At 46.1% G+C, this 72089-nt stretch overlaps 2 protein-coding genes across 3 annotated transcripts; one reads left to right on the top strand and one right to left on the bottom strand.

The window, feature by feature from the left end:
- Window positions 1-37470: 37470 nt before the first annotated feature.
- LOC136491166 (protein argonaute 1B) lies at window positions 37471-62127 on the bottom strand. Of its 2 annotated transcripts, none has more exons than XM_066487398.1 (23): window positions 61787-62127; window positions 46093-46814; window positions 45795-46015; window positions 45568-45717; window positions 45349-45482; window positions 45077-45186; window positions 44884-44990; window positions 44663-44801; window positions 44420-44536; window positions 41034-41141; window positions 40856-40927; window positions 39907-40029; window positions 39653-39818; window positions 39453-39574; window positions 39239-39376; window positions 38995-39137; window positions 38847-38909; window positions 38715-38778; window positions 38501-38636; window positions 38342-38415; window positions 38163-38257; window positions 38047-38078; window positions 37471-37940 (listed from the first exon to the last, which is right to left on the bottom strand). In XM_066487398.1, the coding sequence occupies exons 1-23, from the start codon at window positions 61839-61841 to the stop codon at window positions 37735-37737; spliced, it is 3297 nt and encodes a 1098-aa protein (XP_066343495.1). In that variant the 5' UTR covers window positions 61842-62127; the 3' UTR covers window positions 37471-37734. The 2 variants fall into 2 exon arrangements, with proteins under 2 accessions (XP_066343495.1, XP_066343496.1); XM_066487399.1 differs by lacking the exon at window positions 61787-62127 and adding an exon at window positions 48830-49031.
- On the top strand, window positions 42537-43980 carry LOC136491167 (uncharacterized). Its single transcript, XM_066487401.1, has one exon. The coding sequence runs from the start codon at window positions 42795-42797 to the stop codon at window positions 43929-43931; it is 1137 nt and encodes a 378-aa protein (XP_066343498.1). The 5' UTR covers window positions 42537-42794; the 3' UTR covers window positions 43932-43980.
- Window positions 62128-72089: the final 9962 nt, after the last annotated feature.

Raw genomic sequence — 72089 nt, 5'->3', positions numbered from 1 at the left:
GAAGCATGCTTGTATGAGGTCTATGCTCGTTGGGAGAACACGCAAATACCAATCATGGAACCTTCTCATTCCAAGTGGTAGGCGTTGGATGTCCCAGTTTGGTAGGAAGGGCTTGCCTCTTTCATATGTTTTCGGGCAATCCTTTGACCATTTGATGGCATCAACATTTGGATACTGCTTTGCTGTTTGGTGGAGTTTGCTAGTGACGGCATCCTCAGAACCCCATGATGTGACTTTTTTTAACTTGGTTCTCAGGCTTGAACTTGTCATGAGAATACCACTTGCGCACCGACGAGACGTCTTTCATCGAAACATAAACTGGTCTTATGGTGATTGGATGCTTCTTTTCGAATTTCCCATTCAGGCACGTCCTCATCTTCTTGTGCATCACCTTCTTCAGGAGGCACTCATTGTTCATGTATCGGCTGTGCTTGTTGAGAAGACAGTGGCATCTCATCATACACTTGCTCAGTATGAGCTAGAGAAGGCACATGCTCGCTAGGAGACGGGGAAGAATGTGGCACCTCAGGAATGTAGTGGTCGCGAGATGGTGAAAATATCTCCCCGACCTCAACAACTCGCTCCAAATTTAGGAGAGGGGGAGGCGGCGAAGAAGCAGTCAATATAATGTCCCGTTTGTGCTAGAGGATGAACTGCCCCATTACGTCTCTGAATAACACTAGCCCCTCGGGAGTTGCGTAGTCTATCCTCCACTGCATGAACTCAGGCTTCACGGTATGCACCTCGACCCTAGTGTAGTTCGGCGGTATCTTATTATTGTGGTGTAAGCCACCGGGAGGATGTGCCACACCCATTGCCACCTCCATCACAATGTTTTGTTGGCCGTTGAGAAACACCAAGGTGCAACTAGTTGGTTCCCGTATGCGATCGACGGGGGTTGTGGCTGTAGTAGAACCTTGGCTGCTAGGAACTTTTGGAGGGCTGCCAACTAATGTCAGTTCTTCCGGCGGCGTTATTAATGTCCATGGCTCCGTAGACAGTCCTTGCTCCTCCAACGCCTTCGCAACTAGAGCCTTAACTTGGAGCTCAAGACTAGTCTCCCGGTCTCTGCTATGTTTCTTGTACATGTGCCTGTCCTCTTTGAATCCGTGCTTCTAGGTCATCCTTTTCCCTAGCCCCCTAGTGCGGCCTGTGTGCTCCTTATTTCCCAAGCCAAGGCTAATCTTGTCCCTCTCTCTAGAAGGATTGAATGAGCCCTTCTCCTTGTCTTCAGCATATTTCAGTATCCTTGATACTGCCTCTTGGGTCTCTGGCTTATCAAACTTAAGATTACCGTCGGATGATTCTGTACTCCTCGCATATATCCAATTCCTTGAGCATACCTTCAAATTCATCAAATCGATATTCCCAGCAGCTGCGGCCTCTTCGTCCATCTTCCTAAACTGCTCTTCCTTGGCATAGTAGCCACTAGGGCCTAGATGATGGTGGTGTTTGTTCCTCTTCGCCAGCTTGGTGTTACAGGCACTGAGCTCCAATGCCTCTGGTGAAGTCTTCTTAGCCATGAGCTCCTCCCATTGACTAGCAGTTATTTTGCCGAACTCGTTGAAGGGAGTTAACCCCTTTTAGATATACTTCTTGTTGAGCTCCAACCTCCAACATCGGAATGACTCTCCCATCATTCTGAAAGCATTTTTTACCAGTTCGTGCTTACCCTTCGGAAATCTAAAATTGAGCTTCAGCTGCATATCCCATAGTTCATCATTTTTCTTCTCTGGTACCTCTTTCCAGTTAGGAATTGCTGGGTTCAATTTATCTTACTAGGGCCCCGATCACATTACAGAATCGTTCTCTTAATTTCTTCGGCTCAAGGATCTCCCCTATTGGCCCAACCTCCATTATCACATAGCATGCCTTATCTGGATATAGATTTGCTTTTCTATCCCCTCGTATCCTCTTAGGCTTGGTAGTCGTGGTTGTGTCTTGAGGTTGTGGAGCAGAGGCCTCAATGTCCGTCTCTATGGTTGTTGCCTCTGCTCTCCTTTCCTCTACTCCATCTTGTCTAGCGAGATGTCGCGGACGTCGACGTCGTCTTTTTCGAGTTTTAGGAGGGACCTGTATGTACGACAGGTCAAAGTGTTAGTAGAGGTAACACAGCCAAAGCTTTAGCAAAATTTACAAGCTAAGGCTTTATCCCTACCTCCTCGTTCGGGTCAAAATCCTTGTCCAAATCTTCCTCCGTTGACCTCCTTCTGGCTTCACGTGGGAAAAGATCCTCGAGACTTATATATCCCTCTTCTGAGTCATCATCATCATCATCATCCTCTTCTTCTTCGCCTTCAGCAGCCTCTCCTACTCTTCCTTCTGCTCCCCCTTCCTCCTCGTCACACTGCTCCTGAGTAAGCTAGTCCTCTAGTGCTTGTTCCTCATAGGTTGGCTGCTCATCATGCTCGGGGCATCGGGCTGCACTGTCTGGTGTCCGCGACATTATTTCGCGCTTTGTTCTAATAGATGCAAGAAAGTGTGCTTTTGGTACATGAGAAGGTATAAGAAATCAAAAAGGTCTATAAACCAAAGTAGTCCTATAAAACAATAATATATCAAAAAAAGGAGTAGTAGCAGTAGTAGAGGCCTCAGAAACATGTCAATCATCATTTGATCATGAACTTGGAGCATCAAGGCATCATAACAGAGAAGAGAGGAGAAGGTAATGTAGGGGCGGCTGCTAATGATGCCAAGTTCCTCACAAGTTCTTGATCATCAGTTCATATTCCATATAATATATGGACTTAGACAATTTCATCATTGGCAAAACAAAGGAGAGGAGAGGAGAGGGGAGATTTAGCAAAAAAAGCAACAGCTGCTTAACAAACATAGAGAGGAAAAGGTGTAAAAAAGCAGCTGCTGCTTCTCAAACATAGAGGATAGGAAAGATGACAAAAATAGAGGAGAGGGGAAATTTGGCAAAAAAACAGCTACTGCTTCCCAAAAAAAGCAACAACTGCCATACCAAGGGGACCAAGCAAGCAAAGCCCACAGCACGCTCTGCACAGCCATCTACTCAAGTTATTAACTGAACTGAGATTCAACAAAAAAATTTGAAATAGTTCACACTTGTACAAATGAAAGTAGAGTCAACACACACAGCCACATCAAAAATGGAAATGAATGAAACTAAACAAAAAAGACTACTAAAACTAAACCACTAATAACTATAAACTAATGGAAACATTTCAATAAAATCTACAAGACCAACTTAAGAGATAACACAAAGACTACAATAATTAACAATATCGAAGAGATGTGAGAAAATAGCCAAAGCAAGCCATTCTAGGGAAGAATAGGGGTTTTATTCTAAGGGCAACAAATAATCTGCAGCTTGGGAGGCTGTAGATTCTAAGGGAAGTTGAAATGTCATGACATATTTCAGATTCAGACCACTAAGGGAAGTTGAAATGTCATGACATATTTTGTATCAGTATAGTAGGGCTACTCAACTCACAAGCTAGCTCACTATGCCTAATTTGCTTGTTGACGAACTGATGCATAAATGGATGCAATCAGTCTCAAGCAGTAGCAGGCTGTGTGTTGTAGTGATTATTTCAGATTTAGACCATGCCCTTGTGGTTTACACAATGGGTTCCTTAGTATACTTGTGTAGGCTTAATACAAATTGTGTGTGCCCTTTGTAAGCAAAGGAAGAAGATCAAGCGCTGCTACTACGAATTATTAAACATAAAAGATGCACAATTTGATACATCAAAATATGACATTGTATTTACCACCTATCATTGATTTTACTGCCTCTTGATATTGCATAGATACAGTTCTACCTCTTGATATTGCATAGATATAGTTTATGTTACAGCATACTATCTCTGCCTGTCCTATTCTTGATCTTTTGTTTTTTTGTTGTGCTGCAGATACATTCCGCTGCAAATCTACTGGATAGGAACAATCTGATAAAGTATGACAGGAAAATAGTATACTTTCAAGTTACTGACCTGAGAAGGATTGCCAGTTATTACTATATTAGCCATGGAACTATTTCAACATACAATGAGTACCTGAAACCTACAATGGGTGATATCGAGCTATGTCGATTGTTTTCTCTGAGTGAAGAATTTAAGTATGTAGGTGTCAGGCTAGATGAGAAAATGGAACTGGCAAAGCTTTTGGGCCGTGTGCCAATTCCTGTCAAAGAGAGTTTGGAGGAACCCAGCGCAAAGATCAATGTTCTGCTGCAAGCATATATTTCTAGGTTGAAACTGGAAGGCCTTTCTCTTAGTTCGGATATGGTCTACATCCGACAGGTAGGGCTATTTTTTTTCCACACATACTCTATAAATTCTATCTGTTTGACACGTCGCAGTTCAAACAAAATATTAGGAGTTCATACAAATTACTAAATTCAATCAATCAATTCTCATATGAAATTCAAATTTCAAAAAATATAAATAAAGTATCATCCCAAGGCAAATATAGTCCCAACGTAATTATAGTTTCACAAGCAAAGTTCATCACATCAATCAAACTGGACCTATGAATGGACCATGGTACAGTGCTCAGCAACAATGAGGTCATGATTGCCGACTCCTCTTCTACCCAATATTGCTTAATGAGATCATTATTATCATCGGAAAAATACCATCTAGAACATTCAAAATGATAATAAGAAGTTCATTCAAAAATTAAGTTACAGTAGCTACAATTCACAATTCCAGCAACCCCTCCACAGATTGTTACTTATGCTGAAAAATCACAGTAATGACTCGGGATTTTGAGAAATATGAAGTAAGTATCGACTCTGCTTTATGATACATCTGCTGCAGTGCATCTTGAATAAAGCCGACAACCCACATTTTTATAATGCTTTGATGGCCCCAAGGCAATAACTAGAGCTATTTGTACTGGGTCACAAAAATGCCACTACAAACAAAAAAAGAGTGTAGCCCATATAAAGCTTTTGTATACTAGTGTGGTTTCTAGAGGCGATGCTCTCCTCAAATTGTTTTTGTACCAGTGCTGTCAAGTATGAGCTTGTTAAGCTTCTCTGCTATGTTTTGATTTACAGTGTTTACGTTTCAATTAGCATAACTTTTGGCGATCTGTATGTCAGTGAGATGGAGTGGGTGAGGGATAGTCAAGTCCAGGAGAGAAAACCCTAAGCTGAAGAATTTGAGTATTTTAGAAATTGGTTTAACCACTAGCAGAACTTGAAATTGCGTAACTAATTATAGAAAAATCATAAAATAAATCTAATTTCGATAGCATTTTTATGTTGTTATCTATCTTATAAAATCCATAAATCAGCACAACAACTTACTATGTTATTTATTTTATTTAGGCTAAACTATTCACCCAGAAATGCTGGGAAATTCAGCATGGTATAATGTAGGTAAAATCATGTTGCCAAAAAAGATTTAAGGGCAACAAATAATCTGCAGCTAGGAAGGCCGGGGAATGGAGAAGAGGTTGGGAGTACCTGTAGAAGACCTGACAAAGAGGGATGTTGGTGGCTGTGCGCAGGCCGGCGAGTTCGGTGGTCAAGGTTAGAGAGGGAGCGCCTGTGTCGGGGACACCAGCTAGAGCATGCGGCCGAGCCAACGGAGCTCAAACCCTAGCCCCCGCCGAAGTCGATCTGGCAAACCCTAGCCGCCGTGGAGATGGGGCGCGCGGTGTCATGGCGGCCCAGGGATATCGAGCTGTGGCCTAGGGGTGCGAAGAGGGGGCGCCGACGTCAGGAGAGGTCCAGGAGGTGGCGGAGAGGGAGGTGGCGGCGTTGGGGATGTCGAGCTGTGGCCCGAGGGTGCGGAGAGGGGGCACCGGCGTCAGGAGAGGTCCGGGAGGCGGCGGGAGGCGGTGCGGAGAGGGAGGCGGCGGCGTCGGGGATGTCGAGCCGGGGGTGCGCAGAGGCAGCCTGACGGCGTCGGGCGGAAGAAGAGAGCGCCCAACAATTTGTCACCCGAGCGCACCAACTTATATACCAAGGGCGATTTGTAGAGGCGGTTTCTGATCCAACCGTCCCTACAAATACATTTATAGGGGCGGTTCCTGATCCAACCGTCCCAACAAATATTTTCTATTTTATTAAATTATTAATTCTGTATTTTTTATATCACAAAAACATAAAGTAATATAAAAATAATTGTATGTATGCACAAATATAATATTTTGTATTATTCTATATATGTAAAAATATATATATAAAATAATTGTAGTCAAAACAATATAGAAAAAAAACAAAAATTAAAAATTTGAATTTTAAAACTTCGACTACAATTTTATGACATTAAATGAAATGAAATAAAATAAAAATGTTGTAAACATAAAAGTTGTATAACTCATCAACATGTACACCTTTTATGTTGGTCATCTTGTTATGTGACTTTTTTTGAACGATTCAAAATTTGAAATTCAAATAATTTCAACTTGAAACAATATTTTAAAAGAGTAAATGATTTCAGCTGAAAAACTCATAAATACCAAAGTTGTAGAACTCATCAATATGTACAACTTTTATTTTGATCATCTTTTCATTTGGCCAAATTTGAACAGTTGAAATTTTGAATTTCAATAAATGGCAACTTCAAACAAGATTTTGAAAACTTAAATGATTTCAACAATAAAAGTCATGAATATAAAAGTTGTTAGAACTCATCACTATCTACAACTTTTATTTTGGTCACTTCTTAATGTGACAAAGTATTAGTAAACATTGTTCACAAATTCACATATGACTCATAGTTTCATGAACTATACGAGAAACATGTTGATTTATGAACAATGTTTACTATAACTTTGTCAGATGAAGAAATGATCAAAATAAAAGTTGTAGATCTTGATGAGTTATACAACTTTTGTATTCATCACTTTTTCAGCTGAAATCATTTAATGGTTGAAAATCTCGTTAGAACTTGTCATTTTTTTAAATTTGAAAATTTAAATTGCTCAAACTTTGTCAAATGAAAAGAATGACCAAATCAACATAGTAACTTGATAGGGCATGATTTTTGAAAATTTAAGGAAAAAATCATCACATTTGCAGTTAGTATGAGGGAGAAAGACTAGTTATAAATTTTAACCAGAGATTAAAAAGAAAAATCACAACTGTTCATGATAATCAATGATGAACAAGTATGATTTCTCTTTTTAATCTATGGCTCAAACTTGTAACTAGTTTTTCTCCCTCGTACTAGCTCCAAATGTGATGGTTTTTTTCCTAAAATTTTCAAAAATCATGCTCTATCATTTGAGTCTAGTCATCTATCTTTGTCACTAATTTTAAATAATTCAAATTTTGAGTTTCAGAAAATGACAGCTTCAAACCTGATTTTCAACCAATAAATGATTTTCAGCTATAAAGGTGATGAATATACGAGTTGTTGAACACATCACTATCTAAAACTTTTATTTTGGTCATCTTTTTATTTGACAAAATTTGAACAGTTCAAATTTTGAATTTCAAAAAATGACAGCTTGAAACCTGATTTTTAACCACTAAATGATTTCAGCTGTAAAGATGATGAGTATAAAAGTTATATAACTCGTCAAGATCTCCTACTTTTATTTTGGCCATTTCTTCATTTCATAAAGTGTTAAGTGATTTCATAAAGTTTTAGTAGTAATAGAATGGATGTTGAAATAGATTCATGTGGATGTTGCAAAGGGTAATCTCACACACATGCATAAATGTAGTCTCACACACATACAAAAATATATAGTCTTACACACATACATAAATATATAGTCTCACACGTATACATAAATGAAGTCTTACAAACACACACTTACACAAACACTCCAGGTTCAACAACTAGCTAGCCCACTGTAACGACTTTTCCCTTGACACATTTTCGTTCCCATGGCAATATATCTTTGGGTAGGTTCTTTTCCACAACACTAATCTTCTTAGAAAAGTATGTGAATAGCGGCATCTCATCATAGTTATTGTAAGCTTCAACATCGTCCACGCCATCAACTCCGATAATATGTTGTTTCTCGGAGGCAACCACGTGCTTTGTCTTCTTCTTCGGGGGGAGGTTACTTTGTGGGTCCAACATATAGAAAACTTGTGCGACATGTGAAGCGAGCACCTAAGGGTCATCTTGGTAGCCTAGATTCTCGAGGTTCAGGACTCTCAATCCGATCTCATTCAGTTGGTGTTGTTTGATCTAGCGGCATCGAAATAGGGCCACTGTTATATCCCTTCCATAGTCAAGTTCCCATATCTCTTCAATGATGCCAAAGTATTGGATCTTTTGCCCCAATCCATCGAGAGCCTCTATTCGAACGCCATTGTTTTGGTTCACATATTTACTATCCTTTGCGTGGGTATAGTACGTATACCCATTGATGTCATAAGCATTCCAAGATGTCACTTGTCTCGATGGCCCCTCCGCCAACCTATTGATGGTAATAGAGTCTATGGTTTCTCCAGGCGGTATGTTTTGGTCCTTCAACCATGTAGTTAGTCTTTGCTTGTGCTGCTTCATGACCCAATCATCCGAATGACCATTTCTCTCCACCATAATGATAGCCAAGTGTTCATCAATATACGGTTGCATTAGTTGTGTACTCTGCAAGACACTGTAATGCGCCAGACTCACCTCTTTGTAATCATGGTCGATGAACACTTTTCTACCACTGGTGCCCTTCCCAGTCAGCCTACTCTTGTGACGAGAATCAGGTTTATCAATCCCTTTCTGTACTTTTAGGTACTCTTGACAGCACTCGATGACTTCTTTAGTACTATAACCCTCTATCATGGAGCCCTCTGGGTATGCTCGATTATGCACATATCGACTTAGAACCAACATGAACCGCTCGTAGGACCACAATTCATGCAAGTAGCAAGGGCCCAGCGCCTGTATCTGATGAACCATGTGAATCATGAGATGTGGCATTATATAAAAAAGCAGGAGTTAAACACATCTCTAGTTGGTTTTGTGTCTCCACCACAAATTCATGTAGGTCACTCAACTCTTGCTTGTCAATCATCTTCTGTGACATCTTCGAAAAGAAGTAGCACATGCGGGTGATGGCCATTTTCAAGAACTCTGGCTTTATAGCCCTGACTGCAATAGGTAGAAACACTGTCAGCATCACATGGCAATCATGAGCCTTACAGTGTGTTATTGACAAGTCCTTCATCGACACTAGCTTCTTCACATTTGCTGAAAACCCAGTTGGGACTTTGACCCCCTTAGGAAAGTGCATATAACTCTCTTCTCGTCTGGTGTTAGGTTGAAGCATGCCGTGGGCAGAGTGTATTTTCCATTAGCCTCAGGTACCGGGTGAAGCTGTGGCATCGCGTTTAGCTGCACCATGTCTTTCCGTGATTTCAGACCATTATTTGACTTGCCTGTGTCCATCAAGGTAGCAATGAGACTCTCAAAGACATTCTTCTGCATGTGCATATCATCAATGGCATGGGGGACCTCCAAGTCTGGCCAATAAGATAGATACTGAAAGAAGATCGATTATTTCTTGAAAGGTACACCTTCGACAGGAGGTGTACTTCTATCTCTGTTAGTCCCATCTGGATTCTTCTTTCCATAGACGACGCATATGTTTTTCACCATTTTGTACACATGTTCTTCGTTATGACATCTCTCTGGAGGGGGTTCAATCTCTGGGGTGTTGTCATAAAATCTAAAGAACAATTTGCTGCGATACTTATGACTTGTCTTTAAGAAGCGTCAGTTCCTTAGGTAAACTATCTTCTTGGATACATCCAGGTACACCCATGTAGTACCATCCAAGCAAACCAAGCATCCCGTCTTCCCTTTGATCTATCCAGACAAAGCAAACAATGCGGGGTAATCATTGGTAGTAACAAATATTATTGCTCTACATATGAAGTCCTCCTTTCAGAACGCATCGTACGTCGGCTCCCCATGCCTCCATAGCCTCTCCATTTCTTGCATCAAAGGGTCAAGGAACACGTCTATATCAATGCCTAGTTGTTTAGGGTCAGAAATAAGAATAGTGAAGAGAAGGTACTTTCTCTTCTGACACAACCACGTTGGGATGTTGTACATGGTCAAGATCACTGGCCAAGTGTTGTGGTCTCTCATCCTCTCATTGAAGGGATTCATTCCATCGGTGCTCAAGCCAAACCGTACATTCCTTGGGTCATCGCTGAATTCTTTGTGCTTCTCATTGAACCTTTGCCACTGACTACAATCAGCCGGGTGTGCAATTTTATCATCATCCACCTTGCGCTCATCATCCCACCATGTCATGAGTGTGGCTTCTTTAGGGTTTAGGAAGATATGTCTCAAGCGGTCGGTCACTGGCAGGTACCACATTACCAAGGCAGGAATTATTCTCTACTTTGTATCATTGCCTAATGGAGTGTCCTCTAGGGGCTGAGATTCTTGTACCACCTTTTTTTATACCCTTCTTATTTCTCTTTTTTTCTCGTGGAGGCTTCGTCCCCACCATAAAGGTCATTGTTCTTGTACCGGCTGGCCCCACACCGGGGACATTTATCCAGTGACTTGAATGTTTTGCCATGAAAAAGTATACAGTGGTTGGGGCATGCATGGATTTTTTTCAACCCTCATTGTCAATGGACTTATGACCTTCTTCGCTTGGTATGTGTTGGCGGGAACCGAGTTTGGTTGTGGCAGCACCCATGACAGGAGATGCAATAGATCATTGAAACTATAGTCTGACCAGCCGTACTTAGCCTTCAGGATGAGTAGCTCAAGCACAAAATGTAGCAATGTCCAATGTGTCGGACATCCCTTTTCAACACCATACACAGTCTTCTTCGATGCTTTTGTCACCCTTTCCAAATTTTCTAGACCTTTTGGGCTATTTAGTAAAATCTCTAGTCCAAGGGCTCGAATCATGTCCTCCAAATCATCTTCATCCCCGACATGTGCTCCACCATCATTATTGGCACCACCTTCGTCGTTACCATCCCACCCACCAGCATCACCACCTTGTTCATTGCCAAACTCGGAATCCATTCGTACATCAAGCTCTACTGAATATTGGGATAGGGATTCTAGGGTTTCATCGTCGTATTCCTCCTCATCTTCATCATTAACAATGACTGTTTCACCATGATAAATCCACACTGTGTAGTCCTCAACAAATCCTCGCATAATCAAATGTGATCTGATGATAGTCACATCTGTTCATGCCATACGGTTCTTGCAATCTTTACAAGGACAAATAATTGCATCATTATTCTCTGTCAACGTTGTTGCATGCTTCTCTGCGGCTTCAATAAATTTGTCCACCTTTTTACGGAAACCTGTCTTGAACCTTAACAAACCATACATCCAAGAGTTTCTGTACTCCATCTTTTACAATAAAAAAGGACTACTTATTCAGATATATATAAAAATGAATCAAATTAATAATTACTTGAGAATAATTGTATATACTTCAGATATATATGAATATAAATCAAATATAATTACATGAAGCATATAAACACACCATGGTAGAGGAAAATTAATTAATGGCCCATTTATCCATAAATAATTAAAATACATATTTGTTGATTACAATAAAAATTTTCAAAGACAACAATTAGCAACAATTATATTTTACCCAATATCTTTCATACAAACCCTAGTCCAATTTCATCAAACATAAATTTATAAAAATAAAATTAATAAAAAAACAAACCCTAAATCTAGATCTACATGCACATGAAATATCCATACTGGACTCGACCAGATGCTGCGGCTCAGTGTCCGATCGTTTTGAACAGCGCGTCCGATCAGACTTGTCAGAGAGCCGTTGGAGGCAACGACAAGTTTAAATGGGACACGTGGCGATCAGGCAGCTACCAGACGCTTCTGGTATGGCGACCGGACATGTTCGTTATACACGAATGGTGCGTCCGGTGCAAATGACCTACATGTCCGGTCGTCTCAAAATTTGCCCAGTGAAGGGGTAATGGCTAGTTTAGCCCATGGGGCTATAACTAGAAGGTGGTCTCGGCCATGGCCAGAGCTGAGCACCTCAGGGGACTTTGTGTCCATGCTTGTGAGTGCTTGGGAGCCCTCTATCTCACATATGCTTGATCGTGATCATTCGATTGTGTGAGAGAGCGATTCTAGTGCGATTGCATCGTGAGGTTGCATCAAGTGGCACTAGGTGATCAAGTTGCAAGCCGGTGGTGCTTGTTACTCTTGGAGGTTGCCACCTCCTAGATGGCTTAGTGGTGGTCTCCGTCAAAGCCCGCAACAAGCTTGTGCGGTGCTCCGGAGAAGAGCTTTGTGAGGGGGCATTGTGCTCGCCTCACGGGAGCCACGAAGAGCAACTCTAGTAGAGCGTGTCATTGAGCTACCCTCACTTTTGGGGTAGGTTCTTGCGGTGCCCGACGTGCAGGCTTGACGGGTGATGCCAATTAGCCGCCGAACCACCAAGTGAGCGGTCGACACAGCGGGGACTAGCGTGTTGGCAAGCATGTGAACCTCGGGAGAAAAATCACCGTGTCAACTTTGTTCTTCCCTTTGGTTTGCAATCCCCTTACACAAGCTTGTAATTACTTTCATATACATTGTGCTTGTGTAGTTGTTCTTGTAATTAGTTAGCTTGTGTAGCTCACTAGTTATCTTCTTGCTTGTGTAACATAGAAGTAGCTCCCTTACGTGGCTAATTTGGTTTGTGTAACCTTGTTAGTCACATTGCTTAGCTTGTGTAGCTAAGTATTTGCACTCTCTAATTTGGCATTGGTTGCCTTGTTATTGAGCATTGCTAGTGAGCTTAGGTGGCTTTGTGCTTTTGCTTACTAGCAAGTGTAGGAGCTCCCTTGTTGCTTAAAGTACTAGTGGCATAGGTTTGTGTGACCTTGCTTCTAGAATTGGTTAGGTGAGCTCTAGCTAGCTCGGCACCTTAATTGCTTTATTCGGATCTTTGCAAGGTGCTAAAGAACATAGGAAGAGGGGTGTAGTCTTGGCTAGACCGAATTGTTTTAATTCCATACTTATTTCGGTTAGCTAGCGTGATTAAGTTTTAGCAACGACTATTCATCCCCCTCTAGTCGTCATCTCGATCTTATAAGTGGTATCAGAGCTAGGTCTCTCATTTGTGGTCTTCACCGACCCAAGAGGATGGCGGCTTATGGTCTAGATGTTGAGTGTCCATACACTTTTGATGGCACACACTTTGCACGGTGAAAAAATTGGATGACATGCAATTTTAAGTTCATTTCCCCCCAAATGTGGTGGATCGTAGATGTGGGTTTTTCTCATGCGATTGATAGAAAGGATGCAACTCAAGCGTAAAAGAAATGCCTACATCTCGATTGCCAAGCTACTAACATATTCTTTCAATCTATGGATGATAGTATTTTTAGTGAGATCATGGACTTGAAGTCCGCCCATGAGATTTGGGTTTATCTCAATGAAAAGTATGGGGCGGTCTCCAATGATGATGATGATGAGCCCATGGAGGAGGTGCATGAGGATGTTGAGCATGACCACAACTCCGTGATTCTGGAAGATTGCTCCACCTCATGGTCAAGTGATGATGATGATCAATCTACTACAAGTTCCCTAGACATGATAGATGATGCCTCAAGTGATGCACATGATGATGCTACCACATGCACACTTGATGGTGATGTTGGTTCATGCTCAAGCCATGATGATGATGCTACTACAAGCTCACCAACTACACCATGTTATTTCATATCACAAGGTGACACCAAGGTATGAAATGATAATGTGGTTGATCATGTTGATTCATATGATGAGCTTCTTAGTAAACTTGCTAGCATTACCATGTCTTTAGAAAATGAGAAAGCTAAAACATTGAAATTGGAAAATGAAAACTCATTTCTAAAGAACTCTTATGAAGAACATAAGAAATTACTTGATGCTTTTAAATCTTCACACGATGAGCTAAAATTGAATTATGAGACACTACTTGCATCTCATGATGAATTATTAGAATAACATGCTTATCTCATTAAAGTGTTTACAAAGAAACTTAAAAATAATGAGAGCTCATCACATGGATCAAATGATAAATTGCAAAATGTTGCTAACCCTTGTGATGTAGGCAAGAAGCATGTATCCACCTCTTGTGATGAATTATTAGAAATGTCATGTTCTTCACAAATAGATGCTTGTTCTACTTCTATGTCTTGTGAGACTAATCTTTTGAAGGAGAACAATGAGCTCAAAAGTGAAGTAAAGAATTTGAATAACAAATTAGAGAGGTGCTACAAAACCAAAGTCACCTTTGAGCATATGATGAAGAATCAAAGAAGCTATGGTGACAAGAGTGGCATTGGCTTCAAAAAGGGCAAGGGCAAGAACATGAAGATGCAAGAAGAAAAGATATCTCATTTCATGTGCTACCAATGCCATGATATGGGACATCTTGCCAAGCATTGCCCAACCAAGAAGCCTCAAGATGAGCCAAAAGCAAAACCCCAAGTTCAAGTCAAAATCAATCATCAAGATGGTGATTTGGGGATGAAGAAGAAGACAAAAAGAGGTGGTAAAGCAAGAGCAAGGCATCCAACTCCTAATCAAGATGCCAAGATGATGAGCAAGACCCAAGATGAGAAGAAGGTGTATGCTCACATCAAGTGCTTCAAGTGCAAAGATATGGGATACTTTACCTCGAAGTATTCTACCAAGCTTGAGAAGAAGATTCAAGCAAAAAAAGAAGAGGCAAGACAATGAGAAACACCACACGAGCAAGGAAGAGAAGGCTCAATCAAAGAGAAAGTGCTACTCATGCCGGGAAAGGGGACACATGGCACATTCATGCCCCCTAGGTAACAATTCTAAGCCTATTTTAATTTTTAATAATAATATGCTTAGAAAGGATGGTAATGGTACCTCTATGGTTGCTATTGCAAAATATTCCACTACTTATACTAAGGCTTTGCCTAAGTATGTTGCTCCTAACTTGAGAGGACCCAAAATTGTTTGGGTACCATCAAAAAGTGGATGATTGATTATAGGTACCATGGCATTGAAGACTTGATTCAATTGATCTCACATTGTTCATCACATGTTGAATCAAGTTATGAAGCTTAGTGCACGTCCAAACCCAATGCCAAGTGAAAGTTGTGTGAAGTCTAAATGCTATCAACATACAAGTGTCATATTCAAGTTGTTGATGATTCATTGGATATATTAGATGGCTTGCAAATATTTGAGTTGAAGCTTGCTAGTTGGATGATCATGAGCTAACCAAGGTATATCTCTTGTTGACCATTTCATTTGGGTGCATATGAGTTGATTGAATCGGATAAATATACAATGTTGCTTGCTATAAGATGTTTGAATGGATAAATTGATTAGTAGTCAAGTTTGGATTGATTTATGTTGGATAAGTTCATAAGATGACATTTATTAAGTGGATTGAATGGATTTATGTATTGTGAAAGTATTCAAACAAGTTAGTTTTAAGTTTGATTCACATTTGATGAAGTATAGCTCAAGTGATTGAAATCTATCATATATTGCAAAATCTGAGCTAGCTGTGATCTTAGCCATGTTTGAGTGATCAAAACTTATTGGATTAGCACAAAAATTGGTGTACATACTCTAGACTTATGGTATAAGATTCTATACAAATTTCATGAGAATTGGATAAGAGATGCTTCAGTTTTGGAGTGAATCTTGTCAGCTATAGTGCAGCAGTTTTCAGCATGTAGTAGTGGTAGAAGAATTGAAATCTGGTAGCAATCTAGAAGTCAAATGAAGCTCAAATTTTTACAGCTGCTATATAACTTAGTTATGAACATCTCTACCAAATTTCATGGTATTTGGATTTATAGTTTGGGAGATATGCATTTTTCTTTGAAGAGTACAGAATCTGCCAGAAAAGTGATAATTATTGGATTTATTCGGAGTCACTTTAATTGAAAGGTTCTCAAGTTGGAATCATATTTATAAGTGATTGAGGTACCTAAGTTTGGTTTTGAGATAATCTAGAAGCATGACAAGCAAAGAGTACAAGGTCATTTGATTGTGGAGTGTACTTTGCACATATTTGGTACTCAAATTGGAAAATCAAGATCTAACTTAAGATGAAGATGAAATTTAAGTTCTAATGACTATTAGAAATCATTGGGTAGAAAGAAAAGGACTTAAACAAGTAGAAAGAAAAGGACTTAAAGAAGTAATCAAGGTTACTCATCAAGTTAAGTCCATCACTTGGGTCAATCAACAAATTCATTTCAAGTGAGTATCAAGAATAGTTCTTCGAGAGAGGTCACTTCTTCCTAGTGTAGGGGCTTGACGCTTATGAGTAGGTAAACCAAGTGTGGTACTTGGAAGGCTAACATGAAAGTGGTGATCCGAAAAATATTTGAGATGCTTAGTTGAAGCAATCAAAAGGGTTGACCAAGAAAAGCAAGCAACACCCAAAAGAGAGATAATCATGATATTTCAAGTGGTGTTGTCACGTTGATGCTCTAATGTAAGCATTGATCAAAAGATGAAGCAAGTCAACCATAACAAGAAGGTGCACTTGATCATAAGTGGTATTCATTTCATATGGGTGAAGAATGAAATTCAAAATGGTTTCTATTGGTCTTCACCAAGCTTATAATTGGACTTCACATTGCTATTTGAGTAATGAATTGAAATCTATGTGACTATGCTCTACTCCAATATAGCAAAGGTATCATTATAATATGTATGATCATTTTATCCCTTACTAGTATGCGGTTAGTGCATATAGTACATGCTTCATAGGATCATGCATAACAAATGAAATGTTTAAATTCATAGCCAACCACTATTGCTTGAAATGATTAGTTGATCTAGTGGTTAGTATATGAATTTGTTCATGAGCTAGTAAACCCAATTACTTGACTTAATTTGGATTGCTAACAACTGACAAGTACAACATTGGCAAGATAACCCTTGCAAGAGGTGTGAAGAAGCTTATCATTGGTTCAAACCAGACTTGGAAGCATAGACAAATCAATTTAGTTCAAGTCAACATTAGAAGCTCATGATAATGATAAGAGTACAAGCACAAGACAACAATGCAAATGGATATCTAGTTTGGTTGTTTCAAGTGGTATCTAGACTCAAGTATTTCATCAAATTCACAAGTGATGTCTAGATCAACTTACAAGTGATATCCTATAAGTGGTACTCATGAAGATAGCAAATGTTCAAAAAATGGTTTTTATTGATAAATCCAACAAGTGGTTCCATACTAGAAAATTCTTTCAAGTGGTATCACATCTATATGTGGTATTAATCATGCAAGACGATGGTTCCACAAGTGATCCTCAACTTTAAGTGATCATCAAATAAAGAATGCATCCCTCACCTACAAGAGCTCAAGTATATCAAATGGATGACCCATGCTATCACATAGGGGGAGGTGTCACACAAATTGATATCAAGATCAAAGATCCTATGTGTGGTATCTCAAGAAGTCCTACACAAGATACAAGTGGTACAAGTTACAAGTGGTATCTACAAGTGGTGTCATTCCAACAATCAAGTGATGTCCATAAAAAATGCAAGATTCAAGCCTCAACCATCTATCCCAAATGCATACCTTTGCATCAATGAGAAGCACACCTTTTATAGAAATTGATGACAAAGGAGGAGAGATTGTACAAAGATATGAAAGCTTTGAGATTGAGATTGTACAAGGGGGGGAGATAAGATATGAAAGCTTTGGGATAGATTGAGACAAAGAAGTAGAGGTTGGACATGGACATGGACAAAGAGGGAGCAACATTGAAGAAAAGAGATGGATCAAAATTATTGGACAAGAGAAGCACACAAGTAGGGGGAGCAAGCTAATGAACTTCGATTGATTGCATTTGATATGTGCATATTCATGTGCTTGCTTGCATTGCATAAGTTCTTAAATTAAATATGCAAGCTTGTGTGATGTATGCTAGTTGTAGAATTTGATTGATGAAATGAAAACTAGCATGCATAGGATGATAGCTAGACACTTGGTATGCTTTTCAAGTAATGCTAGTACCTTGCTTTTAATGATGATCTCAAGAGGTATCTAGTGCTTTTTATTTTCAAGTGTTATCTAGCTAACCATGGTGCTAAGGATGAACTTAAAGGTGCAACTCCGATTGGTATCATACTTCAAAGGTTTACTCTATACACCTTAGCATCATTCGGTAGTAATTACTCTCCCACAATTACAATCTATGCATATGTGTGAACTTCAAACCAAACACTCTAGCACATATGTAGGGGGAGCTAATACTACCATTTTGAGTTTGTGGTGCTTGTCCAAAATCATTTACACATGGTAAAATTGCTTGGGAAAGCAACATAAATCCAAAAGAGCAAAATTTCCATATCTTTGTAGAGTTGTCATCAATTACCAAAAAGGGAGAGATTGAAAGGTCATTGTGTGGTTTTGGTAATTGAGTGACAACCTAGGTGGACTAATTGTATTTATGTGAGATACACAGGTGATTAGTCCATAGGTACATGTGTATGAGCAACATATGCCGTGAAGGTGGAAATGGCTTGGAGATGTTGCAAACCTCATACATGTGATGATGAAGGAGCTCATTGCACATGAGACATGACATTGAGTCATGTGATCAAGGTGGAGAATATCAAGACAAGACTTGGCTTGATGGATCTGTTGCAAGCATGAAGGGTAAGTCGGAGGCTTTGGAACGATGGGTCGCGTGGCGGTAAAGCTTGAGCAAGACTTGGCGCCGATGGACGAAGGTAATGGTGAAAAGCAAGTGAAGTCAAGATCGATGAACCAATATGATCACATGATGATATGAAGTGGATCATATCATTGTTGATCATGTTGGTGCATGTGTTGCATCAACATTGGAGAAGATGGAATGGAATGCGCAAGGCAAAGGTATAACCTAGGGCATTTCATTTCATCGCTCATAGGTGTGTAGAGAAGTTTATGACTGGGTTTAGGATAGATGGATGTACTATCAAGAGGGACAAACTTGTTTGCATATCGATCATCTAGTGCCACTCGAGTGATCTAACTTTGCATCGTCGCTAGGATCGAGTGGCGTGGCAAGTTGAGTGGCTAATCCTTTGGAAAATGTTTGTGAAAAGCTAACCTACATACACATGGTGTTGTACACTTGGTGGTGTTGGCACATTTGTAAAGGAGAAGAAGTTGGTGAAGAAAAGAAGTTAGTCGCGCTGGTCATAGAGTGACCGGACGCGTTCGGTATGGCGACCGGACACGTCCGATATGTGGCTCGGTATTGAGTAGCAGAGAGTGACCAGACGTGTTCGGTCGCCACACTAGACGCATCTAGTATGAATCAGCGAAGTCGATGTTCAATGTAACAGTTGATCGGACGCTGGCAGCGTCCGGTCCGGAGTGACCGGACACGTTCGGTTGGACCTAGAAGCTTACTGGACTCGATCGGACGCTGAGGCTCAGCGTCCGGTCATTTTCTAACAACACGTCCGATCGGCCCTGGGAGCTTACTGGACTTGACTGGATGCTGCGGCTCAGCGTTCGGTCATTTTGAATAGCGCGTCCAATCGGACTTGTTAGAGAGCCATTGGAGGCAACGGCTAGTTTAAATGGGACACATAGTGGTCAGGCAGCTACCGAACGTGTCTGGTATGGCAACCGAACACGTCCGGTATACATGAACGGTGCGTCGGGTGCTACGTCCGGTGCACACGACCTGCACGTCCAGTCGTCTCGAATTTTGCCTAGTGAAGGGGTAACGGCTAGTTTAGCCCATTGGGCTATAAATAGAAGGTGGTCTCGGCCATAGCCAGAGCTGAGCACCTTAGGGGACTTTGTGTCCATGCTTGTGAGTGCTTAGGAGCCCTCCATCTCACATATGCTTGATAGTGATCATTGGATTGTGTGAGAGAGCGATTCTAGTGCGATTGCATCGTGAGGTTGCATCGAGTGACACTAGGTGATCAAGTTGCAAGCCGGTGTTGCTTGTTACTCTTGGAGGTTGCCACCTCCTAGACGGCTTGGTGGTGGTCTCCGTCGAAGCCCGCAAGAAGCTTGTGCGGTGCTCCGGAGAAGAGCTTTGTGAGGGGCATTGTGCTCGCTCCGCGGGAGCCACAAAGAGCAACTCTAGTAGAGCGTGTCATTGAGCTACCCTAACTTTTGGGGTAGGTTCTTGGGGTGCCCAACATGTGGGCTTAGTGGGTGATGCCAATTAGTCGCCGAACCACCAAGTGAGCGGTCGACACAACGGGGACTAGCGTGTTGGCAAGCACGTGAACCTCGAGAGAAAAATCACCGTGTCAACTTTGTTCTTCCCATTGGTTTGCAATCCCCTTACACAAGCTTGTAATTACTTTCATATACATTGTGCTTGTGTAGTTGCTCTTGTAATTAGTTAGCTTGTGTAGCTCACTAGTTACCTTCTTGCTTCTGTAGCATAGAAGTAGCTCTCTTGAGTGGCGAATTTGGTTTGTGTAACCTTGTTAGTCACATTGCTTAGCTTGTGTAGATAAGTATTTGCGCTCTTTAATTTGGCATTGGTTGTCTTGTTATTGAGCATTGCTAGTGAGCTTAGGTGGCTTTGTGCTTTTGCTTACTAGCATATGTAGGAGCTCCCTTGTTGTTTAAAGTACTAGTGGCATAGGTTTGTGTGATCTTACTTCTAGAATTGGTTAGGTGAGCTCTAACTAGCCCGGCACCTTAATTGCTTAATTAGGATCTTTGCAAGGTGCTAGAGAACATAGGAAGAGGGTTGTAGTCTTGGCTAGACCGAATTGTTTTAATTCCACACTTGTTTCGGTTAGACTACGTGATTAAGTTTTAGTAACGACTATTTACCCCCCCCCCCCCTCTAGTCGCCATCTCGATCTTATATTGCTGTTGTCTACCTTTGTTAAATCCAGATACAAATTCTCTTAACCTCTTTTGCCTATTCCTTAAGCCTCATGTCAAGCTATACTATGGTATGCATCACTGATGACACCACAACTATTTCTTTGGAGCTTTTCCACAATAATACTCCAATTGCGAGTGTTAGCAACTGTTGTGGATTTCTCTACACATCTCGCCACGACTTAACATTTGTACCCTCAACTATTTGAGAGTGCTTGTTCTTTCTTACTCAGCATGAGGCCTATGGGACTTTGCAAAATTGCAGGACATTCTCAACTCAATTTCAGTGATCTATATTTAAACTGGGCTTCTGCCAAAATATCCCAGATACATAAACTACGTCAGGGTAAGTTCTTACTTGTACTTGTACACACATCAAGCTTCCAACAGCTGAAGCATATGGAACCATATTCATTTGATCGATCTCATATCGGTTCCTAGAACACTTAAAGTTCCCAAAAGTATTACCCTTGACTATAGGAGCAGGCATAGGTTTACTCGCGTGCATACTTTACTTCTTTATAATCTTTTCTAAGTATGCCTTTGCGATAGTCCTAATACCTCTTTTCATCTATCTCGGTGAACTCATATCGATTCCTAGAACCAATGACGCTTCACCAAGATCATTCACATTAAAACTTGAGGACAAAACTTCTTCTTCTCAAATGACAGATTAACATCACTACTAGTGAGTAGAATGTCATCTATTCACAGGATGTGGAAAATGAATTTTTCATTCTTGAACTTCGCATAAACACTATTGTCCTTCTCATTTTCTTTAAAACCCAAACTTTCTTATTGTTTTCATCAACTTCAAATACTATTGTCTAGAAACTTACTTTTAACCCATAAATGGATTTCTATAGGTAGCATCCCATATGTTCTTTCCTTCCACGACAAAACCTTTTGGGTTGTGCCATGTAATGGTTTTCATACAAATCCCCGTTGAGGAATGTCGTCTTTACATCCATCTGATGTAACCCTAAATCATAATGTGCCATTAACACCTTTGTGATTCTAAAAGAATCCTTGCATGAGACTAGAGAGAAAACTCTCATTGTAATCTTTTCGTTCTCTTTGTGTAAAGCATATTGCTACAAGTCGTGCTTTATATCTTTCTACATTCCCTTTATAGTCACATTTTGTCTTGTAGACCCATTAACAGCCTACTATTTTGGCTCCATTAGGAATTACTTCTAAGTCCCAAACATCGTTGCTATTCATCAAATTCATTTCAACTTTATATCTTTCTAGCCATTTAAACGAGTAAACGCTTCTCATGGCTTCTTCAAATGAGGTGGGATCACCCTTTATTTGAATTTCTTTACTAACATAGACTTCATGGTCATCAGAAAACTAGTTTACTAATTCTTTGAGACCTTCTAGGGCCTCAGCTACTGGCACTTTCATATGGGGCTGTTGTTGCTCTTCATTGCCAAGAGGCAATTGATTCTATAGGCTCCTGTATTACAAGATCCTTGTTAACATTATTCATCTTCTTCGAAGAGCTAATAACATGTTTTGTATTAGTCATACAACATCAACAGATATTGAGAAACTTGTTGCTCCTGAGTCACTGGAGTGGGCACATAGTCCCTCTTCTCTTCAAGTCTTAGGTCTCTACATACCTCTACATACCATGCTCCCCCAGATCTTTCCATCTTTTCTAAAAAAATGGCGTATCTTCAAATGTCATATTTTGGGTTTCATCTTTTAAAAACTTCATATGGCGCTTTAAGCACCACCTTAACATCTTTGAGGCTGACTACGCTATCTTCCTATCAGAACTTTAAAAGGTCCAAGAATTTAGCTATTTCTTTGCTTAGGGGTATCATTGTCGTGACCGTTGTACTCCTCCAACGGTTTCATCTTAATTAATCTTTATCTCTCTCTTAATGAAGAGTATCTTTCTTAATTGATCTTTATCTCACTCTTAATGAAGAGTATTTTTCTTAATTGATCTTAATATTCTCCCCCTCGAAATATGGCATGAACTTTACTGCCATAATTTTGATAACTATTCAGAATGCCTGTGAACGAGGAGACACTTATAACTTACTTCATTCACATAATTATGTCATATAAACAAAGTTATTTATTGATCCATTTAGGAGTACACATTCCTTATTTCACTTCAACAACTCAATGAGGTCTTTCATTAGCTGTATTTTTGCAAGTCATGCTTGCATCTTTTCTTATCCTTTGGTTAGTATTGACCATGATGATGCATTTCTATTATGCCATGGTCAATACTAGGATAGCATAAGAGCTACCCAAACTACTCTCGCTATGCGGGATACAAAAACATATGAGTCATCACAAAACATCTCCCGCCGTGTAGGATGGACTAGCATAATTACTATACCAAAACTTCTCCCTATGCGGGATACATCTATATGAAAACTTAGTCATGATGACTAAACATTCACTTATACTTTATTTTTCAATTAAATCTTCCCATTGGTTCCAATTCAATCAGAAAATTAGTAAACTAACAAAAAATTGTCCTGAACTGGCTTGATTCAAGCCTTTTCATTCACATACCCCAGCATTGCAGCCTGTTGGCATGCAGCCGAGTGATCTCGTCGATTAAAAATAAAACATACAATATGCTTCTACATCAATTCTACATCACCATTGGGCAGAAAATAAAATTAATGCATAAAACTCATAAATTAACTTGAAATCCATATAACTACTCTTCAAAATTAAATTCTCCCATTGGTTCGAATTTAATTGGAAGATAATCAACATCATTGCAGCGGAAACTTGATAATAAAATACATTCTTTTAGTTCAGGAACATTTCTTGGTCCTTATCTACTCTTTGAAAAATTGACCACGTTGGTATAAAATTTATTAGAGATTTAAATTTCAAACTTAAAATTGATTACAATATTGTCATCATCAACGTTGGTCAGAAAATGACAATACCATAATTATCGGTGCAGAAAGTGACCAACAAGTAAATATTTGTAGTTTTGCCGTATGTTGTGATCGGAGGTGGCCTAGCACTCAATGACACAGGGTTTATACTGGTTTAGGCAACATGCCCTACGTCCAGTTTGAGTCGGTCGGTGATTTTATTCCTGAGCCTAGGTGCTCGAAGTTTGCAGTGGGGTTACAAACGAGAAGGAGAAAGATGAGGGTACAAGAGGTCTGGTCAGACTCCGGTCGGAAGAGCCGAGAGTGAAGGGAGCCCCGCTATGAGCTAAGTGTTCAAGCGTGTGCTTGTGGTACAAACCTGGCGGTTCTGTGGTTGTGTACTAGTGAACTTGATCGATCTAATCAATTTGCCTGTTGGAAGAGAGCGCATCCCCTTTTATAGATGAAGGAGATGGCCTTACAAGTGAGAGGGAAGTAGTATGCTTGCTGCCGAGCCTTGTTGCCCACTCCGATGGGTACAGGACAATGGTAGGCGCCCGCAATACTGTTGAATGTCAGATGCATGTAGGAGGTCATGTTGTCTTCTTTGGGTATAGCAGATGTCGGCGCCTACGATACTATGGATACCCGGAGGAGTGTAAGGGGTTCTACCATGTTTGCCTGGTACGGTAAATGTTGGCGCCCACAACACTGTCGATGCCCAGAGCCATGTGGAGGAGCCTTATCGTATGGGAGTTAATGGCGCCCACAACACTATAGGGGAAAATGTCGGCACCTACAACACTGCTTGGGCTCTGCCATGCCAGGGAGGGCGTAGGGTACTATCCTATAGGTGCATAGGGTATGGTCCCTGGTATTGCAGTTTGACTTGTGCGCCCTACCTTACCCTCTCCGTCTGTTCCCTGGTCCTTATCGAGCGGGCATCCCTGGTCGGTTAGTCCTAGTCGGCTCTGAATGCGCCAGTCAGAGAAGAGCAGTGAGTAGGGGTTCGATGCATCCCCAATCGAAGACGCGGGTCAGAGTAGGAAGTAGTGCTTTTGGCCAGACCTTTCGGTCGAAGAGGACATCCGGAGGCGGGCTGGAGACCGAAGCGAGCGCTTCGGTCGGAGAGGTGGGCCGGAGTCAAAAAACGGGCACCACTCCTCCTCGGCCAGACCTTCTAGTCGGTGATTGGATCGCCCTTCTGGCCTGTTGTTTAGATACTTGGTCCAGCCCATGAGTTGCGCGTTGTTAGCTTGGGCCGAGCCTTTGTTGGGAAGCTGGTCCGCGAGGGACCTCGGGTTTATGAACCCGATAGGAGCCCCCGAGCCCTCGGGGGATTCGGATAGAATCGTCTACGGGTGTAGCCCCTGAGCCCTCGGGCGGTTCGGTCAGAAGCGTCTGGGGGTTTTTTCGTGTCACCAGCGGGGGAGGTTTTTGTTTCATCAGCAGGTGCGCGCGAGCGCACCCGTGGGTGTAGCCCTCGAGCCCCCGGGCGATTCGGGCAGAATCGTCTGGGGGGGGTTTGTGTATGCGTGTCTTTTAGTCGAGACGAAGTCATTAACCAAGGCGTCGTTGCGCAGCCAAGGCGTTTTAGTTTTGGGATCGGGCGAGGCAGTTAGTTTAGGGATCGAATGAGACGGGGCTCGCAGGTCCTGGCGTCGGTGCGCACCGTGGGATTGGGCGAGTCAGAGTCATGGATCCTAGCCTTGGTGCAGCCCACACAGCCAAGACAGTTAGTTAGTTAGTTTAGGGATCAGGCGAGCCGGAGCTTGTGGATCCTGATGGGGCGAGTTCGGGGTCACAGACCCAAGCGTTTGGTGTGCAGTTGAAGCGTAGCCGAGGGATGGGGCGAGTTTAGGGTCGCAGACCTAGGCGTTTGGTGTGCAGTCAAAGCGTAGCCGAGGGATGGGACGAGTTTGGGGTCACAGACCCAGGTGTTTTGGTGTCTTGAGCCCCCGAGCCTCGTTGGGCTTTGGTAGGGGTCGGTTTGAGTTATGTGCATTACTCCATCCTTGGTTTCTCACAACTGGAGGGGCTGAGCTTTGTCGCTTGCCTCGATCGCTTGGGCTCAAGTGACGCACTCGGTGAGCTCGCTAACAGGTATGATCGAGTGGAATCTGGGTCCGTCGTTCGTGACGGGGTCGGCATAGCCCTCTTATGACATTCCACTGCTCCTTTACCTGCAACCTGGTAGATGCCTGGGTCATTCCAGAGACCGACCCGGGTGGCCTACTGGCCTCCCCTTGATGGAGATTCTGTGGGCTTGGTGAGAGGTTTAGGATCGAACGAGAAGGTTAAGATGACCCTGTCTGCTTTGGGGCAGACGGGGCAAGGGCCACATAGGGCTCATCTGCGTTTTCTCCCCTGACTCTGTTTGATGTGGGGTAGCCTCGAGCCCTTCATGGGCCAGCCTTCGAATCCTGGTCGGTCGTTGCTCATGTCGAATGAGGCAACTGCCGCTTCGTGACGCAACACGGAGCGTTGTGATGCATTTCGCTGCACGTGCGATGGCCTAGTTCCCGAGCCCCCAGGCAGTTTAGGGCCTGAATCGTTCGGGGGCATTGGTGTATGGAATGAATGCGTGTATGGATGTATGAATGACTATAAAGAAATAGTAGGGGCCAGTAGTGTTACCTAGATGACTTGAGTGACGAGGTTTCAAGAGCTTCAATCGGAAATGTCCGATCGGGACATGTGCTCATCGTTCGTGATGGACTCGACATGGCCTACATGGGGCATCCATTTGCTCCTTACCTATCTCTCAGTGTTTTTCTGAGCCGTTTGATTGACTTTAGGAAGCCTGCCGGTGGAGGGTTCCGTGCCTGCAGCTGCTCAAGTTGGCCAGTTCGTAAATTTTGATGAGACCTCTTCCAGCCATGGTGGCCATACCTGGGTGGCAGCGTCCCTGCCCAAGAGCTGCCTCGACTGCATGAGAAGGTCAGGAGCTCCATGCTCTTCTGGTGAGCGTCTATGGGTGCGATGACCTCGAGGTACCCGTTGCACTCGCCGAAGTCGAGGGAGCGGAACTAGGCGGGCCCCTTGTGGCAGTGGTTATGTTCGGTGGCGTCAGGCAATGTCGTCGAGCGGCCATAGTAGTATTTGGAGTAGAAGTAGTTAGAAAATGTAATAGTTGAGTTCGTGGGTGAGCCCCCGTGTGAATAGTTTTTTATCAATGAATACATCAGTTCTATTTTTTGTGATAGAACCACTATTCGTTCCTTGTTTTTTATCCTAGCATAGCTTTTGTTTTTATCCTTTCTTTTTTGCACCTAGCCATTAGTTCCATAGGCTGTAGCTTTTAAGAACCTGGGCATGGCCCGTGGGGCTCAGCTGCTCGTAACCATAGGTCATGGCGGGGTGCGTTCGGTTAGGAGTAAGAACAAAGCCACATAGGGCAATCAAAGGAATGGAATGTGTTTCTATTCGGTTACCATGTGATAGTAAAAGAGAGGTAGTATGTAGTATTGTACCCTCATAGAGCCCCCGAGCGACCCGAGCTAAAAGTGTTCGGGTTGGGGCGCTTTACAGGAGCAAGTGTTGACAAAAAGCGGTAAGACCAAATTTAGGGGGGAAAATGACGTAGCTGTTCAATGTTCCAAGTGTTGGTGAGAACATTGCCATTGTCGTCCTCCAATTGGTAGGTGCCTAGTCAGATCACTTTGGTCACCATATAGGGTCCTTCCCATGGTGGAGAGAGTTTGTGTTTTTCCTTCGTTGATTGGGTCCTCCGGAGTATGAGATCACCGACTTTGAGGATCCTTCCCCTGATCTTCCTTTCGTGGTACCTACGGAGAGTTTGCTGGTAGCGAGTGGAGCAGATGATGGTCGTCTCGCAGGCCTCTTCGAGTAGGTCGACTGTGTCTTGCTGAGCCTCCGTGGCTCGGTCATGGTCGAAAGCCTTCACTCTTGGGGCGTCATGGTCGAGGTCGGAGGGCAGCACTGCTTCAGCTCCATAGGCTAGGAAGAAGGGTGTGAACCCTATGGATCGGTTCGAGGTCGTTCTCAGGCTCTAGAGGATCACTAGGACCTCTGCAACCCATCGCCCGACGTACTTGTTGAGTCGGTCGAAGATGCGTGGCTTAAGTCCTTGGAGGACCATGCCATTGGCACGCTTGACCTGTCCGTTAGTACATGGGTGTCCAACTGAGGCCCAGTCGATCCTAATGCTGCATCCATCACTTAAGTCTAGGAACTTCTTTTCAGTGAAGTTAGTACCGTGGTCAGTGATGATACAGTTAGGAACGCCGAACCGGTAGATGATGTCGAGGAAGAATTTCACCACCTCTTCCGAGCGGATGTTGGTGATGGGCTTGGCCTCTATCCACTTGGTGAACTTATTGACTGCTATGAGTAGGTGAGTGAAGCCTCCCGGGCCCTTTTTGAGGGTTCCTACCATGTCGAGGCCCCAGACCGTGAACGGTCAGGTGATGGGGATGGTTTGAAGTTCTAGTGCTGGCAAATGAGTTTGTCGAGCATAGAATTGACATCCCTCACACCTGCGAACGACCTCCTCTGCATCTCGTAGTGCAGTGGGTCAGTAAAAACCTTGGCGAAAGGCTTTTTTGACCAGCGACCTCGGGGTCGCGTGATGTCCGTAGATCCCGACAAGGACTTCAGGAGGAGCTGCTTCGCCTGGTTGGTGGTGATGCACTTCATGAGCACCCCCAATGGACTCTGTTTGTAGAGTTCATCACCGAGTGCGATGAAGGTCTTGGCGCATCGAGCAATACGTTGGGCTTTAGTCCTTTTGGGTGGAAGAACCTCCTCGATGAGGTAGGCGAGTAGCGGCGCTCGCCAGTCGGTTTGATCGAGTGCCAATACGGCAACGTCAACAGGTGACGTCGTCACAGAGGCACTAGGGTCGGAGCCCCCAAGCGCCAGCTAGGCATCGGGGTGTGTCTAGATCGGACCTTCCAAGACGCGGGCGGACGGCTTGTGGAGATCATTGATGAAGACCCCGCTCGGGGATGGATCCCGCCTAGCGGCTAATTTTGCGAGAAAATCGGCGGCATCGTTGTCCTTTCGGGGGACGTGATGCAGCTCGATTTCCTAGAATTTCTCCTTGAGCTTGCACACCTCTTGGCAGCATGCCACCATGAGGGGGCTTTTACAGGAGGACTCCTTCATGACCTGATCAACGACTAGCTCCAAGTCGCCATGTATGTAGAGTCGCGTAGCACCGAGTTCGATGGTGATGCATAGTCCATTGATAAGGGCCTCGTACTCCGTGGCAATGTTTGAGGCTGAAAAGTGGAGGTGGATGGCATAGCGGAGCCTACTCCCGTCTGGGGAGATTAGGACCACTCCAGCCCCTGATCCAGGCGCCATGATGGACTCGTCGAAGTACATTGTCCAGTACTCGTGGGTGATGTCTGGGGTCAGTAGCTGGACCTCTATCCATTCGACAACAAAATCCATGAGAGCTTGAGACTTAATGGTGGTATAGGGGATTTACTTGATGTCATGGCCCATGAGTTTGAGTGCCCACTTGGAGATCCGTCCCGCGGCATCACAGTTGCGGACGATGTCTCTGAGCGGATATGAAGTGACGACCACGACTTCGTGGTCGGTGAAGTAGTGCAGGAGCTTCTGGGTTGCCATCAGCACGGCGTATAGGAGCTTCTGCACCTAGGGGTACTGGACCTTGGGGTCGGTGAGTACCTCCCCGATGAAGTATACGGGCTGCTAGACCTTAAGGTGGTTTCCCGGTTCCTCCCTTTTGACGACCAGGGCAGCGCTTACCACATGGTTGCTGGCCACGACGTAGAGGATGAGGGGTTCTCCTCGTTCGGGGGCGACGAGGATTGGGGCCGACGTCAGGGACGCTTTGAGGCTCTCCAGAGCCTGCTGAGCTTCCTTAGTCCAGACGAAGGCGTCCGTCTTTTTGAGGCGATTGTAGAGTGGCATTCCACGTTCGTCGAGCTGAGAGATGAACCGGCTCAGAGCGGCCAGACAGCCGGTGAGCCTTTGCACTCCCTTGATGTTGCGTATGGGGCCCATGTTGGAAATGGTCATGATCTTTTCAGGGTTGGCCTCGATGCCGCGCTCAGACACAATGTATCCTAGCAGCTTCCCCTTTGGAACCCCGAAAACACATTTCTCGGGATTCAAACTGATGTTGAACCTTCGGAGGTTCGCGAACGTTGCGGCCAAGTTTGCGATCAGGTCGCAAACTTGAGTCATTTTGACCACTATGTCATCAACATAGACTGCGATCGTTGGTCTTGGCCGCTCAGCTTGATCAGGCTGGTCGAGCGAGTCTATTTGGTCGACGAAGCATTGCTGCATGCACCTTTGGTAGGTGGCGCCAGCGTTTTTAGGCCGAAAGGCATGGTTACGTAGCAGTACGAATTATACGGGGTGATGAATGAGGTTACGAGCTGATTGGACTCTTTCATCGTGATCTGGTGATAGCCCGAATAGGCATCTAGAAAGGAGAGGATCTCGCAACCCAAGGTGGAGTCAACTATCTGATCTATGCACGGCAAAGGAAAGTGATCCTTTAGACATGCTTTGTTGTGGCCAGTATAATCAACGCACATTCTCCATTTTCCGGTCTTCTTTTTAACAAGAACGGGATTGGCAAGCCAGTCAGAGTGGAATACCTCTTTGATAAATCCGGCTACCAGGAGTTTGGCGATTTCTTCGCATATGGCCCTGCGCCTTTCATCGTTGAAACGGCGCAGGCATTGCTTAGCGGGCTTTGAGCCCGGGATGAGGCGTAGCGGGTGCTCGGCGATGTCCCATGGTATGCCCGGCAAGTCAGATGGCTTCCATGCAAAGACATCATGATTGGTGTGCAGGAAATCGATGAGCTCGCATTCCTATTTGGTCGGGAGCTGGATTCCGATCCGCACCGTTTTGGTTGGGTCGGTGGGGTCAATTCCCACCGCCTTTTATAGATGAAGGGGATGGCCTTATAAGTGAGAGGGAATGAGTACGCTTGCTGTCGAGCCTTGTTGCCCACGCTAACGGGTATAGGACGATGGTAGGCGCCCGCAATACTGTTGAATGTCAGATGCACGTGGGAGGTCATGTTGTCTTCTTCGGGTATGGCCGGCGTTGGCACCTACCAAACTGTGGATACCCGGAGGTGTGTAAGGGGTTCTACCATGTTTGTCTGGTACGGTAAATGCCGGCGCCCACAACACTGTCGATGCCCAGAGGCATGTGGGGGGAGCCTTATCGTATGGGAGTTAATGACGCCCACGACACTGTAGGGGAAAATGTCGGCACCTACAACACTTCTTGGGCTCTGCCATGCTAGGGAGGTCATAGGGTATTGTCCTATAGGTGCGTAGGGTATGGTCCCTGGTATTGCAGTTTGACTTGTGCGCCCTGCCTTACTCTCTCCGTTCGTTCCCTGGTCCTTACCGAGCGGGTGTCCCCGGTCGATTAGTCCCAGTCGGCTCTGAATGTGCCAGTCAGAGAAGAGCAGTGAGCAGGGGTTCGGTGTATCCTCAATCGGAGACGCGGGTCGGAGTAGGAAGTAGTGCTTTTGGCCAGACCTTCCGGTCGGAGAGGCCGTCCGGAGGCGGGCTGGAGACCGAAGCGAGCGCTCCGGTCGAAGAGGTGGGCCGGAGTCAAAAAACGGGCGCCGCTTCTCCTCGGCCAGACCTTTGTTGGGTCGAGCCTTTGTTGGGAAGCCGGTCCGCGAGGAACCCCGGGTTTATGAACCCGACAATAATCTTACTTAAACAAAACCGGACAACTCCTCTAATTTAAATTTTCCCGTTGGTTCTAATTTAATTAGAGGATAAACTCAATCATAGTTTACCAAGTATAACTGCTCTTCGAATTAAATTCTCCCATTGGTTCAAATTTAATTAGAAGATAATAAACAATAAACTTTGTAGCAAAAACTTAAACATAATTTGTGAACTTTACCCACAGGAACAAAAATTGCTAATTTTCTTGAGCCATTAATCAATTTCCAAGAAATAAAACTTTTACTGGAAAAAGAAAAAAAAGGAAAAACTGACGCATTTCTCTTACTGTCTTTGGCCCAACTGGCAAAGCGGCCCACGGCCCACGGCCGTGCGCGCTCCTCGCGCCCAGGCCGCAACCTAGGCCTAGGCCAGGAAAGTGGCCCGGCGCTCGCGCCCGCCTGGGCTGAAAGCCGGCCCGACCGCTCACAGCCGCTCGATCAAGATCGCCGGCTCAGCTTCTTTTTCGCGCGAACAAAACCAGCAGCTGCAGCCGGCTCCCCCAAACCCTAGCTCAGTCTCACTCCCTCCCTTTCGTCTCTAACCGCCACGACGGAGAGCAGAGCGCAACGTCCACTAAAGAGAGAGACCAGAGAAGAAGAGGATGATGGCACCGTCACCGGCCCCCTCGCCGGTGCGCACGCTCCCCAGCGGGTGAGCGCGCCGCCATCGAGTGGCCTGGCAGCGGTGCCCTAGCGCGGTTGGTTAGTACTAGCGCTGAGGTCCTTCCCGGGTGACCCAGTGAGTGGAGGCCGATGAGCTGCCTCCTATGCCCTTCCCCCTTTCCCCTTCTTTCTTCTCTCTGTTCGCATCTTGTTTCCCTTCTTCTCGGAGCTGATCCGATTTAGGGTTAGGGTTAGAGATTGGTTATTGTTTTTCTTCCCCAATGGATTAGGGTTCAGGTTAGTGCTTCGGGTTTGAGTTAGGGTTCAAACCCTCTGTCTCTTTGCTTCTTCCCCTTCCCCGGTCGCAGATTCGGCCGATAGGTTCTCTTTTCTTTCTTTCTTCTAGATTAGGGTTTGGGTCAAGGGTTCGGGTTTGGCCGGTTAGGGATTGGCTGAACCCACTATTCATCTTCCCCGCCTACTATTTGCGGGTCAGGGTTAGGGTTCATGTTTGGATCGATCCAAATCGGCCGAATTGAACCCTCTTTCTTCTGATTTCTTCACCCCGACTGGGTTAGGGTTCCAATCCGAACCAGATCGGACCCTCTACTTCTCTGTCTTTTCTATTTCTTTTTAATTTTCTATCCCACACTCAATCTACATAATAGATCGACTGCTCTGATACCATTGATAGGTTCTTAGGATCATCTAAATGTATATTAGAGGGTGAATCCGATACTTGTTTAGTTCAATTCGACCTATAACTTGATACAGAGACGGAGACAGTGAGAGAGGGAGATGTAGAAGTGGCTGACCGTCGGCTTTGGAGAAGGATGAGCCGTCCATGTCGGTGGCGTCATCCAGCGACGGTGCAGAGGCGGTGGTGGCGCTTTCCGTCGCTGGCAGCACCCCTCTCGATCGGTCTAGGGTCAGAGATTAGGTGGGACGTCTAGCAGCTCAGGTGAACCTCGTGTCATGTGCCCTGGCCCCCCTTCCCTCTATACGGTGCTGCGCGATGAGGGTCCATCAACCTTAGTTTGGTTGGATGCCCCGATCAAGGCACTGGATCAAAGTCCGACTCAACCGTTGGGCCGAGTTGGATGAGATCAACAATACCAGTCCGTACCTGCCTGCCGCAGCGTTGCGTTGACGGGGACAGCGGCGAGGCCAACAGCCGTGGCCGACAGGGACAGCTGCCGCTGCCGGCCGTAAAAAGCCACAAGTAGCTCTCGCGATCTCGCCCGCAAAAGCGGCTGCGATATCTGATTTTCCAATTATTCTTGGGAGGAAAGGGAAAAGGCCGGCCGGCCGGGCCAGAGCAAAGCATGATGCGCCCGCGATCAGCCTAGCCTTCACTTTTGTCTCGTGTGATGTCCGTGATCTGACGATCGATGATGATGAGATTGAGGGCTGGCGTCAAGAAAAAGATAGATTGGTCACAAGTACAATTGTTCCCTGGAAAGCGAAACAAAAAGGTGAGAATTATTGGAGGAAGCTGCAGGGACAGAGCATGCATGCAAATGCATGGTTTTGTGAAATGCCTAAAGCAGCTAGTAGCAGTAGTCAAGCAAGATCTCATCGTGAAGTGGACTTAGCAGTACGTTAACATCAGAGAGGTCGGAGTCGGAGAGCTACTAATCGTCTGGCGCGGAACCAATAATAATAAGAATCTGCACGAGTCTTATTGCAAACCAGACTAGGTTAGTTTGAGTTCATTTAATTTCCTAGAAATTCATACGATGCCAGCAGAAGAAGCTCGTTCGAGCAATACTACCGTAAAGATCTACATGCACGAATAGTGTTGGTAAATCAACCTAGGTCACTGTACTGTTTGATACTTTAGCGGCATCGAATAGAGATTAATTATTCCCCCACGTGGCCGCTGTTACATAGATGCGCAGTACAAATGTACTGCGCGGAAATTTTCATCTATACTCCATGTCTATCTATATTCCAAGCTCGATTTAGAACTGAACAAGGTATCAACCACAAATGAATGAATATAATATAGGGAGTACATGTGGAGGACTGGAGGAGGATCGGATCGATGTCCGCACGTGATCTGAACTAGTAAATTCTGACGCTGTTATCAGGAGCCCTCCCTTTTTATTGGCCGGGCCTCCGAGACCTGCTGGAGAATCTCTGCAATTACTAATCGCTCCGACTGTCGCAAAACGTGGGGAGGGGAGACGACGCAGATATGCTGCTGCTGATGCAGCACACCACACCACACCACACGGGATGCTTGCTGCAAAGGTTAACCATCCATAATCATCCTGGGAATTCCTGCTCCCGGCCGATGATCAGTTCTTCGATCGGCGGTCTCCTTGCAAGCAAGGACAGTGCAGCCGACACGTATGTACGGTGCGGGTGGTAGCAGTAGTTTATAATCGTCATGACCGGACCGACACGGTGCTGCGGCGTACGCTAAACTAGTAGACTAGACAGAGTAGAATAATTATTGTTAGGAGTACAAGATTATCCGCGCAGCGAATCGGGGCGATTTGTTTAGGCGTGAAGGTTAGTTGGGACGCGATGCCGGTTTGTTTGTAGCGTCGTCGCGGCGCGTTTGGCATGTCCGCTGAAGAACCTTCGCCCGCGGGGGGCGGGGCGCATGCAGGCAGGCATCATGTCGCCCAAGGTCACGGGCGCGCGCCGCGCGGGCATCGCATCGTTTCCGCGCGCGAGGAGAGGAGAGCGAAGAATCCTATGCAGCACGCGACGGCGATGCGATTGCGAATGTGACGACGCTGGCTGGCTGGCCCTGGCTGCTCTCTGCCTCTGCCCGCTGCCTGTGCCTCACTGCCGCCTGGCCTGATGCTGATTGCACGCCGCGCCCGCCTCTTGATGCGTGCATTTGGAGCCTAGCTACAGCTTTTCGGTCGCAATCATGTGGTACGTACGTGGCTGTAGCTGTTGCCCTGTGTGGCTGTGTGGCTGTGTCCCCTGACTCCCTGTAGAGGGGAGGGAGGGGGGACGTGGCGTGGCACGCCGCACGCGAGCGTGCGTACGTAGCTGCTCGGTGTTTGTTACGCATGCATTGCTTTTTACCCCGTGGTAGATTCGGAGGCGGGCGGCTAGATCAGCTGTGGTGAAGCTCAGAAGTCACAGCAGGCACGGACGGGCGTACGTCGCTCGTACAGTTTCGTGTTTGCAGTTGGTACGTGCCTGGTGTTGAATCTCGTGAATATAGAGGGGGCCGGGTACAGCGATTTGCAATCAGCATACAGCTAGCTAGCTGCCTGCCCTTTCTGTAGCCGGTTCGTGCACAAGATCGACAGTGGCCTCCCCGCCCCCGGCCCCGATGGTGGCGATGACAGCAGTGGGAGCGGAGTGAACGGGTGGAGCACTTGCGTGTATTGCACAGTATTGACCGGGAAACCTGACGTTTCCACGGAGATTCCACGCACCGTGCAGGCACAGTTGCCGACTTGCCGTGCCATCACGTTCACGCTCCTGTTCCGAGGTCGACCTCCACGCACGAGCAGGAGCAGGGAGCAGCAGCGCACGGCCACCGGCTTTGGTGGATGCGGGGCCTTTGGTTGGTCGCGTCGCATCGCATTGCATCGCAGCAACCTCCAAGCCCGTGGGCTGCGGCCCACTTCTGCTCGGGGTTTTCAAGCATCCTCTTGATCTGGATAACGTCCACTTCTTGGGCCTCAACCGCACTGCTCGTCCGTCCGCGATCCAGAGAAAGGACCGCGGACCGGCGGTGGTGGAGTCAGCGCTGTGCTCGTGCGGTTAACCGCACAGCCGCGGACTCGGCAGCCGGCAGGCAGGACCAACGTCGTGGCGCATTTGAGTTTTCCAGCGCTCGGCGCTGCTCGCTTCCATGCCCACGAGACCGCAGGCCCAAGGCAATTAGCTTCAGAGCAAGGTAAATAATAGAGTCAAGTTGATTACCTATAAGACAAGTTATATAATAAGTGTCTTCTATTTGTCTTTAAAAAGTCTTTCTCCTATTCCTTCTCACAACACTTACTACTTGGCCCCACTAATACATATGATTCCGTGCTAGCTTGGTGTCTCTCATCTTCTCTCTTCTATTCTCTACATCAACATTAGCTTAGCTATAAATCTATTATTGTACCCGCTCTTAGGAGGCGCCTGGCCCGGCTGCCCTGGCCGCATTCTCGGCTTGCCCTCTGGTGCCGCCACTGGTTCTTCCGCGGAAACAGTTCAGGGCACATCATCTCCACGTCCGCGTTGGTTCCGCCACCATTCTGAGTTTCTAACGCCATCGAACGCTATGCCCCGATTTTGGACTGTTCCTCTATTTCAACGCCCCAGTTTTACCCGCCAATGTGCCCGCAGCACAGCGTTGCGTGGGTTCATTTCTTCTGTCTTCTGTGTGGGGTACAGTCAAGCAAACGGAAGCTACAGAAAAAAAAAAGGTACAGAGAGAAATGTGCCATGCGAGCTCAAACAAAGCATTGGTGCTCTCGTCGGTCCAGGACGTACGTACGTTGCTGGTTGGTGGCTAGACTAGATCATGAGCTGAAGTGCCGTAGCGTGTAGTACCACAGAAGTCAGGTCCGCTGTGCAGCTATCAGATTCGGTCGGTTGTTCAGATACAACAGCCGTTGCAATGGTCCAATGGACGACCGTGCTGTCGCTCCTTTTTGGTTTTTTTTTTAATTTCACTGTTGCACGACCGTGCAGCCCCGGAGTACCGATGTGATAGCACAGAGCCCAGCCCAACTGAGAACAACGGGCCTTGGTACATTCGGCACGTGAAAAGCAGCCAGTACCCTGCTCAAACGGGCCATGGTAGATTCGGCACGTGAAAAGCAGCCAGCACCCTGCTTAAAAGAAAGCCCATGTTTAGTTCCAACCCAAAATCCTAAAAAGTGCTACAGTAGTCATCACATCGAATGTTTGCGGCCCGTGCATGGAGCAATAAATGTAGACGAAAAAAAACTAATTAGACAGTTTGGTGGAAAATTGCGAGACGAACGTTTTAAGCCTAATTAGTCCATGTTTGAACACTAATTGTCAAATAGCGCTACAGTAGCCCAAAATCCAACTTCCTGAAACTAAACACGACGAAAGCAGGGTACAATCAAGTCCAGAGTGCAGCCCAACCTTTCTGATGTGCAGAGATCAGCACGTCCGGGTCCGGAGATTCACAATGCAAACTGGTCAGCGAGCAAGAGCTGGCAAACTGGCAGCAGGTTCACGAGCATTGATGCTTTTGATGCGGGATCGGACATCGCAGCTTGGCTTCTGATTTCTGAATCCAAACCGGAACTCTCCTGGGACTTGCTCAGATGAACGTGGCTTGGCTGAGGCCCTGACACTCCGAGCTCCTGCCTAGGCTCGTGAAGGGTGCCACGGTGGTAGTGCTGGAACTGATCACGGTTTCTTTCTAAGTATTGCAACTGACCCCGTCCATTCTAAACCATAGCATCCAGGTTCAGCACACATTCTCGCGTGCCGCGTTCACCGCACAGCCAGGCTACGTTAGGTACGACTATAGCACGATAACTAAACTACTCAAGGAACTAGCTGCCATGATCATCGCACAATCAAAGCAACACAAACAATTAGGTTCGTCATAACATACACTAAGAGTGGCTGGTTACAACATACAATACAACAATTAGTTTACACATCACACAGTACTAAAGCTCCTCGAACTGCGGCGTCACAACATTACGAATACAAAACAAGCATACTTAAAATCCCCAGATCACTGGAAGTCTTAGTGCATAAATTCGGTGTCAGATAGCATCACCGAAACAGTGCAGATACAAGGAATACTCCAGGATATTCCTTGGTGAAGACAGCCCCATCGTCTCAGCAGTAAAACATGACACGCTTCACGTTTTCCTTGAGAGCGGGTAGGGGCCTGACCGCAACACTCCCCGGCCCTCTGATGCTGCGTGCACCACCTGGCAGAGGGCCACGAGCGCCACTCGCCATTGACCCACTGTCAGAGGTATCCGGCTCCATGTAGAAGCGAGCTCGGAAGGCTGCCAGATGAGCATAGTATGCCGGGGGCACTGCAAGCAATCAAGCAACGGTCAACAATTTGTTTTATGGACTAGCACCACATTGGGTTGCCAGAGTAGACAAGAGACTGAAGTAATGTTCTCAAGCTGGGATTACCAATTGACACGGAGCGGGTGCACCTAGCGTACCTGCAAAAAGTGGAAACAATGTTTAACAGGCAGTTCAAGAGTGAACGGGAAATAATGGATTGATGGGAGTAGTAGATGTATTACGTGTAGCACAGGTTGTTTGTCAGAGTCTGCAGCTCATCAGCTGTAAACTTGTTCTCATCCCACAGGACATGGTAATGAGCAGGCCGGCTTGTTCCCTGATGGATGTGAACTTGAAGTCAGTAATCAGCCCATTCCATCGAGGGGTGACTTGAAAAGGAGAATGAAAAAAAGAAAGCAACCTGAATGCCAGCATGGCTACACAGGTAGAAATCAAATTCAGTAGGATGGCAAATCTTTGAATCAACCACGGTGCCTAAATTCAGATGAAAAGACAGTATCTGGTCAGATCCAAATTAGACATGCTAAGCCCAAAAAGATGGAGAGCACCAAGAACTAACCAGGCAGTATGTTTCCACTTCTATCAACTGTACGCTGGTCATTGTGGTTATTAGCAAACAGCCTAGTGTGATGTCGCTTCTGGACCACGACAAAAGTAACTGGAGGCTGGTAATTGGGCTCCAGGGATGCACAGGCCTATTTCCATGGTAGCGAGAGGATAGTCAAGAAAAGATGATGAGCAACATCAATCCAATGCTATGTAATTACATGTACCTTTCTGATGGCATCAAGTTCATACAACAATACTTGATAGAACTGTCCCTCACTGACACCATCCCTGAAATTCAAAACTGCTTAGTATATTGAGAAACGGATGAGTAAAGTTGACCGATCAAGGATAATAACCTGTAGAATATGATCCTTTGGGGCTTCTGTCCAGTTGCCCTCTTGAAAGAAATGAGAAGTTCCCTGCAATAAAAAGAATCTAAGCATAAAGCAGAATCCAAAGATGGAGAACTGTGAATAAATCTCATCATCTCAATTCAGATCATACTTTATCATGCCACCAGTTACTGTCCTTCTCTGCGGGTCTTGCCATACTTTGAAAAGATCCTGTATAAGCTCCTGGCGATGGGCTTGGGCACTCACTAGTCCAGCATATTTGGTGACCTCAGGCCAGTCTTGCGAAGCAACAACCTAGGAAGGGAACAATATAGTAACAATTTAAAATGTGAAACTTCCAGGTTAGACTATGTGAACTTCTGGCCTGTTATAATTGCAACAAGTATTGCACTTACAGCTGCAATGGAAGGACTGGAATCTTCTCCAGGATGTGGATGGGTAACATCAGCACCAAATATTATGGTCGGTCTGTCACTGACAAGGGGTATTCTCCTTGTCAAAGCATCTACAAGTACAGTATTCCTTCCCCCAACCTGAAAAGGTAGGAAAACTGTGAGAAAACTAACAATTCAGGAGTCACTTAAGGATGGAAGTGTGGAGAGATTTTACCTTAACATTTATTTTGAGTGCAACATTTGCAAGATACTGCTTGCTCATCTTAAAAACATGTTTAGTCAGACAACACTGAGAGACCAATCCAAGATCAGTCTCACAGATCCTTTTGAGATCCCCTGAGAAATGAAAAGAATGTTGATGAACAAATGTATTCAGCAGACAATGTTTAAGTGTGTTTTGGAAGAGAACATTACCATAAAGAGAACCATTATTGTCAGGCAGTACTACAATCAGCAGATCGAGTTCCCTGCCCTGTGGCCTCAGTATGTTCATTGCATCTTGATAACGTGCCTTTAACGCTCTTTCAACATGTTCAGGCCTTGCAGTTACTGGAGGCAGCACAGGCTCAAGAGCAAAATCCTAAAGGGAGAGTAGAATACGTAGAGTAAATAACAAAAATAGCCAAAGGATATTGCACACAAATGATAATTGAAGGAAAAAGACTTACCATTCCTGATATTTGGCACATGACTGCAAGCTCATGACAGAAACCCCTAGCAGCACTATCTTGCACGTTCCGAGAGAAGTTAATACATGCCCAGTTGCTGACTCTGCCACCATTAACCATTTTCTACCCAGAAAAAGAAAGCAGCCAAAGAAGAATAGACAAGAAAGTTATGACTCATGAGATTATTAAATTAATCAACAAAAAGGGAGCATGCAGACAGAATGCAAGCTAAACGTAGAAAACAGTGCATTTAGATTCAGGGGCGACACCAAGTTCATCTACGGTGGTGCACTGGCACCATTGATTGAAAAAATGTGTAGTATTAGGTAACCTATTTTGACCTTGTTAATGAGCTTGGAATGGCGATGTTACTACAAGGTTATACTTGTGTGCACCACCATAAATTCTGTTTTAGCTTCGCCCCTGTCTAGATTACAGCAATGTCAAATCATAATCCAAATGTATAGCATAAAAGATGGTTGCAAACTACAAGAGTAAAAGGGGAAAACAGAAAGACACCCCAGATAGTTCAGAGGTTCTTGATAGAACTTTTTTTGTGGGCTTATTGATAGATTCTGAGTACATAATGCAAAATCAATCCCTCCCAAAAAAATTCCATGGCAAGCTAGGTAGATCCTAGAATTTTGAGGTAAGGAGATAGCAAAAAGCGATGCCTAACAAAAAAAAAAGAGGAAATTAAGTACCACGAAACAATAAACTCAGTAATAGCTATGACTATGTAACTTGGACAAACAAACTTATTTGCTGAGGCAGCTACTCTCCCAGTTGCTAGGTTAACTTTCTGCTTTATTTTTCTTTTTCTGCAAAATATAGTACTTATTTAATTTGGATGGTCCTCACTTAATGTTACCATATAAGAAAATTAATTACGTTCGAAAAAATCACAGGAAGAGCAACTTTATCTAGATTTCTCAGGACACAGGCATACCTTATTCATCATGTTCCATTGGCCAACTCTGGGCAAAACATCCTTCTCTCGGCCACTATCATGGTATTTAAGCTAATTACAAAATGCACAAATTCCATGTCAGCAGCCATGCAGCATATGCGCAAATATGGAAAACAAAACGCCAAGATGTTGTTAGAAGTCATGTTTGTTAACTTACCCTTGGTGGTGGCAGAACGCGAGCTTCAACTGCTGCAAGACGTTCATCAATTCTTATACCAAATTCCTGTGCATATGGGTCTTCATAGTATGCATTGTGATGCACAGTCTGATAAAACACAAAATAAGGAACTAAGTCAGAATCATAAATTCAGCTGACCGACTTTGGTAAGTACAAAACCAATAAAACCTCTGTACCATATTATGTTTAAACATTACACACTTACACAGTATTCTGAAAAAACAGATGGCACTATTTATCAGAACAATACAATTTACACAAACATTTTAATAATTAACAACTGTTGCAGATACCCTGTTACCAATTCCAGAGAGCCAGAGATCATTTTAGATGCACAGGCAAATGTATAATCATGTTAACAAAAGACAAGAGTGCACCTAAACCCTGAAGAATGCACAGGCAAATGTGTAAACAGGGCTTCCAAAGCTAAAAGGCTTGAAAACTGCTAACCACAGGCTATAAACTAAACATAGTTAAACATTTGAATTCATAAGATGTATACTGTTATGACCGGCACCCATTATACAAGGCGTAGGCCCATGTTATGGCAAGTGGAGCCAGCCCAGGGGCCACGCGGTACTGTACCACGTGGTACTGTAGCACATGAAGATTAGATTGGTTTGTTAGGAAAGAGATATGTTAGATTGATTCGGTTAGGATATTTCCTTAGGGGTCAAGTCAGTCATCTCTATAAAAAGAGAACCCTGTATCAGTTATAATCAAGCAGAAACAAGAATTGTTTCCGGCTTCCTGAAGGGAGCCGGGATTTCCTAACCCTAGCCGCCTCCTGCTGTGTCTCGCGTGAACAGTGCCGCCGTTACTGTAGCCCCGTGGGAATTATAGGTCTGCAGCAGCAGCCGCCGCGTTCTCGCCGCCATGGCCCCTCGCCGGCGTCGAGAGTACACACCACGTCCTCCTCTCTTCCACCCCTATAACCTACGAAGTAACACCGGTAGGGCATCTAGTCCTATCAGCCTGGTATCAGAGATGTCAGGTCCTCCATCCACATCCACGCAGTCGCCGTCCACCTCCGCCTCCCTGTCCCTGCCATCAGCGCCAGCGCCTCGGCCGCGTCGGGGTTGTCGTCCGCATCCTCGGGAGCGCCTCTGATGTTGGAATCTTTGGCCACCGACGTGGCTGCGATTGCCCGCAGCATGGCGGCCATGCAGGCGACCCTGGCCGCCCTCATCCCACCACCTCCCCCTCCACAACAGCTGGCACCACCACCACCTCCACAGCTGTCGCAGCCGCAGGCGATCTTCCCCTACGGCATGCCCCAGACCAGCGGGACGAGGGTGCCCCTCCACTTGCTGCGGTGGCCGGCCTCGCCGTCTCCCATCCCGTCGTGGGCGATGGGCTCGACGACTCCGCCCATCTACACAATGGCCACGACCCCTACACCGTCGGCAGCCACGGTCACGGCGTCCTCCGGGGCACACCAGCCGCCCCCGACCAACGGCATCGTCTATAGAGGGACGGAGCACATGGCTAGCTTCGTACCACCTTCGCGGCGCTGCTCAAACTTGGTACTATGCGCTGGAACAAGATGAAGGCATGCCGACCTGGGAACGCTTCCGCGACCTGTGCCAGCCCCGTTTCGGCCCCCCAACGCACGGCACGTGGCTGGCCGAGCTCGCCCGGCTACCCTTCTAGTCATCGGTCCAGGAGTATTCGGACCGCTATAATGCCGTGCTCTGCCATGCTCGCGACCTCAATCCTCGCCAGAAGGCGGAACTGTTCATGGGTGGCCTCCCGGAGCACATCAAGGTCGACGTCGAGATGCGGGATCCACCCGACCTTCAGACCACCATGTATTTGGCCCGGGCATTCGAGCGTCGCGCGGCGGCCATGCCTCCAGCGCCTCTACAGCAGGGCGCCAGACCTCCTGAGCGGCCTGGCCTTCCCCCGCGCGTGCCAGGCGCGGGTGCTCCTCCAGCTGGAGCCCCTATGCCCCCAGGGGGCGGACCAGCAGCGGCGAACGGGGCGCCCCCGGTGCGCCAGTTCCACCGCCTCACGCCGGACGAGCAACTGGAGCGGCGTCGACAAGGGCTTTGCTTCAACTGTGATGAGCCCTATGTCCGCGGCCACGTGTGCCCACGGCTCTTCTACCTCGAATCGGACGACTACATCGATGACGGGCTGGGGGATGCCGCGGCGATGGATGACGTCGCCAACCCCGCGGCTCCAGACGCCCAAGAGCCTGCGGCCGCTAATGCTTTCGTGGTCTCTCTACACGCACTCGCAGGGATGCGCACGGACAATACGATGCTACTCCCGGTGATGGTTAAAGGGGAGCGGTTGTTGGCGCTACTCGACACCGGCTCCACGCACAACTTCCTCCATGGCGCGACGATGCGCCGCCTATGGCTCGCCCCGACGGGCGGTGAGCAGCTCCGTGTCACCGTGGCCGACGGCGACCGGCTCACTTGCGAGGGCATTGCTCGCCACGTGCCCATCCGCATCGGCTCGGAGTCCTTTTCCATCACGTGCGTCGGATTGGACTTGGGCTGTTTCGACTTCATCCTCGGCGTCGACTACCTACGCACCTTGGGTCCCATCTTGTGGGATTTCGAGGCCATGACGCTGTCCTTCTGGCGTGAGGGTAGACGCGTCCTTTGGCAGGGCGTGCGCAGCCTCGACGCGGCGGCTCCACAGCAGCACCTCGCTGCACTCTCCGCCGACGTCCAGCAGCCGCTGATGGACTTGTTGCTGCAGCAGCAGAGCGCAGTCTTCGACGAGCCCACAGGGCTCCCACCGCACGGCACAGTCCCTCGTCGACGAGTTCCGCACCCTCTACCCTGCCTTCCAGCTCGAGGACGAGCTGTTTGCGCAGGCGGGGAGAGATGTTATGACCGACACCCATTATACAAGGCGTAGGCCCATGTTATGGCAAGCGGAGCCAGCCCAGGGGCCACGCGGTACTGTAGCATGCGGTACTGTAGCACATGAAGATTAGATTGGTTTGGTTTGTTAGGAAAGAGATATGTTAGATTGATTCGGTTAGGATATTTCCTTAGGGGCGTCAGTCATCTCTATAAAAAGAGAACTCTGTATCAGTTATAATTAAGCAGAAACAAGAATTGTTTCCGGCTTCCTGAAGGGAGCCGGGATTTCCTAACCCTAGCCGCCTCCTGCTGTGTCTCGCGTGAACAGTGCCGCCGCTACTGTAGCGCCGCGGGAATTCTAGGGCTGCAGCAGCAGCCGCCGCGTTCTCGCCGCCACGGCCCCTCGCCGGCGTCGAGAGTACAGACCACGTCCTCCTCTCTTCCACCCCTATAACCTACGCAGTAACACCGGTAGGGCATCTAGTCCTATCATATACACTGATGAAATAACTCATACAGAAACATTCGATAAACAGACACCTGTAAGATGTCCAGCTCACGCTCTTGAGGGCGTTGGCAGGTCACTTTCAGTAGAGCAGTGATTTGCTTCTCATTGAGTCGCTTTGAGTAGCGCTGTCCTTCAACTATCTTGCAAACCTGAAATTTCACATTTCAAAGCCATAAGCATAATACTGAAGCTGGATGTAGCATTCAGAGACCATTCAAATTGATAAGCACAATATAACAAATCCAAGTTCAATGGAGACAGTCGAAGACACTAACCTCCATTGGCAGATAATTTGGTCTTTGTTGATTGCCCACTTGCAAGCACGGTAAAGTGGTGTGCTGGATACTAAAACCATAAGTCTCCATGAAGTATTGGACCACAGTCTTCACAGTACCACGATCATCAACAGGGAATCTATCCCAAAGAAACCAAAAACCATGTCACTGCATTATTCTTTAAGCTATTAGCTCATACCAGCAATGGAAGACACACATACGATAGCTCTCTTGTTGCTTGTGAGGTGAGGCCAGAAATGCGATATTTTCTGCGCATGTTTCCCCTGTGAGTCACCTCGACCTTCACACCTCTTAGGGCTTTTTTGATCTACAGAGGAACAAACACAACAGTAACTCAGCACGAACTAGCATAAACTAAAGTTGCTATCAAATAGGTAAGGTAATGATTCAAACCTTCACGCGATCAGAATCAGACAATGGTCTAACTGAGATATCTCTGTTAAGAAGCTGAGCAACAAAATCGATCACAGGGAGAGGCTCGATAAATGCAGTAGAGGACATATCTGCAAGAGCACAAATCAAAGGCTAAGAAAAGACCAATACTGATTCCATAAACTACACTGGGAGTCCATAGAATTAGAATTTAGTTACAATACGCCATGGATCATCTGTGGCAACTGAAAGATAAACAATGAAACAAAAAGGTTGAAGTGACAGTATCTAACCAATATTCAGTGAAAGGCCCATCTGTGTCGGCCTTATGCTTTGGTAAAAACCACGCCAACTTTCCAAACCCTCACCAAGTTGCTGGCGTCTCCCTAAGTTGGGAGAATAAAATGACCTACCAACAGGAGAATACCTGCACAAGAAAAATGTAAGGCAATGAAGACTTTGACTTTTGCCATGGAAAAAGTAACTAATAAATACAATTAGCTCAAGATCACCTCGCAGTAGGCAATTCACGTAGTACAATGTCAAGCACTTGAAGAGCTTCTTGAGGAGCATCTGCTTGCCTTCCAGCTAGAAACATAGCCAGATGGTGAAGATCAGCACGGGCCGCAAATTTGATCACCACCCTAAATACTCTCTCACGCCTTGAACAGAAAGGATTACAGCAGTCAGCATGAAATGTTGCATATGTTCTAAATACAGACACAGCATAATGACATACCTTTGTCCACCTTGGCCACCGCCAAGACTATCTTCCTCATCTTGCAAGGTAATTTCAAATGTCATAGAAGTAAATGGCAATGGTCCAGCGGTATAAAGGCTCTTTCTTCCATCGTACGCAGGTAGACGCCCACCCAAATGGGAGTTTCTATATAGTGTTACAAGCTCTCCCATGACAGCACGATTAACGCCACGTGAAGTAACCTCAGGTGTTATAGATACCTGATGACAAACGATTGGTGAACAGAAATAACAACATAAAAAAACTGACATGAAATTATTCCCTACGAGGAGCTTACATCATATTGGTGAAGGTCTTTGTCAGGAAGCTCAGCAAAAAAATGATTTGCCTTCACAATGCACCTGTCCCCATAAGTGCCCTTGCCAGGGCGCAACGGGAATCGGACCGATTTGCTTGATGCAGGTGCCACTTGAATTTCTTGGCTCGTGGAAGTCTGACCACGAATGGCAAGTTGCTGAAACTGTTGCTGGACTTGTCCAGAGCTCCCCTCTGCCACAGGCTGTGAGGATGAGCCAGGTCCCGATGGGGATGGTGAAACCACCGGGGCTTGATACTGGACATAAGGGGCTTGGTGCAGCTCGGGAACTGTTCTAGATGGACCAGGAGGAACATTTCGTCCAACATTACCTCCCCTATGCCCACCATAGTATGGCTGTGGCATTCCACCTCTGGAGCGGGCGCCACCACGTCCCTGGTACTCACCACCTCGTCCCTGATATTCACCACCACGTCCCTGGTATTCACGCAGGTGATACTCAGGTGGCCCACCACCAGGGTGATGTGGCCCTGGTCCTCCACGGCCCTGATAATGTCCACCACGACCCTGGTGTTGCCCGCCACCACGGCCACCCTGTTGAGGCACCCAGCCACGTCCTCCCCCAGGTTGTTGAGTTCGCTCAGGCCGCTGTGAAGAACCTTGTCCAGAACCTCCTGAAGACTCTCCAGAAGTTTCTCCAGAGCCGCCTGGGCCAGTTCTCTTCTTCCTCGCCATGATGGGCACTGGCATGACAGGAATACATCAAGACTGAGATTGTAAAAATATAATTTATCAAAACTTAACATGAAGAAAACTGTTTAACTGCGTATTTGTTAAAAAATAGAAACAGAAGGTTGTATAATGAGAACTGAAGCAGCTTAGAAAGTAAATAAACTGCAAATGATGTAATACAAAAAGAAGATCAGCTTCATCAAGGAATTGCTAAAATAATAAATAGAAAATTTCTGAATTACAACTTGACAGCATGATAGAAACTATTCCCGTGAGAAAACAGACCAAGTACCAGAAGACAGTGAACAAGAAAAACCATGTAGGCATAGAAGAAAGGGAATGCTATCTCACAAGTATTAGGAAACAAGACTTATTATGTTTTTATTGAATTTAAGCTTCCTTCATTTTGATTATTATTTCACCGCTTCTGTGGTTGGCTGCAAACTTCTATTTAAACCAAAAGAGGCCAAGTAGAAGGTTAGGAAAATGTGAGAAAGAGCACATCAGAAAAGAAGGGCTGCATAGGTGTCCTCTAGATATCCATTATTTTATTCATTTAATAACAATATCCTAGAATATATATACAGACAAGAAGTAAACAAAATCAACCAGTCACCCTTTCTATAATAGTAAAAAAAGAATTATACTAGTATTTTCATTCAAAAGAATACCAGAAGAAATGTATGAATGAGAAATATGTAGCGCTGAAGTTGCTAGAAGATACCTATTTCATCTATACAAACAAAATGATCAGTATCCTACTGCTAAAGGCCTGCCTTATGTGGCCTTTTTAAAGTTTGTTTTAGCAGGGACCTTTTCTAGCCATCACTGCTCAATACAATGCCAATGCCTTGAGATGGGCTATTTGGTCAGTCAGAAATGATGCAATTTTCAAAATGTTCAGCCGGCTATCTCCAATGTAAAAAGACACTTCAGGAATGATGTTGCTCAAGTTATTCTTAGAGCACAGAAGTCTTATGAACCTCATATTAGTCAATGGCTAGAAGATTATGTGTAATTGCTCTGATTTTTTTTGTAACTTTTTTTGTTTTGTGATGCTTGTTGTAAACTTTTACTATCCATTAATAAAAGCACAGTAGGGGCTTGTACCCTCCTGTTTTCCTCCAAAAAAAAAACAATGCCAATGCCTTGAGATAACATCAAACATCTTGAATGCTAACTTTGGTCACCATAAAGATAACATCAAACACTTTGGTAACCATTGAAGGAACATGATTTTTTTCACAATGCCGTGCTGCATCCTTGAGTGTAGGAAATTGCATACTCTATGCTTGCACTTGTAATCAAGTTCAAGAGTTCACGCTAAGTGAGAACATCAAGCATTAGGCATAAACTATGCCTAGAACAAATCCGCAATCATAGCCGAGGCTGCGATTAGACTCATCACAATGTGATGAACTAAAAAAGAACCCTCGTTTGTCAGCCAGATACAAAGACAACAACAACAACAAATAGCACCCTAAACCCAAAATAACCAGAGATGGATACCAAGGTACAGCAGGGAAAATACACATAAACGGAGTGAACCGTTTACCCTAACGTAGAGGCAAATAACCATACAAGCATGTAGCCAGTAGAGGAAGGTACGGCTATATCCGTATTTTTTAGATATATATGCTGAGGCTTTAACGAAGTAATCAGTTCACCCGAATATGAGCACTGGACACCTGAAAGAACAGATGTTCCTTATCTCACAAAGCAATTAAACCTCCCGTCCCACATTAACCGCTTAGCGTAGATCGACAAGCTAAAATGATCACAAAAACAGTCGCAAATCGTCAAGCTCTCATTGGATCAGCTCACAACCAGCTAGAACCGGACAAATCAAACGACAGACCCCACAAAATCCACGAGCGCCCTCTCGAGCTCGTTCATTGTCGAGCACCAACACCGCCGCAACAAAGCAACCCAACCCGGAAACGATCGAAAGCTAAAGTCACACACCCCGCACCGAGGCAGCAGGCGAAAAGCAGCAGATCTAGCGGATTACAGGAGGGAGCGATACCTGAGCAGGCTCGGCAGACGGCTGCGCGAGGGATGGGAACGGAGCGGGAATGCTAAGCTCCCAACTCCACTAATGGCGCTCTCTACTGCCGCAGCGCTGCTGCTGTGCTGGGTGCTCCACTGCGTGCCCACGACCACCACCTCACCGCCTTTTTTTTAGGAGGGAAGGGGGAAGGCGACGGCCGCTTGTGGACTTGTGGTTAATTTAGCGGCAGCGGGTGCGGCTCGTTGGAGAAAGCGCCGAAGCGGGGAGACCTAGGGCTTGTTTGGATCGGTACATGAAAACGACGCATGGGCCAGGCAGCTATCCCAGCCGTCGATTTCCGGCGCCTGGGGCTGGATCGACCTGCTTGGACGGGGCACGTCAATCCTCGCGTCAGCAGGGATCCAAGTCAGCGTACGGACGTCAAATGTCTCTTCTACCCCTGCTCTCTCTGCTCGAACGCACAGTCGCCATGGCCATGGCCCGTATCCGCGCCATCTCCACCCCAACCTCGTGCACCACCGCGTTCGCCTCGTCCTCCTCTCCGCTCGGCGCACCTCGCCCGAGCCGGAGACCGCCGGAGCAGCCCCGGAGTCGGGTCGTCGCCGCTGCCACCACGTGCGCGCGTAGCCAGCCGATCGCGTGCGCACCGGCTGCCATGGCCGCGAGACTCGAGCTCGGCCACCGCCATTCCCTATGCTGCACGCGCTTGCGGGCAGAGCCGAGCGCGCCTCCAGCTTCGCTGCTTAGCCACCTTGCCATGGCGCATGCTCGCCTGAACCCGCGCCGCCGGGAACCACCGCGACCCTGTCGTTGCCGATGTGCACGTCCACGGAGCTAGAGCTGAAGCTGGCGTAGCTCGCCGGCGCGGGCAACCCCGGCGTGGTGTAGACGCACGCGGTGTACGAGGACGAGGCGTGGACCCACACGGTGATGGACCTGTGCACGGGCCCAGACCTGCTCGAGTGGTTGGGCCTCCGCCGCGGCGCGCCCGTGTCGGAGCCCCTGGCGGCCGCCATCGTGGCGCAGGCGCTCGCGCTCTGCCACTGCCACGGGGTCGCCAACCTTCCCGGCGGGGTTCGCACGCAGCGTCGTGGCCACGTCCATGTGGCCCGAGTCCGACTGCTCCCGGTGGCTCGACGTGCAGCCGCCCGGCTCCGTGCTCTACATCTCCTTCGGCAGCTACGCGCACGTGACCAAGCAGGAGCTGTACGAGATCGCGGGCGGCGTGCTGGCCAGCGGCGCCCGCTTTCTGTGGGTGATGCGCCCGGACATCGTCAGCTCCGACGACCCGGACCCGCTATCCGAGGGGTTTGCCGGCGCCGCGGCGGGGCGGGGGTTCGTGGTCCTATGGTGCTGCCAGGTGGATGTGCTCTCCCACGCCGCCGTCGGCGGCTTCCTCACGCACTGCGGTTGGAACTCCATCATGGAGAGCGCGTGGGCGGGCGCGCCCATGCTGTGCTTCCCGTTGCTCACGGACCAGATCACCAACCGGCGCCTCGTCGTGCGGGAGTGGCGCACCGGCGTGTCCATTGGGGACCGCGGCGCAGTGCGCGCCGACGAGGTGAATGCGCGGATCGAAGGGGTGATGGGCGGGGAAGACGGCGTCAAGCTCAGGGAGCAGGTGAAGAAGCTGAGGGGCACACTCGAGGCTGTCGTGGCGCCCGGTGGCTCGTCGCGGCGCAGCTTCGACGAGTTCGTGGACGAGCTCAAGCGCCGGTGCGGAGGCCGCCACTGATCCGAAGCTCGCCGGGCACAAGCTGCCGCGTTCTGGGCTGCGAGTGCGGGCACCGCCAGGGCGCGAGCTGCCGAGGCACGGTGCGAGCGCGCGCACCGTCACCGTGCCAGGGCACGGGCAACAGCGCGCCACCGCCTGGCCGGAGCGCCGCCGCCGCCGGGCATGAGGTGTCGCGCTGTAGGTGCCTGGGGCTATCAGCATGGCCAACGCTGGGCGCCCGAGTTGCCGCGGCCGCCAGGAGCATGGGGCGAAAATGCCAGCTATGTGGGTGGAGAGGAAAAGAGCAATATGGACATTTCACACGCCCCGTTGACTCGAATCCACGCTGGCGTGAAGAGCTGGTGTGCCACGCAAGCAAAAGTGGTAAATTTGTAGCTGTTTTTTCTCTGTGCTGGTGAAAATATATTGAGATCAGTTAAAGTGCTATTTGAGGAGGTGTTATTTGTTATAATGGTAAAAAATTAAATCTGCCGCCGAAGCGAGGGGCAGGCAAGGCAGCGGCAGGGCTGGGTGCCAGGGTCAGGCTCAGGTCGCGGGGGCGGGTCGCGTCGCCGTGGACCCGGTGACCCGTCCTGATGGGAGAACGTGGGACGGATGCCACTGACGGCGTGGGGCGAGGCGGCCAGGCGCAAAGGACAGGGGGGGACGGGTGTCAGAAGTGGATTATCGTGGCCTCCTCGCCCTGTTTTTGCCCAGGGCCCAAAGACGTTTCGGTTGCTGATTGGATCACCCCCGCTCTCGTGTCCCGTCCGCACTACGCGACCATACCGAAGCATCAGACCGAGTGAAATACGTACCGGCCACCGATGCACATGCGTCAGAGCGTACGGCGTGAAGCAAAGTAACAAACGATCACGGATCCATCAATGACCGTGAGTTGCCAACGGCGACTGCTATGCTCCTAATTTGGCCATGTGGGCACGGTGGTTCGCCGGTGGTGGGTCGCTGTCAATGCTTAAGAGGCAAGAGGACGAGTCAAACGGGCGCCTCTCGATGCTCGCAACAACCATTAGCCTGCTGTAGTAGCTTTTGCTATCGCACCCAACGTCCAACGAGCACAGCTGCACAGGCCTACTACTACGGCCACCCTACCGGATCCATGGCTCAGATCGGTTCCGCATACGAGGCGCACGCGCCAGTGCGTGGGCCACCGTTAAACTGTTCAAAACGCTGGCCCACCGGCCATGGTCCGGTCCCCATGCGATGACACGGTGATCCCACTGGCCGCGGGGCCCAGCGCACAGCGAGTCGGGGTGCCGAAACAGCGCCTGGCGCAACTTGCCCGCTGGATGGATACTTGGGGATAGGACGCTGTGGGCCCCGGCTGCGAGGGCCGTACTGGGCGCGCGACCAGCCGTTGCGCTGCTAGTCCCGCGGCCCGATGACGGGGACGGTGTGGAGCCCGCGGTACGCGGTACGGGGTGTGGCCTGGCCGGGCGGGGCCCTTTCGTTTGCGTTCGCCTGTGCTTAATTGGATGGCTGGCCTGGTTTTGGTTGGGCTCGATAGCCTAGCCGTTAGATGGTCCAGCACCAGCCGAACGGCTGATGTACAAGTCGATTCTCGCTCCACTTCACATTCCCTTCCGTCATCCTGTTCCTCCGATAGCCGTTAGGGTTCCGCTTGCGCGTCGCTCAGCCTCTCACCTCCGCACCCATCGCGACGGCCGTGACCTCCGCTTTCGCCGTGCCTGCCTCGGCCGGCGTAAGTGGATCCGTCCCTGCTCGTCTCGCAACGCCGTGAGGGCGCACCGTCGCCGTCGATAGCCTTCTGTGCCGACCGTCTGCTCCGCATCCCTCCTCGAACCCGCCGCCATCGACGCCCGTCCGTCGACGACAGGTAAACCCGATTACGCGTCCAGCGTCGTCCCTCACCCTCCGGATCTGACCCCCACGTTCTCATTTTGCAAGTGAGTCAGGACCGCCGCCCACGGACCTCCATCTCAGCAGCCCGGAATCGTCTTCCGCCCGCAAAGCACTGCATCTCAGCTCGCCTGAATCGCCTATCGCCTAGCCGGATCCGGTTAACCTAGGTTCATTCTCGTTAACCTGCGTCCCAATTCTCCCTACTCATTGCCTCCGTACCGCGCCTCGCCGCCACTTTCCCAATGCCCCTTCCGTCCTTTTCCTCCTCCTTCGCCTCCTAGGATTCGTACCCCTAGCCGTCCATGGGTCCATAGGTTTTGTGGACCTATGTTCTCTCACGTCCCTTTTGTTCTTATTCATTGTTTGTTTTGTGTGGTGGTCTACTTTTGGTTTGATCTAAATGTGGTTTTGCCCTCTCAAATTTATAACTCATGTTCCGGTTATAGGTTCAATTGTAGTTTGGTTTCATTTTGTTTTCTAGGGTTTGTCTGTGGGGGGAGGGTACGCGGGGGATTCGAGCTCCCATGTTCATCTCACCTCCCTAGATCGACATGCATAAACTCGTTGTGGACCCTTTTCTTTAAGTGTACCATTTCTCAATTTGGTTGTGGTAGTATGAGCAGTGCCTATGTAAATCTTGTATTGCCTGACACTTGCCATTTGCTACTGTAACAGATCAATTGATGGGGAGTACACTTTGCTTTAGTTTATCCTTTGATATTAGTGATTATTATATACGCTTCAAAATCAAACAAAATACTCCTGTTTCTTTGAAAAAGGTAAAAAGAACAGAACCAGTGCTTCTTGCTTAAGTTGACCGTTTGATAATATTATGAATATTACTGATGATTATACACCCTTCAATGCTTAAGGGCTTGTTCGGTGCATCCCTTCTAAAGTTTACATACAGCGCAATGCTTGCTAATTGCTAGCAATGCTTGCTAATTGCTAGCAATGGTGCATGTCATCATTACATACTCTGATTACTTTATGCAGTGATGAAAACCTTCATATTTGTCTGTTCAAGTTTTGATTTGTCAACCTTAAAATCTTATGACCTGTTTTTTGCTATTTCGTACTGGTTCACCTTGTCACCACCACTTCACATCATTTCAACGACGAGAGCAACTTCTACTGCTTTCTTCTTGCTGCTTTTGTGTCTATGGTCTCTAATGCTAATTTGATACGACAATTACTTATGTCGAAACACGAAATGGGTTGCCGATTTTTTGGACCTACTTTCGTATCTTTGATTTCCCATTGTGCACATATATTTTCATTGACAAGGTGTTTTTTTGTTTGTTTCTTTCAGTGCACCGCTCGCAAGATCTTCTCAACGCTGCCCACACTGGCAGCGTCCTCCACTTCATCGTGCTCTTCACCTGAAGCCAAGCACTACAACCATCATTTGAAACACGCCAAACGTTCTGCTAAGGTACGTCATAATTTCTTTCACCCTAACTTTCTTATTTGTGATGACAAGAATTGTTGTTTGTTGGTGACTGTACTACGTTTATCATACCCTATAATGTAAACATGGCAACAGATGTTCACGTAATGTGCTAACTGGGATGACACCACCGTGAGGACCTTTCTAGAACTTGTGATAAAACAGAAAAACCTATTGCATTGGAACTAAAGAGGCCTAACAACCTTGGGGTGAACAAATTTGTATCCAGCATTCGCAACAGCAACAGGGTGACATACGACAAGAAACAGCTGCAGAACAAGCTGAACGAGCTGAAGCAAGCATATTTTACTTGTCGCGACCTTCAATCCCACACTAGCCTAGGCCATGACCCGCGTACAGATGGCGTCCTAGTTAACCCCTCGTTCTTTGAGTGTGGCAACGGGGCACTTTTGCGTCCAGGCTAGGCCAGTGCCCAGCGGGCTGCCTCGGGCCTCACGACCAGAACGACACAACCGACCACTGGCACGTCCGCACGCCTGGCCTTCTCCAAAGCCTGTGCCCCTGTTGATTCGGTAGAGGCTACGGCTGGCCGGGATGGTGAGACACAACACAGCAACGACGCCCTAGCCTCTAGGAGTAGGTGGCGCTCGCAGACGCACACGTAGGGCTACAAGAATCGACGAGCCGTATCGTGCTCGTATAGACTCGTAGTGGCGCCAGTGTTGCTATCTAGCACCCGTTCGCTTGGCTGATAAGCTATGACTCTGATTTGTTGTAAAAGAAAAATATTGTTTATTAACTAAAAAAATATAACTTATAAACCAAGCGAATAGGGCTACAAGAATCGACGAGCCGTATCGTGCTCGTATAGACTCGTAGTGGTACAACGGGTTTCATGTCGTCGATCGTACGCCACAGTGCACAGTCCCTGGTATCTTGGTTTTGGTGGAAGGTCGAGACAGTTCTTCCTCGTCTCCGTGCTTCAGAGTTCACATCAGGGGTGGGGCGGGACGCACAATGAAAAGATTTGCTGGGGCAGTCCGGTGCAAAAGGAGAGTGTAGATCGGTGCTATAAGACTGTCTTCAACAAGGAATCCATACGAAGACCTAAATCCAGAATGGATAGCAAGATACCTAAAATCAGCCTATAACATAGTACCTATATGGAAGACCTATTTTGGGTTGTCTGAGAGGCACAACCTAAATATGGGCATCCTCTCTCCTAAAAACCCATTTACAGAAAGGATTCTCTTTTAGGTCTTTTTGTTGGAGAAGATGTCAAATATGTATTGAACCTTTTGCCTATAGCGCTACCCAAAGGATGAATAAGTCTGGTATTTTGGGTGTTGTTGTTGAAGATAGCCTAAGACTGTCTCGAATGGATGACCACCTAAATCTAAAATGGATCGTGGATGGTACTGTATCAGCCTCCAACAGAATACCTATATGCAAGACTTGTTTTGGGTTACAGCAGAGACACAACCCAAATATGAGTATCCTCTCTCCTGAAGACTCATTTACTGGAAGGATTCTCTTTTGGGTCCTATTGCTGAGAAGATTAAAAATAGATATTAAACCTTTTGTCTGTAACGCTATCTAAACATGGAATGAGTCTTGTATTTTAGGTGATGCTGCTGGAGATAGTCTAAATGTTAACGGGCTGCGTTTCGTTATCACCACGATCTTAGTGGCAAAGCGATGAATTCAGGGTGTATTTGGCGCAGCTCTCTGCGGCTCCGGCTCTGCATGCACTTGTACTGTACATCCCCTGTGCTTCACTATGCACTGCGTGAAATAGGCTCCGGCTCCGCCTGCCACTAGAGAGGAGCCCAAGGAGCCAGGTATTCGGTGCTTCGACCGGCTCCGTCACAGTGCATCTATAGGGAAGGAGCCAGAGCCACCGAGAGCTACGCCAAACACACCCTCAGTGTTGACGATATGTCTAACAACGACGAACACCCACTCGCTGTCACTGCATTAGCAACTTGCCTTTAGCATTCACGAAAAAATATATTGGTGAGTCATGAAATAAAGACAGTTTGTGTCTCTCGAAGGCCCTGTTTTTAAATGATGATTCCTCTCATCTTTCACGGAAAGAAAGGCTACCCAATAAAAACAAAGAAAATGAAGCTTTTGTCGCGACTTTTAAATCTAGTTGTCAATGCTTCTTCACCTTTTATATAGGAGAACAAAAGGTCACCCGATGAGAAAAGAAAACGAAGCTTATTCAAAAGAAACAAGCAAGCATCTTTCCTGCTGGCATTGTCACATATGGCATTTTCAGACTAGCCTCGCTGATTTTCTTCACGACTTTAGAATCTTTTTTAAATGAGTTATTTTTTCATTTTTATTGATCATTTGCCTCGTAAACTTCTATAGTTTTCCTTGATTGTCATACACTTTATGGTACTCTCGTTCGATTAAACTGAGATAATAGTTTCATGAGACAAATTAACAAAGGCTGTGCCATTGCAAAAAGAAAGGAAGTGCACCTTTTTTTCGGCTGGGGAGCAAAAAGAAAGGAAGTGCATATGCAACACTAGTAGGAGAAAGATATCTTCACAGAACGGTGCTACTAAAATCGTGTTTTTTAAGATCCGGTTGCCCGGGTTTGATTAATAATAAGTTAAGAAGAATGTAGCATACAACAATTGGTTATATGCACGGGCGGCGCTCCCAACGGAGGTTTTGGTTTGCAAAGGCGAATTACTCACTACCTAGTTGGACGACCATTAGAGGTTTGAGAGGTACCCTTCTGCCAAGTACCTGTACTGGCTAGTATCCTTAATCTCCATGAGCATAGCCTTTGCTGACCTCCTGCCACAAGATGATAGCCAACCTAAAGTTTACTTAAAATCGTGTGAAATTGTGTTTAATGATAGTGCACAGCTGGACACCCACACTCATATGCCAGTGTGTCTCGATGGGTTTGACAACTCGAAAATCAAATATAATTGTCCCTTATATCTATAAGGTGAAATTATGTTTATTGAGTGGACGCCAATAGCGGACTCAATGCTCGAATGGAGCCCGAGTAAGGATCAAGACGCCAACGACATTATGTGTTTTTAACCTTCCGGCAAGACGTAAAGCGACAAATTTTCCAGCGTGCTTCAACGCCAGAGCCCGGACAAACGCCCAAGGTCACCGGACCCTAAATCCACGATTTAAGGACACACAGACTCCTATGCCAAGGTGCCTAAGTGGAGTTAGAGATTTTTACGTGAAAAGTGACCCTTATGGTTCAAAAATCATATGAAATCGTCAATTGTGTAATGGCCAGAAAGAAATTATAATGAGGAGGATTATGACTCGGTTTGGATCTATCTAGCTAACTGTTAGCTCTGATAGTTAGAAAAGACCATCTATCAACTTTTTAGTTCGGTAATGGCTAAGATACTAGCTAATTTATTAGATAGAGACTTAAATGGGATCTCAAATACGAGTACTTTTTAGCATCTGACTATTAATTATCAGTATAGGATACAAACACACTTTATGATTTTTTTTGCTGCACATGAGTTAAGAGCGATTAAGGTAAAATAAATAAATAAATATTTTTCTATTTCAATCCCTCTAACCAAATATAGATCGGAACATATTAGAGTATAGCCAAACAAACCTTAGACAAAGGAGCGAAGGACAACTAACAAGCTACTCCCGAGTAGTACCGTGTGCACCAAACAAAGGATCATTTTAGATTGCAATGAAAGCGGAAAAAACAAAAATATGAACCACCACGAGCTTGATCATCAATAACCGGATTCTAAAAACCTATTAGCAGTTAGCATAGCATGTAGTGAAAATTCTATATACTCCCGCCATCATAAAATAAATTAATTCTTAAAATCGTCTTTAAATCAAGCTATTTTAAATTTGATCGTATTGTAAGGAAGTATAAGAGACACCAAATAAGTATATTATGAAAATATATTTCATGATGTATCTATTGATAGTAATTTGATGAAATAAATATTAATTCTGATGAAATAAATATTAATGTTTTTTCTATAATTTTAGTGAAACTTAAAATAATTTGACTTAAGACAACTTTAAACGTTGATTTAGTTTAGAACAGATGAATTATTGACACCGTTTTTGAGGAAGAAGAAATGAAATGGCCCCAATATAATAGCTCATATTACCGTGCACTTCCAATAGCTGTTTCAACTAGGGTGTGTTTGATTCGTGGATATAGCTAGCGGCGGATCCCGAAATTATCTTGGGTCAATGTTTTTTGTTTCCACTCGAAGGCCATCTCCATTTCCATTTATAGAGAAAACGAAAATACATGAGTTTGATTCGGAAAGACAGAGAAAGAAGAAAGGAATCTCATAATCTTTTGCAATTTCATAACTTTTATTTGCACTTTCTAAGTAGTTCGGTTGTGACTTTTGTTTGTCTAGGGTCTGGGTCCTAGCATAGGCAGCCCGAGGCATTGATCCTATAGTAGGCATAGCCATATCAGGTCGAAACCAATGTATTTCAAGTGAAATTAATGTATTTTAAAGAATTTTAAGACATAATAAGGTAAAATAACTAAATAAGGACTTAGGAGTATAATTACACAAAATAAAAAATATAATCATAACCTTTAGTATTTTTACCTCATGCATCATATCTTCGCAACCAAACAACATCTTTTCTCGGCCAAGCAAATAAGATACAATCAACCAAACATTAAACCATGGCATATGTCAAGCCTGATCCAATGAAAACTGACTCAACTAATGTAAGCCAAACTAGATCATATAAACACCTAACTACAGATCCTTAGTCTCTATCTCGCTCTCAACCAAACACACAATTATACGTAATAATGCTGGACATAATCACATAGTCACACCACTCACAACCGGAATCTACAATTTCTCTTAGTGACGTGGGGTTCTCCTAATATTTAACATTCAACGTTTAGTATGAGCTTTTTCCTACCAAATGGCTCATAGAGAGGATTACCATGTGCTAGACTGGTGATAGTGCTCTTATTAATACTTAGTACACTAGGAGAACTCTACCATTTTGGTAGTGACTCTTAGGTGGTCGCGTTGCGCGCTGGTACACGTCGAAGCTTCAATCAAGAGGCACAGCCTATACATACCCTCATGCAAGACGGGCGTATGCGTTTGGTATACTTGTGTGTGGGAGTTATATATAACTGGTATGCAGGATTCCCCGTCATGAGTATCGTAACGAAGTTAGCTGTGTTAAATTGTTTTGTTCACAACAGAAATACATGGAGTCTGATACGGAGTAGACCAGACCAAGAAAGCAAAGAGTTTTCTTTTATCTTGGGCTGCTAGTACATACTAGCACCTCCGTCCTAAAAAGAATACAACTATGGTTTGCATGTCATGAAAAGTGGGTCATGTTTGACGAAGTTTTTAGTGAATAATATTGACAGTTATATCTTTAAATTAATTTATTATAAAAATACATTTCGTAATTAATCTGATGATGTTTATTTAGTATCATAAACATGGATACTTTTTTATTTATAATTAGACAAATTTAAGGCATTAAAATATGACATTGTTCTAGAATTGTAATCTTCTAGTCACGGAGGCAGTAGTATCTTATTCAATGTAAAACAGTGTATGTGTTGGACTGTTTTTTTTTCAAAAAAAAGTGTAATCATCCGCAAGCAGGATCTCCATTAAATGCTATAATGTCTTTTGCTTCCTCCGTATTTTATTTTAAATACAAAAAATAAACAAGCCGTTTGCAAAAACTGAACTGTTTCTCCACTAGAGATGAGGCAAGAAGATACCGTTCCGAGGCAAGAAAGGATGTTCTTTGCTGACACGACGGTGCAAAGCGGACCCGGGCGCGACGTGACAGTTCGCTTGAGCCGATGGCGATGGCCGGCCAGCGGCCCTCCTCCCTGGGGACTGACATATGGACCCCGTACCATAGTGCTGCGGACGGCGGACCGGACCGCATCAAATGACCCGTGAACCTGCGGGCGGGGCCAGGGCAGTCGTCGCCGACGTGTCAGCCGGCACGGCGCGTGGGCCCGCGCTCTATCGCTTGTCAGGGCGCTCTATCGTGTTCCACAGGAGGTGGGTGACCCCACCTGCACGACGGCGGGTGGACTTGGCGCTGTGTGCACAGTGTACGTACTGCTGTACTGCACCCCGGCCCATAATGCCACCGTGGGCCCGCCGCGGCCTCCCTCATCCTCATCCTCATCCGCGCGTGGTTTTTGCTGCTACTGTACGCACTTGTCGCATAGGCACAGCGTGACGCACCATGCACGGACTCGAGCCGAGCCATTCCCCCACCGCGATGTCACGGCCTTGCTGTTGCCGCTGCGCTTGCCGCCATGGATGATGGGCCCATCGCATGGCGGCCCGAGGCAAAGATCCACCAGGTATCCAACGCCTCTTGGATAGCGGTAATGGGCACGTTACTATTCCGTGCGACGCAAGTGCCAAATGGGCAAATGGCTGTCTCTATTTTTTTTCCTATTGTCGGCAGCTTCTTGGACGTGTCGTTCAGGCTTGTGCGTTTTGGATGTTGCTGTTGTGTGTGTTGTCTTTTGCGAAAACAAAATCTACTAAAACTTCACAAATTTAAGTTGTGCATATACAGTAGTCGTTTCGAGAAATAAACTGCTGTAGAAACTGGCTGAGAAACCAAGATTTGAAATAAATCGTTTCCATGTAAAAAGCCTGTTTAGTAACAGCTAAAACCAGCAGGTGAGGATCAAAACAGGCCTGTTAATAGATTTATTAACTGTTAGCAAATGGAGGTGTAGTTCATGTAGATCATTAACCAACTATTCAACCATCTATTAGCAAGATGTGATCCAAACGACCATGGATAAGCTAGCTAATAGTTAGTAACTTTTATTTTAACTATTATTAGTAAAAGTGGATTAAAATAGAGCCTTATTCCTCTGTAAAGGTCCACATGAATCACGAGCGAGCTGTAGGGGTAGTAGATTGAATCAAGGGAAATAAAGGTAAGTTTTCCTAAGACGAGATGGGTATGCATATGCAGATACCGGGCGGACCAGTCAGTATGGAGCGGGGGGCATCATGCATGGAGAGCGCCGACCGTGAACAGCTGTGGCATCCATAGCTGTGCTAACAATGGCATTCGGCCCTCCGAGGTAGCTCGTAGCTGGTGCCATTCTCTGCTTAACAGGCTGCTGCTGGCTTGTTTCTCTCGGTCAAGGTACCTGCTCGGCTGGTGGCTGAATAGGTCACTGCATTCACCGCAACCCACACGTTTATCCCCTCTCATCACTAACCGCAGGCTTTAGTAGTTTAGTTCACTGATGACGGGTGACGACGACGACGCGACCCAAAGCAGCTAGAAACAAACTGAGTAAGGACTCAGCAGCTATAGAACGATCCGCAGCCTGATCGTTTCGGCCGAAACGATCATGGATTAACTGATGCGAGAAAAAATACTGTTCTGACTTATAATCCACGATCTTTTATCATCCAGCGAACAGGCACCGGTCGACGAACTGTTCCTCGAGGGCCCGAGGCCCGAGCGCGCGCGGTCGCTGTAGTCTGTAGGCAGGCAACAGTGTAATGCGAAGCCCAGCCGGCCGGCATGGCATGGGCGTGCCGCGCGACCATGCATGCGAACAGCGCCCTCGACAGGTCGCCGAGACAACAGGAAGGGACCGACGTGCACGGCAGCACGAGCGCGATTCCTCCATGCCGCATGCCGGAAGCCCCGGAAGGCCGCGGTCAAAAGAGGCCCGCCCGTCCCGACCCCGCCCTGCTAGCGCCTAGCGGTGCACAATCATGCACGCGAACTGTGCGATGATCTGACGGGACGACACGGCCGGCCGGGCAGATGCACGCGCGCGCACAGCAGATAGAGCCGCTGCCCGTAGCAGCAGAAGCGAGGAAAAGGCAAAAACCGGAAGCGGGCAGGGCAAAAGGGGACGGTCGCCGAAGCGAGACGAGGAAGGGGGAGGGGGGAACGGACACGGGCGTACCTTGATGGGGGCGCCCGTTGTTCTCCACCCGCATCGCCATGCCAAGGTCACACATCGTCCTCGTCCACGCCGCGCGCGAAAGCTGAAAGAAGGAGGCCGGGCACGAGCCGGCAGCCGGATCGCGGCCACTTCTGTTCCCTCGTCTGTCTGCCGATCGAGGGGAAGAGCTGCTGGTGCCTGGTGCCTGGGGCTGGGGGTGAATCACGAGCGAAGAGATGCCGAGCGCCGGGGTCTTATTGGTGGCTGGGCGAAGCTAACGATGGCTGGCTGCTAGGAGAGGAGGAGGAGGAGGACGGGGAGGTGGGTGGGGCTCGGGCTCGTCTGCACTGCTGCACCCCCTCGTCGTAAGCAAAAGATATCGGTGATGTAAGCTTCAAGATATGCCCAATTATTGCCGCTGGCGCCCGGAGAAAAATATAGCGCCGGTGCAGGTGGTATGCGGCTTCCATTTTTGCGAGTTGCGGCTACTGCTCCCTCGTTGGTAATGGTGTGGATGAGCAATCACCCATCAGAGCGATTAGCCATTAGCCATTAGCTGATCGATGTGCGGCTTTAGCTCCCGTTAGGTGGAGCCCCCCCTCTCTCCAAATGGGGCTGCCACTATAGATCGATCATATTCGCCATTAAAAATAACACATCATGGTTGGTCAAGAGGAAACCTTTGCTAAATAAGGTGATCCAGTGATCCTGGTTACCAACTATGGTGCGTCGAGATGACCCGACATACATATTTGTTTACCAAGATTTGTACGTAGTCCCAGATAGCGAAACAAACAAGACAGTACTAGCAAAAGTTTATAGAATCTCCGTCTAGTCATCTGATCAGATCATTGGTTGGCCAAGTTGAGATCTAGTCAGACATTTGAGTAATCCGACGCGCAGCAGTAGTTATCTGAAGCGATGTGTAGGCAATCGATCGTTCACCTAAAATAAAATTGTGCCGCACGAAGAGTTGCAGCTGCAGCCGATGACCTGTTGGAAAGGGACTGATATGGTTTTCATATGGTCTGGAAGCTCATCCGCTTTGTCGCCACGCCATCGATTGCTCGGTATTGCCTGGCATTCCAATGAAGAACATTGTATATATGGATGGCCGCCTCTGGTAGTTGAGTTTTTTTATGAAAGACAGCAAACTTGGCACCTCCTTAAAAGACAAGGTTGTGTGCATCACCTCCTTAGCAGTTTCAGGAACATATATAGTTTTTATTTAAAAGTGGTTGTTGCCTTTTTTTTGTGAATCACAATATTTCCAGGCTTTTAGCTCATTTGTCCAAATAGGATATCCGAGGGAATATACCCCATTGTTGTGAAAACTTTGTTTTTTTTAGTAAAAAATGACAATATCCTGGAGAGTTTAGGCTTCATTGTCGCCATAATAAAAGATTGATAAAATACGAAATAGTAGAAATGGACACACACACAAAAAAAAAGATAGATACAAGGCCTCAAAAGCCCACGACGAGGAACTGAACTTCCTAATGGGCTGCGGTCCAGGATCAGACACCTGTCTAAGAAGGAAAAATTACACATTACCTCCCTGTCGGCACGAAAATGTATCAATCGTGCCGGGCACACGAGCAAGCCGGAAGGGTCTGCTCGATGGAGCTGGAGATCCGCCTGGCTTCAACGCAGGGATGATCGGTCTTGCGTACTCCTCCCGAGACGTGTCAGTCAATTTGACCCTGCAATTGACAAGAAGAGAAAGTTTATCAGTAATTTAAGGTGAAACATGTCGGTCTGTGCCCATACAGTTCCAGGTGTGCCGCTTCGGGAGCAGCCATATGGAAAAAGCGACTGAATAGCCGATCCGCACAGAAATCGACTGTTACGGACTGTAAAGCTCGTGGGTAGCGATTAATTTTATGTTGACAGATACAGTACGTATATGTAAATAAGATCATCAGCTAGGTGAATATTATCAGTACGAATCATTGAGCCGATGAATCTAACGAGAAAAGATATAACATGCGAACAAAATCGACTATCTAATACAAACGGATCTACAAACGCTCTGAATCTAATCTGTTACCACCAACCGTGAGGTTCGACCGGATCGATGGCAGCTATGATGATAGTAACAAACTAAAACCGAAGAATCCGCAAAGACATCCGTACTTCGATAGGCTTTCCGAAAGACATGCTATACGTGAAGGCTCAGACGAATCGGCTAAAACAGTCGATTCAGGTGAGAAGGACTATAGCGTGTGAACAATCGATTATTTCACATGAACAAACCTATGAACTCCTCAGACTCAACCTGCTCTCTCTAACAGTGGGGTTCAACCGGATCGATGCGTCCGTGAAAAAGACAACGAATCAAGCCCTTAAAGCACACATATCTACTCACGATTAACGGATCATGGACGCACACCATGACCTCGTTCGCTTGGAGGAATTTGTGAGAGGAAATCAGCCATGAACAGTAACTTTCAATCGTGAACAGTGAAATTCCGGTTGGTTTTTGCACCAGCCGAACGGCGCCCATAGGTGTTAACGCACAGGCGATCGGCTATTTAGCAGATGCAGACATAGCAAGCAACTAAGGTCACGCTTAACCAAGAACAAATCTACTAACTAGCATCTTTTAATCTACAGTGTCATCAGTGGGGATCGACCAGATCGTTACAACCATAATGGTGAACTATAAACCAGATTCAACTAACCAGCAAACCCCTTCAAGATTATTCATGCCTTAACCGCATACTATGCACGATCAAGATCGAAGTAAAAACAGCTGATGAAGCATAATCCGTCGCTCAGAGTAAGAAAACATCGTGTTGTAGTAAAGCGAACGACGGACTGAAAGGATATAAGGCCGATCTTATTCGATCTCGACTGGGCGGATTGATGTTGCTGTAAACTAATAACAATGAAAAACATTAGCAAGATCGGTAACTTAATGAATCTACCCGAAGGACGCCATCCTTAGATAGGAGCCGATAACTTGACCTTAATCAGTGGAGGTCGATCGGATCGATACAGCCGTACTTGAACTAGACAAGAGTCGATAACTAGCTTATACCAGAGTCGCAGTGGAGGTCGACCGGATTGATGTAATCGTACAAACAGAAGTATAAGCCATGATGGTACTTACAGATAAGCCGAAGGTCGGCCGGACCGATGTAGCCCTGCTCGCTGAAGAACTCGCCGAGATCTACTCTACTCCTACTCCTAAGGAGTGGCCAGAGCCAAAAAATTAAGTAACTTGTATTTGATTGATTGTGTGTTCTTTACAATAGCCGGGGTCCAATATTTATACCCGGAATCTACGCATGAATCCTACTTAAGCACGACTCATTACAATCTTTGGCATAAGATAAAACATTCCTAATTTAAGATAATTTGGACCCTAATATTTCTCTTTTTGTAGAGTCCAACATGTTTTCCTGACGCCAACCGTAGTTTTCATTGTTATATGCTGTCGCTATCTGAAGAGAGCCAATTCTGATACTGTATTCGAATCAGCTGATACCGACCTTTACGTGATCGATTCCTCGATGACACGATCTTGGGAGCTTTCGAGTTCCTACAAGTCTTCTTTGAAATTTTAGTGTAAACACATGCCCCCTAATTTTTGGATAAAAGTAATTTTATTCCAAAATTATCATGCATGCACCCCCGGTAGGTCCGTGGTCATGGGTAGAGAATCTTGATATGGGGTCTACTGTCTGTCACCGTCTTTGCCAGCTCATGAGCCCATGGTCCAAAACTTTACAAGAGGATCATTGCTTCACGGGCACTTGGATCCATCTTTCAGGCCGACTATAAAATGTCTATCCAACTCTGGCGAGAGCAATTCAACAACTGTCGACACCGAATTTTTGTCCCGTGCCGAGGACACACGCAGCAAGCCAGAAGGGTCTCCTCGATGGAGCTATAGATCCGCCTAGCTTTAGCGCAGGGATGGTCGATCCTGCGCACTCCTCCCGAGACGTGCCAGTCAATTTGACCCTGTAATTGACAAGGAGAGAAAACTTATCAGTAATTAAGGACAGAACTTGCCAGTGTTGCCAGACAGTCCTAAATGTGCGACTCTGAGAGCCAATATGAAAGGAGATCGACTATTTCAGCATATTCATGAGAATAAATCGGTTAAAGCTCATTGGGTTGTATAAGAAGAATCGGTTACCATTCAAGATAAATGTCATTATTTGAGCAGATATTAATCAATGGCAATAAGATGTCAACAATGATTGGTTTTTGCTGAGCCAATGATTACAAGCAACCGAACCCCTTTTATATAAAGAAATAATTCAACACCATTTTACCGTTTAATAAAGATAAATCTAATAAACATGTTAGATCTCATCTATTGCTATGACCACTGGGCATGAGGCAGAATCATGCAGGCTGTAGAAATAACAATTGACTCAACGACCCTAACTCATTACTAATATCAGTGGGGCATGAGGCAGAATCATGCAGGCCATAATACAATAATAAGATCATGGGGCTAACACATCTTTCAACCTATCTTTACTTCAACGGTCTCATGATGCGAACTGCTCGTGAAAGCACTCGATATCGGCTAAAATAGTCGATTCAGGCATAGCGCACAGTTAAAGTCATGCCTTATTAGGAATAGATCTACCGAATAACGATCCCCACTCCACGGTGCTAACAGTGGGGTGTGAGGCAGAATCACATGGGCCATGATAACGGGCCATGGAACGGTTTTCGCTAGCTAATAAATCTACTCAAGACACAACATGCTCTAACCGCACGCTATGCACGATCAAGATTGATGTAAAACAGCCGATAAAACGTAACTCATCGTTTAATGCACAAATTAGATCTGTTTTAGATTAACAAACGATTGGCTAAACAATATATAAGGCCGATCTAGATCAATCCCAATCGGGCAGAGTGATATTGCTATAATTTAGATAAATAATGAAAGCAATAAGCAATATCGGTAACTTAATAAATCTACCAAAGACTGTCATTCTAAGGTAGAGCTGATAACTTGACCTTGATCTAGTTCATGTAGTGGGGGTCGACCGGATCGATGCAGCCATACTTGAACTAGGCAAGAATCGATAAGTAACTTATACCAGAGTCGCAGTGGAGGTCGACCGGATCGATGCAGCCGTACAAACAGAGGTATAAGCCATGACGGTACTTACAACAAGCAGTGGAGGTCGACCGAATCGATGCGGCTGTACTTGCTGAAGAACTCGCCGAGATCTACTCTACTCCTACTCCTAAAGGGTGGCCGAAGCCGAAAAAGTAAATGACTTGTATATTGGATTGATTGTTGTTTCTACAATAGCTGGGGTTCGGTATTTATACCCGGGACCTGTGCATGACTCCTGTCTAAGCACGACTCATCACAATTTTTGACCCTAGAGAAAACATTCCTAATTTAAGATAACTTGGACTCTAATCTTTTCCCTTTTGTAGAGTCCATCATGTTTCGTCTTGGCGCCGATCGTAGCCTTTGTCATTATCTACCAGCGCTGCCTGAAGAAAGTCGATTCCAGTGCTGCATTCGAATCAGCTGATCCCAATCTGCATGCAATTGATTCCCTACTGACATGATCTTGGGAGCTTTCGAGTCCCTATGACTCTTTTTCCAAATTTTGGTATAAACACATGCCCCCCAATTTTGGGATAAAAGTAATTTTATTCCAAAATTATCACGCCAATGCCCCCGATAGGTCCGCAGTCATGGGTAAAGAATCTCGATCTGGGGTCTACTGTTTGTCCTCGTCTATGTCTGCTCATGAGCCCATGCTTCAAAACTTTTATGAGAGCATCATTGCTTCACGGGCACTTGAACTCATCTTTCTGGGCTGGCTATAAAATGCTTATCCGACCCTGGCGGGAGCAACTCAACAATTCAGCCATGTTTCTCTTCTATCTGCCTCCTCGAGAGCTCCCGACTCCACCAGACCCTCCATGGTCTATCCTTTTGCTATGAAGGTCTCAAGCGGTTAGAAGAATTCTTGTGCATAGGGTGATTGTGTCTCCCATCTTAGCACCTTATCAAGCAAGAGAATCAGCTACTGTTATTAGAAGAATCCTTGTGATATCGTCTGGGTCTTCTCTCCATGCTCGCAGAGCTATTCTAGTGTTTACAAGGGCTAAAATGCGTGGACACTTTCCCCTTGTTTGTTCAACCAAATGCCCATCAGGGAAAGCCTCAAGTTTCTTTCCAGCGGCTTCGAGAAATTAGCTGGGCATTTGTTAGACATGCAGCCTTTTCCTTCCCTGTCATAATTAACGGGCCGACGTGACTTGGTTTATGATGACTTTTGGCCCAGTAAGGATTCGAACTTCCTTTAATCCAAAGAGGCTTTTGTGGGCTAATTACTAGTCAATGTAATTTTTTTTGCATTATCCCATGGAATTCTGTAACTTGAGAAAGCAATAAGTCCGAATCTGTTATCTCTTTGTTATCTGTTCCCTAAATTCTTGGGACGTCGATCCTTTTCCATATCTGATCTCAATTTCACACCGCTGGCGAAATCTATCTCTCTACCTTATTAGGCTATATATACAGGCCACGGCTGGGGATCGAGAAATAACTCGCCTCACCTCAGACCTTCCGTGTCCTTAGTATAGTTCTTGCTTTTCCGTAGGTTTAAGATTATGGAGAACAACAAGAAGTTTGCTAAGGAGGCCCTCAATGGACCTGCATCATCGTGTCAGCGCCTTCATCATCAGGAGGTTACAACTCATGGTGCCCCCACTGCCTCGAGGAATAGGACCGACTCCGTTCGATCTTTAGGGTCCTCTTTGTTAACAGCTCATTGCCAGCTCCCTTGTTATCAAAGGAGGCAGATTGATAATGACAATATGCTTGCCTCCATTGATCGACATGGCCAGAGTCTCGATGAATGTCTCTCCCTCACAGAATCGGCTCTCGCCATGGTTCGATGTCGATCACCTCCTGAGGCTGATTCTATGGAGGGTAGGCTGGCTAAGGCTGAGGCCAGAATTACGAGTGAGATTTCAGTTATATCCTCTGCTTCCTTCTAGTTTCATCTTCAAGACTCTGATCATCTTCCCTTTGAATCTTTTAGATTTGTCTGCTCAACTGGAGAGCCTCCGATTGGCTGCGGAGCACGCGGCGGGATTTGTCAACACCAGAGGCGCCGTCCTGGTGGTTTGCCTGCATGATGTCCCGAACCGTGTTAGAGAGGTCGCTTTGCATGGCGTTTGCCATGGTGCTATCATGGCATTAGCTTCTGCGCAAGTCCATTCTGGCCACGAGCTTCGGTTCCTTCCCCACAACTTTCCAGCTGTGGCACACCCTGGGGATTATGAACGCTTGATTGAGGACTTCTTTAGTGCTGCTAACTCTGTAGCCTGTATCTCTTAGGCCGATGATATAGTAGCCAAAGTGTTTTCAGCCCGTAGTTTATAATAGGCGATATTAGCAAACAATTCCTCCATCTTGAGTGATTTTCCCTTTTGTTTTGTACTATATACTACATGCATCACTTTGTCTGTGTCTGCTTTACTCCTGTGGGCGATACACATTATACTGGCTTTTACCCTTTTGGGTTTATCTTTGCACTTGAAGCGATACCCTTCTGGTATCGGCTATTAGAGCTAACAACCGAGCAAATTGGTCGTCAAATATTAATCCAAACGTTAGGGTAATATTCCTTAAAATATTCCCCATTTGATTGCTCCGCTGAATCCTTCTTTTCCTCTTGGTGTTTCCAAAAATATAAGTATTACCTGGCGCACATCGCTTGATCCGATGAGGTTCTTCCCAGTTAGATGACCATTTGCCGGATTTACTGCCTTTTGACCTGATCGACAATTTCACTTTCTAGACCAAGTCTCCTTCAGAAAATTGCTTAATCGCAACCTTTTATATTTTACAACCCTCGGTTTATTGGCTTTAATGTTTTTCAAGAGCATGCAGTCGAAGTCAACTCAAGTCTTTTAAGTTATTGATCATAAGATTCTGGTAGACTTCGGCTGATAAATCACTCTGCAACATAACATGCCTTGATCTAGTTTGAACTTCCCAAGGAAAGACTACATCGTGTCTATTCACAAGTTCATAAGGCGATCAACTCCTTTACTCTTGGTCATCAAGGGCAATCCATTCCTAGCCTTCTCCATAGTTTTGTCTCCCTTTTCCATTTTTGAAGATCAGGTCCTTTATTCTGGCTGAAGAACCGATTTTGAAAATAGCCGATTCTAGACTCTCAGTTTTAATTCTATCTAGGTCTAAAAACACGACCTTTATTAAGAGAGCCCTTTGATCTTCCATCCTTAGTCATCTGGCGCCACATTCTTTTCGACATTGGTGAAGTGGCGTTTCACCTTCTATTAATTGCGGTTGCCTTTTGCGCGTCCCGAGGCATCCGCCTCTTCGCTTCATGTCTTCAAATACCAGACGAGGGCTTCGGCCTCAAACACATCTCTATTCGCAACTGTTCCTTCGCTCTCTTCTGCCTGCCAAAACCCTGCAGCGGTTTTTTTCCTTTCTTCTGTAGATCCAATCATTCCTCATGGCCGACGAAGATAATCGAGGTAAGCACGCGGCAGAGGAGATCCCGACAGAAGACATGCCGATGAACCAGCGTCTTCGATGCATGAGGTGAGATTGGCAACCTCTATTCATGATGGTGACCTATTCTGACTCGCCTATAGGTTCATTGTGAATGACAACCTTCATCCTTTCCTAGGACCGACAAACCCACTAATGATGCATCTTCCGTGCAGGCTTCATCATCGAGTTCTTCCAACTCATATGATGACGATGATGCCCGGTGCTTCTTCCAAGAATGGAGGGCGGCCGAGGACCGCTATTCCAAAGCGATTCGAAACAACGGCCAACTTGAGATTCGTCTAGGGGTCTTCCAAGCGGCCCTTAATGCGGCTGAGGAGGAGGCCAACGCCGTTCGAGCACGGCTGGCTGAGTCTGATACCGCGGTAGCAGGTAAGATGAGTTCCATGAATGTTTCTATTCTGGTTTCCATTGCCTTTGTCTTGATATTCTTCTATGATCGCTTGCTCAAACGGTGTAATTGGAGTCTCTCCAATTAGCGGCAAACACGACCGCGAATGCCGTCAATGCTAGGGGTTCCCTCATTGATGCTCGTCTCCAAGACATCCCGGCCCATGTCCAGGAGATTGCCCTTCACGGCGTTCGTCATGGCGCGTCGGTGGCGCTAACTGTGGCGCAGGTCCAAACCAGGCATGATCTCCACGCCATCGAGGTTGGCTTCTCGATTGGCGATGGCCCTGAGGGACATGAAGATTTGATAGAAGATTTCACCACAGCGATGGAGGCCATCGTGGACATCACATCCGCTCAGGATGTGGTGAACAAAGTCTTCGAGTAGATTGTACTTAGGGGAACCAATGAACAAAGACTTCTCTTTCATGAATGCGCCTCAGTGCAATGCCCTTGTGTATGATTGTTTTTGCTTTTTGTTTTTACTCTATAGGCGATACATATCGTATCGGCTTTCATTGTCTTTGAAGATTTTCATTTTTTGAACTAGAGGCGATACCCTCTTGGTACCGGCTATTAGAGCTGAGAGCGAATCGGCTATCAAGTGTTAATCAAATATTAGGATAACACCCCGTAGAACTTTTCATATCAAAGGTCAAACTGTTAATCAACCTAGGCCAAGCGTCCTATTAAGCGAAATAGAACTTCTTTAAGAAATCCATTAACTCTAAATCGCGCTTACACTTTGACTCAGCATTCACATACGTCGGCCTAAATCCATCTCCAAGACTCAATGCTTACTTTTCCTTTAATCCAATGGCTAACGTGAAGCCATGACTTTTCTACTAAAACAAACTCTCAGAGCCGATCGCTTGCATCGGCTGTTGGCTTTCATTGCTGATCTTAATGAAGCCTTCTTCCCATGACTTGCCAGAAAAACATTTGAAGTCTCCTAGTTCCCAAAAGACTAGATCGGCTGTTGCGATGCTCATGGACTCATCAGCATAAACCAGTTCGACATTATCTCCATGCCATTGAATCAAACACTAATGCATGGTCGATGGTATACAACAGTTTGCATGAATCCAATCGCGACCGAGGAGCAAACTATATGACCCTTTTCCATTGATGACAAAGAATGTTGTGAGCAGAGTCTTGCTTCCAATTGTTAGTTCGACGTTTATTGCCCCCCGGGTCTTAGACATATTATCTCCAAAGTCTTTAAGCATCATGTCTGTCTCCATTAGATCTTCTGGTTTTTTGCCAAGTTTACGAAAAGTAGTGTAAGGCATAAGATTGACAGAAGCACATCCGTCCACCAACATTTTGTTCATTGGCTTCCCATCAACAAGACCTTTCATATATAACGCTTTTAAG

Source organism: Miscanthus floridulus, chromosome 11, assembly GCF_019320115.1.
Source record: "Miscanthus floridulus cultivar M001 chromosome 11, ASM1932011v1, whole genome shotgun sequence".
In the NCBI taxonomy this organism is placed as follows: Eukaryota; Viridiplantae; Streptophyta; class Magnoliopsida; order Poales; family Poaceae; genus Miscanthus; species Miscanthus floridulus.
Note: the sequence above shows the minus strand (reverse complement) of the source record. Positions and strands in the feature narration are given on the sequence as shown.

What these genes read in the sequence shown, in the direction of transcription:
- LOC136491167 (XM_066487401.1), top strand. Translation starts at nt 42,795, where the DNA reads ATGGGTGGCCTCCCGGAGCACATCAAGGTCGACGTCGAGATGCGGGAT.
- LOC136491166 (XM_066487398.1), bottom strand. Translation starts at nt 61,841, where the DNA reads ATGTGTGACCTTGGCATGGCGATGCGGGTGGAGAACAACGGGCGCCCC. An exon ending in CGTGAATTGCCTACTGCGAG is followed by an intron (nt 45,483 to 45,567) that starts GTGATCTTGAGC and finishes TTTCTTGTGCAG; the next exon opens with GTATTCTCCTGTTGGTAGGT. An exon ending in AAGTGGAAACATACTGCCTG is followed by an intron (nt 38,416 to 38,500) that starts GTTAGTTCTTGG and finishes ATCTGAATTTAG; the next exon opens with GCACCGTGGTTGATTCAAAG.